Genomic DNA, 72,089 nt, shown 5'->3' with positions numbered 1-72,089 from the left:
AAACCCTGACCATAGCTACCTCCTTGTTCTCCTTAAATGATGCTGATTGGGGGGGCCTTGTAGATAGGGATCCACACAGGCGTTCTGGGTTGATACCCAGTCTGTGGCTCCTTTCCTGCACATCTCCCCCTTATTCTCATTGCTGGTTCTGGTACTATCCACTGTCCTCCTCTATCAATAAAGGACTAAAAAATAAATTTACGCTGATTGGTCAGGTCCATTTTCTCATCACTATTTCAGGTACTCTCCAGTAAAACGGTATCAAAGGGACCGAGTTGTATCCTCAAACCTCCAGCCACCTCTACCCGTCCACACAGACTGTTATGCATCCATGCTCATGTCAAGCCCGGGCCTGCATGTGCCAATCAATCCCCAGCCATATGGATATCAACTGTGGCTTTTGGCAGATGTTTGTCCAAGCCGTCGCTCAGTCGGGTCTAGGAGGGATTTGTTGTCACCTTATGGGACTTTTGGAAATCTCTGTCAGCGTTAGATTAGTGGTCTACACCGGCAGATTGGTGTTTTCCCAGAGGTGAAATTATGCCTCAAAGTGGCTGTTATTTATAAATGAATGTGATCTCCACGGCCTGCAGGGCCAGCTTTCACACATGGGAGCCATCTCTGTTGTTTTCCGGTAAATTCTGCGCTTAAATTGGATGAAGATTTAAGATTATGTTACCATTAGATTTTCCCTTAAAAACATGAAGTTCATTCAGTTATAAAAACATTTGGCGGCACAGATCCTTCCCCCCCTTCTGTCACATTTAGACGGGCATGTCTTGGCTTGATTCTCCCTGACAACAGAACTACAGGCTGCTGTGTCTTCAATCAGGCATGCTGATGTCCTCTGAGGGCTGCGTGATGTTTCATGTAAGATGGCCTAGCTTACACTGATGCTTCCATTATTACACGTGAGAAAGCTGCTGTTATGACACAGACATGACACCATGGCCATGGATCAACATCCATGCATACTGATTGTCAATCAAGCTCCAGTAATTATTCTGGAGAAATGAAAAATACGCTTTAGTCTTCCATTACAGGCTGTGCCTCCTCCCAAACTACAAGCTGGGCTCAATATTTCCTGCCATTGTTTGCCCAAAATTGACTCAACGGTGGTTGTTTCAAATACAAGTGGTGAAATATTTCATGTTCTTTGCAGCTTATGTGCAATAGACTTGGCAGCAGCACAATAGCTATGGGTAGTGATTTATTTTCTTAAAGTAATTAAATGCCTACTTGATCATTTTTTCTGGGAAAATGTGAGAATGTGGCAAACAAATTAAAAGAGCACTCCATGACTAAACCTATCCTTAGGATTGGTAGAAACATCACAGGCTAAACAAGAGCCAAACCTCCTTAATCTAGGCAGCTACATTTGGGAGTTTCTGAGGAAACAATTCAGAAACATGCATTCTATTTATGTCTTTGCCTGATTAATAATTTCAATTTATGTAACCCCACTTACTCCCACAGTTTAATTAATGATGCTTGTTATCAGCTGTGTTTAAGAGGTAATGGACAATGCTGAATTTTAAGTGTTTACAGTGCTGGAGAAAAATCCTGCTTTACCTCTTTGTAATGGACTGCCAGCAAACAAGAGATTAACAGTGTTTGTCACTCTTCCTGCAGCTGTGTTATAATAATGCAAAGCAAAAAGGGGAGGGGGAGAAGGGCATTAGGTACATAACTTTCAAATGGTGACTTGAAATAGCTACCACGGTCAGGAGAACTGGCATGCCCCTCAATCACCTAATCCATACCATAATTCCTGATCTAATTAGTGGGAGGCTCAGCGCTAGGCCTGCCATGAAAGAATAAAGAACACAGACAGACTGTGTGCCCAGAGAAAGGAGGAATAAGAAGTCACTGAAGAAGAAAACAAGGAAGCAGACAGGAAAGCAAAGAGGAAAACAACGGCACAATGCTGAACAGGTGAGCACTGGGAAGAGCTCCTGACAGAACGTTTATTTAACTGAACGATGGTCAGAATTTACACTCATAGGTAATGCATATAAGGTATTTGCTTTTATTCTAATTTCTCCTTAATCTTTCCTAGAAGGACATAAAATTCTCTTAAGGCCATATGTAGAATCGTTGCATTGAAACCATATTAATTAAAAACACTTCTATGCAGAGGTGGAAAAAGTATCAGACTATTGTACTCAGGTAAAATACTGGTCTATAAACCTACTCAAGTAAAAGTAAAAAGTAAGTCATTCAAATTTACTCAAAGTACTTTTGATGCCCAAGGAGCTTGTATGATCTTTCCTTTATGTGCAATAACAACTAAAGCATAGTGATCTCCATCCAGGTTGTTTATTATGAGGTGTAACTTAAAGGTCACATATTTTACCCCTTTAAGACTAGTTTATATCGGGGATCTCTGAGACCTGAGACCTCTGAGACCAGTTGAGGGCCAACTGAACCTGGGGGCGGGGCTAACTCCCCACATGACATCATGAGGGGAAAATCCGAGAACAGCTTGTTTCAGAACACAAGCTGGAGAAAGGGGGAGGGATTCTGTTATTGAGGGATTGTAAACAGGCCAAGGGCACTTCAAAATGTAGTGAAGTATAGTACTTCCCCCAAAACATACTCAAGTAAAAGTGAAAGTAATGAATTTAAGAACTTTAAAAAAAAAATACAAGTACCAAAAAATCTACTCAATTACTCAAATTTGAGAAAAAGTAATGAGTGACTTTCCACCCCTGCTGCTATGTTATTTTTTCATTAAGTTTTTACATTGCCTCAAATGTTTGGAAATGATTGATTTCAAGCAGAACGTGCATCTTACAGAGCCCCTTAAGGGACATGGGAGAAAAAAAATTTAAGGGAGAAAAAAAAAATTAAGGGACATGGGAGAAAAAAAAATTTAAGGGAGAAAAAAAATTTAAGGGACATAGGAGAAAAAAAATTAAGGGAGAAAAAAATTAAGGGACATGGGAGAAAAAAAAATTAAGGGAGAAAAAAATTAAGGGACATGGGAGAAAAAAAATTAAGGGAGAAAAAAATTAAGGGACATGGGAGAAAAAAAATTTAAGGAACATGGGAGAAAAAAAATTAAGGGAGAAAAAAATTAAGGGACATGGGAGAAAAAAAATTAAGGGAGAAAAAAATTAAGGGACATGGGAGAAAAAAAAATTTTAAGGGAGAAAAAAAGGGACATTTGCAAGATCTTGCAAAAGTTGATTGAAATGACATAGCAGTAACTACTTCCAGGTCAAACCAACCAAAAAAACAGAGGGCGAGCATCTGTTGGGGAGATTTATTGAATTTTACTTCAAGATTGGCCTAAAATTTAAAGAAATTCAATGCATTTTGGGTGAAAGGGGACTCTTTCATCGTAAAAATACTGACAAAACGGACAGCTGCACGGTACAGATGGTTGTGTGCCAAATGTAGAGAGCTAATATTACGTGTAAGTAAAGAAAACGTATAAATGGGTTTGAAAGACATAGATCCAGGATGGCATTCAATAAGACAAGCGAGCCGTTTAAGTAGACGGAACTACTTTGCAAAAGGAGCTCACCTCATCTGGCACTTGGATTCATACGGTAAACTGAAGCCATATAGAATATGTATCAATGGGGGCATTGTTGACTTTTAAAGGAAGGTAAAATGGCTTAATGCCTACACAACATTTGGCACACACTCATCTGTACCCGTGCAGCCTTCCAGAGGATTACAACTGGTTGCTGACGAATTCGACCAGGTCCACCAGATCCAAGTGTTACGACGAGAGTCCCCTTTCACCCAAAATGCCTTCAAATGCCTTTCTCTGAGATGAAAAGCATGCCTGAGACTAAGCATGGATTGAATTTCTTTAAATTTTAGGCCAATTTCGAACTTCGGTAAAGTTATAAAGATATTCACAGATTCGGCCTTTCTGCCATAATAACTCAGCAGAGGATCCTCACATTTATGAAAACCCTCAATCACTGTACATATTTTGGTATGTAGCATATGGTATATTTTTGGTATGATTTCAGTTCAGTTGATCTCGTGAACTGTAAAAAAAAAATAAATAAATAAATTCTTCCATTTTTTTCATGTCCCTTAAAAAAAAAAAAAAAATCTCCCTTAACTTTTCTTTCTCCTATGTCCCTTAAGGGGCTCCGTGTCTTTTAGACATGGAGTATTCATTTTTCTGTGACTGACTGCTGCATTGACGTAGTAACTGCTGCTGAAGGCTGCAGGTGTGGTGTTAGATCTAATTCATGTTTGATGCTGCTTACCTGTGATGGACCGCCGTTATTCTCAGCCATCTCAGCCTCAGGTTGCGAGTTCAATCCCCCAAGCTCCCCCCACTCTCAATAACATTGTGGCAATGGTGAGACACGCCGCTCAGCGCACCCGCCTCCACGGCTTATTTCTGTTTGAATCCTCAGATTCCGTTCAACTAAAAACTTCCTCTTCATTCGTACGAATACCTACATGGCTCAGTTCTGAGGTAAGGTTGAAAGGTTGAAGTTGTTGCTGTCTGAAGGTTCAGCCGACTGATCCATCCAAGCGGCGATCCAGCAGAGCGCTGTGCACCGCCCTTCTTTTTTGTTTCCTGGTCTTTTTTAAATTTTGTCTTTTCAATAAAGAGCACTCTCAATTATGTGTATTAATAAGAAAACTACAAGTGTCAGCTCATAAATTAATTTTACAATGATGGAAAAAAGCTGTTTATAAGTGCCACCTCCAGCAGACTTGAGCTACACACAAAGCATTCTGGGAACCTGACACAGCGGGAGTCTGTAAGGTGTCAGCACTGTAAACATATTTTCTTTCCCACTATATGAGATTCATGCATATTAAACACTGGATTAGTGTAAACTACCTACACCTGATGGAGGTCAGTTTTTAAAAGAAATGACACCTCGATTCAAAAGAAATAGAGGGTAACAGAGGAGGGGAGCACGGGGTCACTGGTGGGTCGCTGCTTGGACAGGTTTAGTGGGTCTGTACCTTCACCATGACCTCCTCAGGTCCTTGGTTGCTCCACTGTCCGTCCTCCGCCCGGCTGTTTTGTGTTCCATCTCTGTGCCCAGGTGAGCTAACGTCACATATATGTTTGTAGTTTCTAACAACTCATCAGAAAGCTCTGCCTTTTCTCATTCATCTTCATGATGGTTATGATGGAGGCTGCGTTGCTCCACACTGCCCCCACACTCTGAGGTGGTCTTGCAACGTTTGATCAGTATCCCTTATTTTGGAGCAAACGGACAAAATATGGATGAAATAAACGCAGAAGGCTCCGTCCTCACGACCAGCTCTGAGGACTGATGGACTGTGATGTGAGGAGAGCCTGATGTGACAGGCCAGTGTCTTTACAAGTAAAACAAAGTATTGACTAAAAATCAGCAGTAGCTTCAGCAGGCTTCTCTCACGTTAGCTGTTAGCTGCTAAGCTATCGCAATGTCGGGCTCTCAGATTTGTTGTGCTGTCGGAGTATTTCATTCTGACGTAGCTTATCTTATCACGGACTTGACTTCCGTTTAAGTCTGTACCATCTTTAATGTTTTGGAAGCCAAAATAAATCCACATATCCGCTACAAATGAAGCAGACGCTGCAGACACTCAGACCGGAAGTCTCACGTGATCTCGTCGTCTGATCAGAGAAGAGGGAAAAGTCAACTGTCTGCCGCCAACTAGTGGTCAAGGGGTGAAATGACACCACAAACTACCGCACCAACAAAAGTAAATTATTCATTAAAAAAAAAGGGATACTGTGTTGTGCCCTGAAATATTGTGATATTTCAGTGTTTCAATATTTTCTTTTATTGGTTTGCTTTTGTTTCATGCGTGCTTTATCATTTTGGCAATAAAAAACACATTTCATATCATTTTTCCAAACTCAGTAGTGCCACTTTAAATCCTCCTCAGTATGACCTCACTGTCAAAATGCACTCATAGAATACATGTCTGATTTAACATATGCTAAGCGGACGATTAAACAACTTTAATGCATTTTCTGTCCCAAAACTACAGAAGAGTAAATCTGAGCCGCTAACAGACCAGTCAGGCCACACAGAACAGCAGAGGAGACAGCTTTTTGGTGCAGTTATACTGGCCAATGACAAACTTTACGAAAGCAGTTAAAGCCCAACAACATTATTGTGAAAAGATGACATTGTGGTATAAATAAAGATATAAAACTCCACTGGAAAGGGCTAAACATGATGCTAGTATAACAATTTTTAAACTTGGTAAGTTGTGTTAAAGTAGCATGACTTTAATTTTAAACACAAATCAATAATATATGGCCATAAAAATAGTCATTTGGGGTTACAAATTTCTTATTTGTGCCTTTGCTACAGAAAAGACTCCTGACATTCTGCTTGCCGAGGGGCTCCATCACAGACGATTACTTTTTTCGCAACACACCAAAATAAAAGCAGAAATGTTGCAAAGGAAAACGTAACGCATGTCCTCAATCTTTGTTTGTGATGCTGAAATCTACCATTTTCATTTTCATCTGGACAAGATTAAGTCATTTACTCAGCCTGGCCCCGCTTGGCTTCAAAGTGTCTGTCTGAGGACTCGGACTGGACACTTGCTGCAGGTGCAGTGTTGGAAACACTGATGCAACACCAGAAATGGTTGGAGTTGGGGGGTGTGGGGGGGCTGCAGAGGGCACTAGTGTGAAGTAAAGTCACCTCATGTGTCCGCCTGGTGAAACATGCAGCCTAAATTCAAATTTCCCAACATTTGAAGGCCTTTCATAACCAAACTGCATAAAACCAAGTAGGGAGATAAGATACCTCCCCTGGGTACTCAGGTGAAAGCAATAAAAATCACACTGCTGCCTTTGCAGATACAGTAAAGCTACAATAAGTTAGCTGAGGATTACGCTGTTAAATAGCCACAGGCTCTGCTTGTATTATCAGCTGGGATAAATGCACAGTCGGATACTACACTACCCCGCATTGCTAGAATGGTAGTCTATACTCTAAATTACATTCAACGGGATGTCAATAAACTCCCTTGTGATGTATCTTTGTGGGTTAAGAAATGAAACACACTGATCCACATGTAAGATAGATGTGCTTACCAAGGTCAAGGAGGCTCCCCAGTGTAATTACAAGACTAGCAAACACAAAGGGCATTGTTATTGGACAAGTTTAATGCTGCACATTACCAGAGCAACACAGCTGTTTCTATCAGTGAACACTAGCTGGGGAAGACATAGGGCGGGCATCAATTTAGCCTACTTATCTAAAGTCTCTAATTACTTGGTTTATTTGATAAACAGAACAAGGAGAATCCTTAAATGATTCTGAAAGATCCAAAGGGGATTAATTTCTTACTCCTTGAAAAAACAAATCACTAGTAGAATCCTCCATTTCACTCCTTAATCAGGCATTAATTAGGAGCAATAGGGGCACCAGTTACGCTTGGCATTTGGTGAGATTGCAGAAGCAAAAAGGGCCTGCATTAGCCTCTCCAGAGGAGGAGGCGAGCACATCAGGCTAAGACAAAGACTACACAATCAGACTGAACAGCAGGAACGTGCTGGGAGAATACAGATCTGAGCTTCTCAAGCCTCATTTTCACACAAAGCAAATTTTTCTACAAGCAAATCCAGACTGGATTCTCGCCTAACAGCGTCAACCACCTCTGACAGTCAGAAATACGTGCACTAGTGTGTTTTTCTTTTAATAAATGTTATTTAGAGATGACTAACGTGCATCCATGCCGGTCTTTTATTCCCTCTCCTCATCAATTGGAAAACATCTTTGCTCACGTCCAAACAAAGGGTCAAATCTCAGTCCCAGAAACCGCCGGAACCCTCATGGCTTTTAACTGTTGCTTTATCTGTAACATAAAATAAAATGTTATTTAAGCATATATCAAAACATTCAGAGGTTGGAGGAGTGAAGGACCTCTAAATGTCCTAAAAGGGCAGGTTTTTGGTGTGGAGTGAGATAAGATCAGGTCTAGAGAGGTTTGAAGTAAACGCATGGCACAAAGTAAAGCTAAATATATTTACTATGCTGGTACGCATAGACTTAATTTATGTCCATTTACAACCTGGCACACCAGATCTATCTGGAAAACAGCGTTTGGGAAAGGGAAGGGCCTTTGAAAAAAACTCAGAAAGTGATTTGGATGAACGCTCTGTCTGTCACATCTTTACGGGCCAATCAGAGCAACAAAACACGTGACATCAGTCAGAGAACTGCATAAAGAGAATCTGTAGACATGTCAGTACAAGACTTTTGTGGTTTTTGAAAAGAAAACAACTCACTGCTGTTCTTTGTTCTTCTTTTAACCAAGAAATGTCATCGAGTTCTGATAAAACTGGCGCTTTAGCAGCATCCACACTAATGTGTTCCACCACCGGCCTCTTCTCGCTGCTTGTTTACGTCACGACTCTGCCGTGCCCAAAAGTACTGCCCCTCGTCGCTGATTGGTCCTGTCACTTTCTAACTGGGCCCAAACTGTTCAGATGGGAGCTTTGCAAGATGGATTCACCTGTGAGAAACATGGAAATGGGCGTATTCATCTGCTTTGCAAGGTTAGTCACGTTACTTTGTTTAAAAATGCTCTTACTAAAACTGGCTATGAAAAAAATGCCACCAGTGAAACTGTGTTCTTCTAATACTTGTTTCAGTGTGATTCCATTTTTTCTGCATAAATATTTCCTTTGACCATTAGACAAATTAATGACTGGATTTATTCTGATGAGGAAAAACCAGAGAGTACATAAAGGTATAGGACAACTCAGCTCACAGTGGCTGTTATAATCAGGCAGCAGACATTAGGTGTTCATTATACTGGTAATAAAGTCTGCTTATGAATCGCTCTGAATGGTTCAAACCGGTGAACCTGCCGAGTTATTCTTTATCTTTACTCTGCTCTAAACCTTAACCCAGATCAAAGTACCCCAGGAATCCAGCTGTCAAACACTACTTTGGTCACAATTTCAGAGTTTGATCATCTGAAGGACTGAAAACTGGATTACTACTATAAAACATGCCCATCGCTCCATATCATTTGATAAATTAATTCTTAAATTTGAGAATCCACTTCTTCACTCTTTCCTTCAGACATCATAACCATCCAGTCCTTCAGACTCCATTCTCAATCTTGGCCCAGAGTCCAAACAGTTCTTCTGGAAATATTTTCTTTATTAAATTCTTAGAATTTCGACTCTTTGACTTTCTTGAGGTCCTGATGGGAAGAAGAATTAAGAGCTGAGCCTACAGGTGGCCGGTAGCCTTGGATCAATGCACTCTAATGAAGCTGTGTTAGCTACGTTAACTGATGCTAGATTAACTTAAGCTTTTGTAGCTACACTAGCTTTAGCTATGTTTGCATAAGCTCACTTTGCAAAGGCAAAAACAGCTACTTTGGCTTCTGTAGTAACAATGACTACCTAGCTAGCATAGCAACATTAGCTTAAGCTAAGTCTAATGTAGCTGAAGTGAGCCACCATTTGCCTATATATTTCTAAACCGGGTCATTAACTGCCAGACTTTGTTTATGAATGAAGGTGAACTGTCTCACGGTAGTGGTCTGCGGGAGGTTGTCTTGGACCCGTGGTCTGCAGCCAGAGCCCTCTCCATTCTTACACTGATGCTGTGTAAAGTGTCCTTCAGTACTAACTAAGCCCACGCTCACTCACCACTAATGCAGCACTGGGAGCAGTTTGGGAGTTCTGTGGTTTGCCCACGGACGCTCTGACATGTGACAGCAGGAGCTGGGGATCAAACCCAACCCCTGGCTTTCCCCACTGATGCACAGCTGCACTTTTGTATCTTTCTATCTTTTCTATGCTGACCCTGCTTACACCAAGGTAAAGTCTGAGGAAAAATACCCATGAAAGTGTTTAGATGTTTCATTATTCATTTAAAGCACTAACCCTAAATGCCACTGAATCAAACCACAACTTAAGTGGCGTTCAAGTCCTCACTAAACATTTTTGGTTGAGTGGCTTTGAAGACGAGAGCCGTACCAACATAATGACTAAAACGGCCGGTACAATGTATTTTGAAAGCCGTATGTTCTTAGTCTGTTGTCTTATTTTGCGAGCCTGAATAAAGAGGTAGCTTCTCAAGCAATCTCGGCCTTGTTTGTTTAAGGTAATTACTACTTGTCCTCCCATCCTGCCAGCCCAGATGATGCATGAAAATTACCATTTGCCTACTTCAATCAAAGCTGGAAAAAGAAAAGGAAGAAAGGGGGGAACAGAGGCGAGCAGATGGGAGGGGGAGCCGATGGGACACACTGAGCTCCCTCCCTGCATGACAAGAAAGGGCACTGTCTCTGATTAATTAGCTAGAGTTGGTAATCAGTTTAATAAGACTGAAGTTGATGGTGAGAGGTCCCCTTTGGCAGAGCCACACTAAGCTCAGCACTCTGTTCAGGGCCCTCGCTTTCTTCCACCAAGTAAACACGCAGTGTGTATTTACATAAACAGTTGTTTCTTTTTGGTGGGGGGCTATTTTTCTCCCCAAACTGCCTGAAAGCCTGACACCACTGTTTAAGTCATTCCCTTACAATAGCGGTGGGACAGCAGACAAATTCATGAATTTTTCAACATATGAGAACTAATTAAATTGAGGCCTTTTTGAAATGAATATGGTGTGAGGTATTCACTAGCCCTGTGCACACAAAGGCTATAATTCAGCGATTGAATTCTGGCTTGATAGCATTCAGCCTCGCGCCATGGTGAGCTATTCAGATGGCTGGCATCCTTTTCATTCTTTTCTCTCTTAATGGCATACCTCATTATTGCACTTATCACAGGACAGAGTTGGGAATGATGGGGCACAAAGCCACATGCTGCCAGAGTTTCTACCTGTCTGCTGCAGGAAACGATACTAACTGTAGGTCAGATTTAGTCTGTGGCTGATGATCCGCAGACGTTTTTTTCTTTTTTTTTTTTTTAGCTCATCTGGATTCTAAAAGATAAATGTTATCAAACAATTTGTCTGAAAGACCTGGAAAAACAGTTTTCCTGATAGGGCTTGATCAATCCTTTTTCTCACCCATCCAGTCTGCATCAGGACGTCCTATGATGGTTATGATGAGGGCTGAACGATCCACAAAATTATCTAATTGTGATTTTTTCCCCCCAAATATTGCGATTTAAAATGCGATTATTCTTGGGTTAATCTTAAGTATTTTTCAACAAATTAAAGCAATAAATAATTCCATAAATAAGACCATGTGTATTGAAAACAATAAATTTATTTCTGAAGCAATGAATCCATAGTAGCATGGATCTGAATCTGGGGCTGCAACAAGCTTTAAGCTATAAAGGAGGTGGCTGGGGTGGAGGAGGTGAGGCTGGCTATCAGCTGATTGCAGCTGGGATATGACTTTCATGAAGTAACGTAAGGCATCATCAATTTTAGATAGAATGAGCTAACTATTTTTCCTCATATTGCAAATGTGATGTCATTTGCTTTGTTTAAGGGCATTATCATTTTTTGTCACTCATTTTGATGAAGAAAAACATACATAAAAACACAAAAAGGAGGATTTTTGTAAACCATTATAAAAAACTGACACTTGAATGTGTGCATAATGTGCATAAAATCTCTGCTGTTGCAAAAAACTGATTTATTAAACTGGTATTTTGACACATTTCAAGTTAAAGAAATATTGCAACTCCTGTGATTTGAAAATTGCAGCAGGCTGTATTGCCATTTAATCTTATTTGGGATTAATTTCCCAGCCCTAGTTATAATGTTAAACAACAGCTCATGATGCTCCTGAGCCTACGGCTGCTTACCTGTCTTAAGCAGACAGATGTGTTACCTGTAGTCCACTAGCTGTTTGGGATCATCTTGTCCGAAATGCTCCCACATTCTGAAGGGGGGTTTCTTCTCCTGACATTGTCCAAGGGAGAGAAAATAGCTAAATAGGGCTGGCTGAGCTACCGCTGCTCCAGACGTCCTGCTAAGTGCACGTTAGATTTATTCATGCAAACTCTACAGAGATTCGCTGAAATTATGAATTAACAGCCAGCCAGCCTCCCGTCGTGTCAGTGATACGTGAATTTGGATCATAAATCGATTAATTAAAATTAATGTAACGTTATTGCTGTGCTTCTTCACCCGTAAACTCGCAAATTTTGGGTCTACTTGTATTTCCTTACTTGGCGGACTTGGCTCTATTAATATGGCAGCGAAATGGAGGTCCTCGGATGCATCCAGGTACCCTTGAGATTGTTTAAAAATACCATTGCAAGAGCCACAATCTAGGTGGTGAAAAGTGGCAAAAAAAAAAACAAATTAAAGGTGGCAAAAAATAGGTGACAAGGGGTAAAAATTGAGAGAAATAGTGGCAAATAGGGTAGAAAGTGGCAAAAATAGGTAAAAAGTGACAAAGAAGGAGTTACAGGTGGCAATAAATGGACAATAAATGGCAAAAAATCAGTAAAAAGTGACAGGAATATACAATAAGCAGCAAAAGGTAGGTAAAAATGGACATAAAGCAAGATAAGGTGGCAAAAAAGGATAAAAATGGGTGAAAAGTGGAACAAAGAAGTGCCAAAAATTGGCTAAAAGCAGCAAAATTGGATTGAAAGTGGCAAAAAGAGGAAGAACTGCTAATAAGGGCAATCCCAATATACAGACAAAAAATAATGGTTGACATTTAAGTTTGACAGTTAAAGCTTACTGCATAGGTGTGGGAAATAAACTGATGGATGTGACTTCATAAATCATTCTGAGGTCAAAGTTTCAAATTAAGACATAAAAGAGCCACAAATCATTCCAAAATAGCCACATGTTGAGTGTCACTGCTCTAAGTCATCATTTATTTGGAGAAAACAGGCAGATTTATATAAATTAAGATTATTCCAGGACAGCCACGTCACTGGAGTTGAAGGATCCTTCAGCAGGTTGCACTGCATTAAAAATAGAATTTTAAAAGATCATCCCATGGACTCTTCGAGATTCAATATTTTTAAAAGTAGTCATGCAGTTTCCTCTCCGTTACGATATTTTTGCAAAAGGAAGCTAAGTCTCTCCTTGAACCTGCTCTAAATTTAACACAAATATGAGTGTAAGTAATAAATGTTTATTTTTTTATTTTTTTTTATCAGAAGTTCAGCTGTTCCTTTAAATTATCACCCTTTTATTTATTTAAGTTAACATTTTCAGTGATGATTTCCCTGATGTGACAGGAACATGCTGAGCTCATACACTGATGTGTTTCTTTCTATGGAAGTCTAAATAAAAATGTGCGTTTTAAGGTTATAACGATGAACTCTTACTCACTTAAAAATGCTAAACAGAGAATAATTTAAATACACAGACAATTAAACTTCAGTGCTGAGTTTTATTAATGTGATGGTCAGGGCATTTACAACCTCATTCTCCCCTTTTTCTTTATCTAAAATCGCCTCTTTGCAGGGGTTCTTCATGCTGTGCCTTATTTAATACTACGTTTAGTTTTATATCCAATTGTGTGCTTTTTAAGAGGACTTCAGATCCTACGCAAAAAAAAGACCCCATGTGGAAAAATCACCATAGCCTATTAATACAATAGATAGTGGCATGTCTGTCTGTATGTTATTTTACTTCTCCAAATTGTGCTGTAACCCCCCAGACCCCGAATCATGAATATCAAACACGTTTTAATATTTATGATTCTAAAATCGTTTGAAATTGTCCTGATGTCTGTGGTCTCCCCCTTTTTTAAAATCATCGTTTCAGATTTAATTGTCAAGTGTGTGGCGGGCTGAAGTCCGGTGTTGGAGCTGGGAATGACGTCACACCTGAGTTGAATTTGCTCTGAGCTCGTCAAAGTGACAGAGCTGAGAAACATGTGGACTTTGTTGAAACACGCCCACAAGGAAACGTATTTGGATGAGATGACACACCCCCTCCTCGATCAGAGGAAGCTCTCTGTAAAACACTTCTCTGTGCTCATGTTAAACGAGATAATACAGGAGATGTGTCACAGGTTAGTGTTGGGATCATTCACTGGTTCCACCTGAACATGAAAACCAAGAACCAAGGATGTAGCACGTTAAGCCTTTGTGTTGCTGCAGTTATCAATAGTTTGATTTATTGAGTCATACTCCATCATTTCTCCTTCTCTTCCAGCAGTTAGGTGAAAAGTGTTTTTGCTCTGTGTAATAGGAAATGTTCAAACAAGAAAACTTAAAGGGCAATTTAAGAGAAAAATAGTAAGATAACAAACATCTGTTTAGTCCTTTCACTGCGAACTTTTATCAGCAGTTCATCAAAATCACCACAACATAAAAACAACAAAAAAGGTTTTCACACTATGATGGTTAAAAAAACAGGACAGACTGTTAGAGTCAGGTCTGGAGGGAGTCCTAACAGCCGTTTACTCATTCTGATGATTTAACCCCTTCATTGTAAGAGAAGTGTTAAACAGAACTGAGACGCATCTTTAACAATGACATATTTCATATACAGTTAATTCTACCAGAACAATGCTGTGTTAGAGGAGATAATGCTAGCGAAGAACAGAATAGCTCTGTTCTCCAGTGTACATCCAGTGTCTGAGTCACAGTTTGGCTTCCATTCATAGTTTTATCCACTGAGCTCCATTCATTATCATACTCTCATACTCTCACAGCTACGTCTATAGAATAAAAAAAAAAACAAACAAAAAAAAAAAACAGCTGTTTGCTTCATTTACAAGACAGTATCATGTAGTTTCTACATAAATAATTAATGTTTTAAGGATGAACACGATTATATTATGTTATTTTAGCATAAATCACTTTCTTATGAAGGTGTGCCTTACATAAACAGCCTGGTCAGATATTTTATGTTCTTTTATTTTTATTGCACGTTAAGGAAAGATAATATTCTCCCGTAAACACCCTCAGGTATCAATACTTTTACTTCAACACTTAATCTCAATTAAAGCAACCGTGCTTTTACTCAAGTATAATAGTCTTGTGCACTTTCCATCCCAGGGCAGTGCAAGGGTTAGCGCTGTTGCTTCACAGCAAGAAGGTCTCTGGTTCGTTTTCTGGTCAGGGCCGTTCTGTGAGGGGTGTGCATGTTCTCCCCGTGCACGCGTGGGTTCTCTCCATGTACTCCAGCTTCCTCCCACCACCACAGACATGCTCGTTAGGTTAAGTGGTGACTCTAAATTGGCCGTAGGTGTGAGTGTGAGCGTGTCTGGTTGTCTGTCTCTATATGTCAGCCCTGTGATTGACTGGTGACCAGTCCAGGATGTACCCCGCCTCTCGCCCACTGACAGCTGGAATAGGCTCCAGCCTGGGATAAGCGGTGTGGATGATGGATGGATGGACTTTCCATCCCTGACAACAAGACACATTTTAAATGTTGAGGGAAATTTGGGAAAACATAAATACTGACTAATAATTTATTTTAAATTTGATCTGCTCCAGACATCTAAACAATGTTTTTCTTAAAGGTGCAATTTTGAGTTTAAGGTGCACTTTCCTTCCATATTTTCAGTTTTATTCTCTCTCACACTGAGGATTATCATTTTCAACTTCCAACAAATATTTTTACCAAGTGTTGTCTCCCAGCGCATCTATCCACTCTGACCTGATCTCATGTCTCACATTTTAAAACCTTTACATTTCCCATCTTCATGGTTCCCTCTATGAGTTAAATCTAAGAAGTCATGACCTCGAAATGGCAGTGGGCGGAGCTTAGATCAACTGACTCTGTACAGAGTAGGCTCTACAGTGGGTAAGAGAGGAAAAATCATAAAGATTTGTTGATGACAAATCAAGGTGAATTTCACCTTTAAAGCATTTCCTCAGTGTTAGTCCCACGACTGCTCAGACCACACCATGTCCACTAAGAAAAAACAAACACACTAATATAGACTAGATCATGTTCAGACAGACTGGGGTCTGATATTTCTGTGTTAGAAAATAAAAGTAGGTCAGAGCAAAGATGCTGAAACAAAAAGGTCGGTCTGTCATGGACGTATGCTCACCACTTTCCTCCGGTTCTCTCCGACACTAAAGAGTCATCACCTCTGTGGGAACTGAAATAAGTGAATGAGACCATAAAGAAAAATGAAATATAATTCATTCAGATAAAATATACTATGTGGTTTGTAGAATGAAGAGGAATGTATAATGAATGCCTGCTCAGCATTAGCTTAGAAATGTTTTCATTTCATGATAGCAAAAGAAGAAATTAATTGGAAGATCATCCCATTTTTTGTTCTATTAGTTATGCTGAATGATAAAATAGATGCTTTCTAAGCAGTTCTGAACTAAGAAACAATTAAGAATAAGTATAAGTAACCCTCATACTCGACGATGACATTAATCATGAAGGCAGAGCATTGAAAGTCTTTATCACGCTGGGTGGTGAATGTTAGCTTGGCCTCATTTCCATAGTTTTAGGAAACTGCGAAGCCATTTGTTCTGTGCTGATCAAAAACTGGAACACAAACTTCTGCATTTTATCAGCTAAAAGCCTTGAATGTAAAACATTTGTAGTTTCACATGAAGCTGCCATTAAACATCCAGAGAGGTCATGTAAGTTTCCTGAAACAGATGAGTGTTCCTCAGCAGCCACACTGCAAACAGCTCATCCAAACACTGTCAAACTAATTTCCTCACATCACTGAGGTTCATTCTGACTTTCAGATGAATCCATTCTTCCTCTACTTATCAATTGTGACACCCATAATCACTGGAAGACTGAAGCACTGAATAAATGGCATGTCTTTTGTGTTATAATTCTGTGCATCTTGACAAACATGACCCATTAAACATCCCTGTGGCCTTTTTCAAGAGCAATGATTACACTAATTAAAACTGCAAAACATCTGAGGGCTCCAGACGTGCCAGAATTAAACAGGTCATTAAATCAGCCAAGGAATATATCAGCATTCACACTGCCTGTCACTCCTACATGCTGACTTTGAGTCAAAAGGAACAAATATACCTCATGCAGAAATGTGCTTTTAATTGACACATCACATGCTTTTCAGCGTGGGTCTGAGGGTAAATGCATGAAACCTCAGATGTGACTCATTAGTGAGACAGGAAGCATGATGTTCCTCAGTTTGTTTTTCAGTGATGTGATGATTGAGCTGCGTTTTCTTCTGTGGTGTTTCTAACGTTTATTTCAAAGCGATTTTGAAGGTTTAGTTTGATAATTTCATTCTTTTTTTTGTTTTTCTAATAACATTTATTTTTTAATCATTGTAATTTTACTACTACTACTAACAATAAGAAGAAGAAGAAGACGAAGAATATAATAATAATTTCAATAATAATAATTTCAATAATAATTTATAATTATTTATTTTTTGATATTTTTAATTAACATAATTTAATAACTTTTATTTTTTAATAATAATTTAAAATTCAATAATAATAATATTTAAATAATAATAATTTCTAATAATAATTTTATAATTTATTTTTAAATATTTTTTAAACTTTAATTTAAAATCTTATTTTTTAATAATAATTTAAATTGAAATAATAATAATATTTAAATTATAATAATTTTATAATTTATTTTTCAAATATTTTTATTTAATTTAAATAATGTAATAACATTTATTTTACCAAGTTTTTGCTGTTTGTCTTTTCTTCCTGTTGAACGCAAAAATGACCAACATAAAGTAAATCTGTGGGAATTTTTAATGGATGGCGATGAGAAGTCTCACATTGATATTTGTTGATGTTCATTTATTTAAAAAAAAAAAATATTCATATTCCATGTGCAGCGTCTTTAACCTGCGTCCAGTACTTGAAGCACTTTGTGGCCCTTTCAAACGTTGTTTCTTCTCGTCTAGATCTTTGCTTGTGTTGTTCTTGCTCTCAAACATACATCGCTTTGGATAACAGCATCTGCTAAATCAGTGGTTCTCAACTGGTCTTGCATGAGGACCCACCACCATCTCCTTAGAGAATACGCGACGCAGATGTTTTTGAAATGTTCAACCACTTGAATTTGATCAGTGAAAAAGGAGGCAGTTTGGAACCCAAATGGAGCAAAACATGATTCATCAAACAGCCGTGACGAAATGTTTAAAAAGCTCACCATATCAGAGGGAAACCCCATTTTCCCTGACACCAGATGGATTTGTTTCACACAACCATCTGAAAAACCTCTCATACACAGCGTTTGGGAAAGGGCAGAGCCTTTGAAAAAAATCCTTGTAGGGTGATTGGACGAACGTTCTGTAAAATCTTTACGGGCCAATCAGAGCAACAAAACATGCGACGTAGCTGCTACCGAGGACTAAACTCCATAGAGAACTGCATAACGTGAACCATGGTGACTGTAGACATGTCGGTACACGATTTTAGTGGTTTTTGAAAAGAAAGCACCTCACTGCTGTTCTTTGTTCTTTTATCGAAGAAAGTCTTCTGCCATAATAGCACCGGCCTCTTGTTGCTGCTTGCTTACGTCACGACTCTACTGCACCTGAAAGGACTGCCCCTCGTCACTGATTGGTCCTATCACTTTTGAGTTTTGCAAGATGGATTTGCCAATGAGAAACACGGAAACAGGCGAATCCCTCTGGTTACATTTTCCCAAGACATCAAAGAAATGTATTTATTTCACAAGGAATTTAGTTGATAAATTGGTTAAAAAAAAACAAAAAACTCCTTTGTCAACAAAATAAAATCTGATAAATTAGTAAAATCTTAAGACAAATGCTTAATTTTACACATTGCCATAGGAAAGCCTTCAGAATGCACATATGAATTTACTGAGGACATCCATTCATGGACTTTTTGCCATGTTTTTTTCCTGGCACACATTTCACAACCCTCTTTTGGGTCCTGACCCACCAGTTGAGAATCACTGTGCTAAATGGCAATGTAACATTGCAACAAGAATGACATTTATATTACTGAACCATTGAGGAGACAAAGCTTTTTACATTTTTGATAATGATTAAAACCTTTTTTAAGGAAAATTCAATCACAGCAGAGCTGCGTTAATTTTGTCGACTAAAAATGACTAAAAATGTTGGTCGACAACCTTTATTTCCATGACAAAGCTAGATTAAGACTTACAAAAATAGATCTGTGATGACTAAAACTGACAAAAACTAACTTTAGTTTTCGTCAGGATGACTAGACTAGACTAAAATGTTTAGTTTTTGTCAGACATTCAAAATCCATGATATTTCTCCACTGTGGATAAACCTGTCAGAAACAATACATCTGTATCTATTCTGCCTCTCAGCTGTAGAAAGCAGGGACCCAGGTTAGACAGAGAACACACTACCATGGTTTGGTACCAGATTTAGGCAAGAAGATAAATGCTTGGACTAAAAGTAAAGACTAAAATGTGAGGACTTTTAATGGACTAAAACTAGACTAGAACTAAAAAGAGTAGAAATGACTAAAATGTGACTAAAACTAAAAGATGTGACTAAAAGACAAGGACTAAGTGTAAAATTAAAAATAGCTGTCAAAATGAAAACAGGTTGTAGTTAAGGGCAAACAGAATTGCAGGAACATTTTATAATAAGCTCTGAATGAAAACAACTCATCTTATCTGCTCTGTGAGGTGTTTTGAACGTTGCTCATCTTTATCAGCAGCATCTCCTCCGAGTTAATCCTCTTCTTGAGGTTGATAGCAGCGAGTGATAGTGTTGATGTCTTGTTAGCAGCAACATATGTTCCCTTTCACACAACAGCAGCTTTCCAACCATTTAATGGGATTGTTGTTGTTTTTTCTTTACCCCCTCTCCACACAACAAACCCTCTTCCTAGAAGTGCTTCGACATGTGCCCAAGGAATTTGTCTCCGCTTTTCACAACAAATCAGCCTAGGTCAGGGGAGAAGATTGGCCTCCAGTAACAGACTATTCAAAACAGCGCTTTCACTTATGAGAGGGGCAAGTGGATTTTCCAGCTTAAAAGCAAAATTTTCTCTGCTCAAGGCATTATCCAGTGTTCCAGGAGATTAATAAAGGGAGATAGCATTGATATTATGCGGCGCTGCTCCTGGATCATCGTTGGTCATGTTCACTGACAACTGCTAAAATGGCGACATGGCTTTAACATATAAGAACACTTATTTTAGCTTTCCCTGCAGTCCTTTTATGATTGTAATCCCACCACCTTGATCAGGTCTTATTTTTGAGAATCTAACACTATTTTAACCCTTAGCTATCCCCTTCAACGACTACACACATCTATCCCTAGGGGACATTTTCTGCACCTACTGTAAATGCTAAAATTCATGATTTATATTATTTTTCAAACTATTGACAGCAAATCTTTAGTCATTGTCATGATTTCAATGCCAGTTTATTCAATTTTCAATTCAGCAGAATGAGATATTTTCCATATTAGAAATGTGGATTTTTTTTTTATTATTATCAAAAACAGACAAGTCATCAATTACCACCAACATCAAGTTTTATGCATTTTCATTTTTAGTGCGGTGTCCAGAAATTGGTGGAAATTATGCAAAAGATGGACCCCGAGGAAACATTTTGCCCCTACTTTATATGGTTATATTCATTGCTTTAGTTTTTTCTATAACTGATTAATTTTTTTGGAATCACCTGCAGTTCTAATCATGACATTGTTTGAAATACCTGATACTCTACACCTTTGACCTCCTGTTTGGAGATTTCGGATCGATGGGTATTGATGCGGTTTGGCAGCGCTGACACTGAACATAGACTTGTAGTATATCCCCAACAAAGCACGTTGGAGTGGCGCTTCAGAGATTCAATTTCTCATATCTGACATGCAAAACCCAAGTTTATATTCATATCAACACCCACAGACATTTTTTATTTCATTTCTTTATGCCTTTATTTCACAGAGCTATAAAAATCCCCCTGTAAGTGTGTTTTTTAAGTGCCCTACGGATACATGCTTGGCCCAAAAAGGATAATGGCGACATCTAGTGGTTAGAAATAAAAATTGCAAGTCTAAGGTCCCCCTTTAAAAATGCATCACAGATAATGGCAGAAACAGTGACACAAGGTATTGCAAATTTGCAATCAAAATAGAAATTACGACTTTAAATGGACAAGTTTTGTCCCCAAGGTATAAACATGAGAATATTTTTAGTATGCACAATACCAAAAAGGTCAATGTAATGATTTGGATTGAAAAATTAAAATCAAGCAGAAATACACATCTTTGTGCAGTTTCATGCCAACCAGATCAACAGAACACAAATTAGGTCAAAGAAAACAGAATGCAAAGAATGTGCCTCGGTATACCTAAGGGTTAAAGAAATTAAATTCACACTTACACCCAGCAATCTGTCTGTAAGTAAAACTATTAAAATAATACACATTTTAAACAAAAATCAGTCATTCTGTCCCGTTAATAGCATCTCTGATGTTCCTCACTCTTGTCCTCACATTTTTCCAAAGCGATCATCAAAGTGAAGAAACCCTGTGTTCTACTTTGATGTACTTAAGACAGTTTTAACTGGAGTCTCATTACAGAGAGAATTAATGGTTTAATTAGCACACGTTCCAACAAACTGGCTACATCTCGGACAAAGTTATGAGTCCATAGAAATCTTCAGTGACCCAAAAGCCTGGGTGTTTTTATTTCAGTCATATTCTTTACCACGTTTCTTTAGCACAGGTGTCTCAGATTCTTATTGTATTTGAACTTTTATTCCTATTGTTTATTTCTGGTTCAGACAGATTCAGCCAACACAGCAAAGCCATGCAGAAACTGCTGCTCATCAAGCAAAAAGAGCCCCAGTATGTGCAATGCAAACAACTTAGGTAGATTAATTTTATTTCTCATTACCTCGAAGCAAAGCAATCATTTTGTATGGTTGATAAAAATGTATAAGCAAGCACTATGAACAAAAGTCATTATCAGTCTTGTGCTTTTCTGCACGCTGTTTGCAATTAACACTTTCTGCGATGTGCGTTTGAGAGGCTGGAGAAGCTGCGGAGGCACAGGCTGCAGATAAAAAAAGATCAAAGTAACAGCGAGAGGAATCGACGGTTTAAGTCAAGTTTACAGATACTGATGAGAGCTCATCTCACAAAGAGCCGCATTTGTAGGCCTTCAGAAACAGCGCGTGCCTCTTGTTCAGGCTGAGATACAATAGCGTGTCTCCCAGCATGGGTGAGGGCCAACAGCAAAGCCTCTGTCTCATGTCTCACCCCCTCCCTAATATCATTTACTCAACTTCCAGTTTACAACTGCTCACAGCTGTTTACAGCAGCCAAATTTCATTTTCTACTCCCAAATCCTATCACACATTATCCTGTACATTGCATTAGGCCCTAATCTTTCCTTTCTCTTCCTTGGAAGAAGAAAGAAGCGCCTTCATGATTAGCCCACTTTACAGCAATAAATAAACAAATCATCCAGTAATGTACACCAGATTTAATTTGATGGAGGAAAAAGGCCAAAATGCTCAAATCAGGGAACTGTAATGAAAATTAACACAACACAGACACCAATGGGTGCCTTCAGAACTACTGACTGCTCTGTGTTTGTTCCTCTCTCTCTCTACGCTACGGATTAGATTTCTGTTACAGAAAACTCTATCAATCCATGCACTTCACTGCTGTGATTTTATAATCATACAAAGAGACTAAACAGGGAACAATTCTCAGCAAATTAACCTGACACCCTACCTCCCCAACCCCCCCCTCATAGTCTCTTTATGTCACAGGCATTCACATGTAGCCCATGTTGCTCTTGGTTTCCCAGCGTTTTTTGGCCTCAAACCTGCAAGAAAGGAAAAGAAAATATTACTAAACATTTCATGAACACATTAAAGCATTCAGATTCAGCCTCTACGAGGTGCACCTATCTAAGGACATGATGCTCTACATCATTTATTAAGAATTTCATTTAAGACTATTTTAAGGTACAACAGTTTATCACCACAGTAAAGAAAGGACGGTTCTTAAAGAGCGCTAAAATTTGAATTATCATAGTATGAAATAAATCAAATGATCAAAACGGAAGTATATGTATATATTATATAAAAAAGGTTCTGTAGACCCTAGTAGAGCTTTTTCAGTGTAACAGATATGTTGACGAAGCTATAACTAGACCTATTGGTCAGCTGCCATTTGTAAACACAATGCTAAAGCTGTTCTCTCCTCCCCCGCTCAGCAAACGAGAGGATGGGCAGTGGTGAACGAGCAGGAGAGAGAGGAAGCAGCATTGTGAGACTAAAATAAGGAATCAGAGAAAACATTTTTTTCAACTGATTTTCTATTCCTGATGCAGAGAGAAAAGGAGGCAACAGAAACAGCTGACCAGAAAAGACAGTTTTCCTTTTTCGATTCTTTAGGTTCAGTCAAAATGGGTGGGGTGTAAACCAGAAGAGGGCACAATTAACTAAACAGTATCACTCTGTTAAACAAAGATGTCAGTTAACGAGGACAACGGTTTATCTGCTAATAGTTTCAAAATGAGAGAAGATTACTATTAATGTTAGCATTAAACCCTCATCAAACTCAGATGGTTTCTGTGTGTTTTCTCCTCATTATCACGATTATTTACAAAACTGCTGTATCAAGCCACACCTGCTGGGAAGTTCAGATTCTTTTTAGGGCTAAGCAAAAACTATTGTTCAACACCTGTGATGCTGATGTGTGCATACACATCGCAGAACGTGTGATGTTAATATGATGTAAACCAAAACTGTGAGTTTTTCCTGTTTCCATGACTAGTCTGCATCAACTCTGTCTGATAACACCCTCAGCAGTCAGAGAAAAGAACTACGTGCAGACAGTCTGTGTGTCTCCTGCATGTATGTTCAGACTGATGCTGCTGTCATCACAGATACACCAACATGACGACTGAGGCAGACGCTCAATTAAGGGAGGCCAGTCTTTCACGTGTACATCCCAGCTAACAGTAAAATTAAATTTAACCAGAGATGGGAAAAGTACACAACTATTGTACTCAGGTAAAAGTTCAGTTAGTCTGGTTCAAATGTACTTAAGCAGAAGTAAAAGTACTCCAGCCTGTTACACTGGCTTATGGTGCTAAGTCCACGCTAAACTCTACGTTGAAACTAGTTCTAACTTAAGCTGTGTCATTGTTTGGCTGCACTACAGAGATGTAAGGTTGAGTTTAACTAGAGATTTACGTCTGAACTAACCAAAATACTGTTGCAGATGTGACGTTTTCTCTTTCTTTAACCAATCACCGAAAAGCATTTTTTAACCCAGTGCTAGAGATGCTAACGGCTAAAAATAATGTTTGGCAACTGCTGTTAATCCTCAAATAGTGTCAACTGTGGATGAAAATATGAAAAGGCATTTTACAGAGATGATTATTAAACCTACAGCCTAAACTTTAGAGCCAGTATGAAATTACAACACTGACACTGAGTGGTGAAATTGCTATTAACATGAGGTAATCTGAGGATGGATAATAGAAATGATCTCTGCATGGAAAAACAGCAGAGTTACTGATCATGGAGAACACACTGCTAACACCTAATTACCAGTAAAATCCTCAGCTCCTCGTCACCCTCCGGGTTATCCTGTCTCTCAGAGCTATCGCTAAAACAGCCATATTCTACAGAGGACTACACCTCATAGGAGGTTACGTAGAAGGTATAGCTTAAGCCTATATAGAAACTGTTTCAGCTGGTGCAACACCTTAAATGTCAGTAGAGTGTAAACTCTGTCATAAGTAAGAACCGTAATGTTCAAACTAGACTACATTACGCACAGCTGATATAACCCATAGCCTATAAATCTACTCAAGTAAAAGCAAAAAGTATTTAATTCAAAGTTTACTTTAAGTACCGAGTATTGAGTATCTACTGAGGAGTTTCATGGTAAAATACAATCTTTCCTTACTGGCACAAACAACATGAGAGTAGATCTACAACCAGGTTTTTCAAGTAAAGCTAACCCTCTAAAATAAAGTAATTTACACAGCAAAATTGACAGTGTTGATTAAACTCATAGAGTTAATTTAGTACTTTGATCACATTTATACTGGTCCACACTACATGCAGTTAAACTACACTTTTGAAAGTGTTGCTCTGTTTTATTTTACAGTATAATAAATCTGTGCTAAGGAGGGTCTCCTCCAACAACAACAAAGCAGAGTCTACCTCATAGCAAGGCAATTCATACTAATGAAGAATACTATGTGTCCTTTAGGAACACCTAAAATCAAACTCTAACTCAATGGATAACTTCACCCAGGGTGCAAATGTGTCTCACATTAAAAACAACATCAACCAGAAACATGAGAAAAAGAACCCCAGCAGATTACTGTACAACAGGAAGCATCCAAACACAACTAAACACATAAAATACACATCGAAACACATGGGGAACTTCACCCATACATCGCCAGGAATTAGAAATCCCAGTGGGCAGAGTTTAGGTTAGATTTAGATTAGATTCAATTTAGTCTTTAGCAGTGTTAATTTTGGCAGCTTTTTTTAAATTTTAGTCTTAGTTTTAGTCTTTAAATGAAATGCATTTTAGTTTTAGTCACATTTTAGTCATTTCTATCTTTTTCAGTTTTAGTCTAGTTTTAGTCCACAAAAGTCTTCACATTTTAGTCTTTACTATCAGTTCAAGCATTTATTTTCTTGCCTAAATCTGTTACCAAATCATTGTATTGTGTTCTCTGCACCCTGCCAAACCTGGAGTCCCTGCTTTCTACAGCTAAGAGGCAGAATAGATACAGATGCATTGTTTTATGACAGATTCACCCACAGTGGAGAAATATCATGGATTTTGAATGTCTGACAAAAATTACATTACATTTTAGTCTAGTTTTAGTCATCTTGACGAAAATTAAACTTTCTCAAGTTTTAGTTCTATTTTTGTTAGTCTTAGTCTAGTTTCTGTTATGGAAAAAAGGCTGTTGAGAGATATTTTTAGTCATTGTTTTAGTCAACAAATTTAACACTGGTCTTTAGATAGTTGGACTAACCCAGATGGATCACTAGATCAAACAGCTCCAACACTGTAGACCGTTTCACTCAGAATTTAAGGCCAAATTTCACTTTGGTGGTAAACAATCAGCTCAGAAATGTTTAACACTGAGTTTTTACTGTGTCCAACAGCTGATTAGGGATGTGACGTGGAATCATTCTCTCCTTATGTCCTACTGTGTAAAACAACAGAGGTGGAAAAAGTTCAAGGGAATTGCACTTAAATAAAAGTACAGATAATATGCTTTAAACTTACCTAAGTAAAAGGACTGATTTCTAAATGTACTCAAATTACTTTAAAATAGTAGTTTTTGAGGGAACCCTGCTGTTTATTCTGGCATAATGAGAAGTTCTTTTACAAACAAGGATGCATGTCATCTGAAGAGTCAAAGATCACTAATGGCTATCAGGGCTGTGACCATGCATCCTTAAATAAGTCTGTACAACAATCATCTGGACAGGCCCATTTTTAAAGAAGTCATCATCACAAGTCCAGCTGATTTCAGAAGCTCTATGCAAACTGTGTCTCAAACACAGGTGTCACATATGGCAGACATACTGTACAACATGAACACAAGGACAGAGGAGACGTCATACCCCCAGGCAATTTCCTTTTTCCTCTTCTGTGCTGCCCTCAAAGCTTCCTCCTCCTTTTTGTGCTGTACAAAGTCTCGGCAATTAGCAGCTTGAGCAATCTTCACAGCCAACTGTTTAAAGGCAGACAGAGATGAGGATCATTAGAGAGAGGAAATCTGTCTGGCAAAGAAAATGCTCTGTGAACAATGTGTCAGGGAGGGCTTCTCTTCAATGTGTCTGCTCCAGTAAGTCGCCACCTCCCTCACCACAGAGGACCTGTTAGTGAGCTAAACAACACACGGACGTTTTCAGAGAATCTGAGGGATTCTTTATAAATGAGAAGGGCTGGTTGCTGGGTAAAAACACTAAGCCAGAGAAAGTAACTCAAGACTAATGGCCAAAGTTTCTGCACCATCATCAGGTACAGCATACCAAAAATTTAAACACAATGCACCAAGAGGAAAAAGAGAATCATCTGCTTCTTTTGTATCTCAGTGGGATTATTGCTGGTTAAATGAGGGCTAATCAGAAAAAACAAAATGATTCACAGTATATTAAGGTTTTAGGCTATATTAATAAATTAGATTTAGTTGGATATAGGCTAAAGCTATACTGCCAGTATGTAAATATAGTTTATGTTGATGTTGGTTGATGCTGATTAAGAAAAGAAAAAATAGAAGATACTGACCAACTCAAAGACAACCCAAGTAAATACAAAATGCAGTTTCTAAATGATGATTTTATTTATTAAGGGGGAAAAAATCCAAACCTATCTGTCCCTGTGTGAAACAGTAATTTCCCTCTGAACCTAATAACTGCTTATTCCATCCTTGGCAGCAATAACTGAAATCAAGTGTTTGTGATAACTGGTGGTGAGTCTTTCTCATCGCTGTGGAGGAATGTTGTCCCACTCTTCTTCACAGAATTGTTTTAACTCAGCCATATTGGAGGGTTTTCCAGCATGAACTGCCCGTTTAAGGTCACACCACAGCATCTCAGCTGGATTTAAGTCAGGACTTTGACTCAGCCACTCAGAGGTGGACTTGCTGGTGTGTTTCGGGTCGTTGTCCTGCTGCATAACCCAAGAGCTCTTGAGCTTGAGGTCATGAACTGATGGCCGGACGTTGGCCTTCCGGATTTTCTGGTAGACAGCAGAATTCATGGTTCCATCAATCACAGCAAGTGGTCCAGGTCCTGAAGCAGCAAAGCAGCCCCAGACCATCACACTGACACCACCATGTTTGACTGTTGGCATGATGTTCTTTTTATCAAATGCTGTGTTATTTTTACTCCAGATGTAACGGGACGCACACCTTCCAGAAAGTTCAACTTTAGTCTGGTCAGTCCATGGAATATTTCTCCAGAAGTCTTGGGGATCATCAGGATGTTTTTGGAAAATGTAAGATGAGCCTTTGTGTTCTTTTTTGTCAGCAGTGGTTTTGGCCTTGGAACTCTCCCATGATGCCATTGTTGCCCAGTGTCTTTCTGATGGTTGAGTCATGAACTATGACCTTAACTGAGGCCAGTGAGGCTTGCAGGTCTTTGGATGTGGTTCTGGGTTCTTTTGTGACCTCCTGGATGAGTCATTGTTGCACTCTTGGAGTCATTTTGGTTGGCCAACCACTCCTGGGAAGGTTCACCACTGTTCCCAGTTTTCTCCATTTGTGGATAATGGCTCTGACTGTGGTTCTCTGGAGTCCCAGAGCCTTGGAAATGTCTTTGTAACCTTTTCCAGACTGATAGATTTCAATCACTTTGTTTCTCATTTGTTCTTGAATTTCTTTGGCTCATGGCGTGATGCATTTCTTTCTGAGATCTTGTAGTCTACTTCACTTTGTCTGACAGCTTCTATTTAAGGGATTTCTAGATTCAACAAATGTGGTGGTAATTAGGCCTGGGTGTGGCCAGTGAAACTGAACTCAGCTTTCCAAGAACTGTGGTTAATCACAGTTAACTCATAATTTAACAAGGGGGGCAATTACTTTTTCACACAGGGCCAGATAGGTTTGGATTTTTTCTCCCCTTTATAAATAAAATCATCAATTAGAAACTGCATTTTCTATTTACTTGGTTTGTCTCTGTGAGATATTAAAATTGGTTTGATGATCTGAATAATTTAAGTGATAAATATGCGGGAAAAAAAATCAGGAATCAGAAAGGGGGCAAATACTTTTTCATGGAACTATAATCTTATTTAATTCTTACGTGACTTTTGTGAAAATGTTGACATTGTGTCTTTGTGACATTTGGCCCCTGTGGATTTTTACTCTGTGTGTTCTTTACTTACAGAGAAATATGTGGGCATAAAAACTGCATTCATCTTAATATCTAGATATGAATTTTGGTCACTTCTGCCCACCCTGAATCAGACACCTTTAGTGTGAGATTGCAGTATTTTTTTAGAGTTTAACAAATGGACATATAACTGAAAAAAATCAGACATTTCACCACCTGATAATTCTTTTGGAAGCCCACAAATCATAAACCTGTGAAAGATCCAACTTATCTACATAGAAAACATGCATTAGTGTTGATGGCCATTTCTACAGCTCCACCCTTGGTAAGTTCACTCTAAGCCTTTTACCATCCAACATAAAGCCACAGAAAAAGGAGAATACAGGTTCAGATATCACTGGAGGTAAGTAAAAGTATTCATGAGCATTTGTGTGGAGGTTAAAAATCCCCAAAGCTCCCTAAATTACAAAATGCTTGATTGATCAAAATTATTCCAACCAATATAGCCTTTAGCTTCTGTTTTTAAATTCATATTTTTATCCCCTGGCTTGTAGCCTCTCCCGCACATTCTTCATTTTTATTTGCCTTCTTTTTGTTGTTTGATATAAAAATGAAATAATTAAATAAATAAACAATGAAAAGCAATATTCAGCATTCTGCCATTTCTCCTGTAGCTCAAAAAAAACGTTGCCACGGTGTTTTTTTACTCATCATCAGTGTAAAAGAGACTTTTCCGTTTGGAGTAGTAGCCTGTCTGCAGGCACCCTGAAATAAGAGGTGAAGAGAAAGACTGTGACTGCAAGAAGCAAACATTCAAATCCCTGGGAAAGACATTTGCATTGTGAAGCAGAATAATCCCAATAACCCCAGTCACGCAGAAGCACGGGAAACAAAGAGAAAAATCCTGCCTCTTCTGTCACTCCTGAGATAGGTTTATTATTCAAGCAAAGGCAAGGTTTGATAAACAACTTGGAACAATTTCACCAAACCTTTGGGTAATTCTCTGTAATATTCACAGTACAATCAGGGGGGAACGAAAGTCTTAAGGTAATGAAGAAATGTGCCGTTGCTGCACCACTTGGAAAAAAAAAGACCTGCTGGAAAAAAAATGTTTCAATTATAATTAAGTGGGATAAACTTTATTAGAACGACTGAAACTAAAATATCTCCTAATGCATGCTGGGATTAAGCAGGTCAGAGCGAGCAGGCAGGAAAAATTAAACTCTAAAGGCTTTTTATCACCATATTTCAGGAACCAAGGGTGTAAAATGTTCTAATTTGGGATACATTAAAAGCCATAAAGGTCTTTCAAAAAGATTAATGGTACTTTGCTTGGATTTAAGATAAGGGCTTCGGCTGGCTGCAAGTACTGGGCTCTGGCTGGGCCCTCAAGGCATTCATCTATACAGTCACTGGAAGATTTGTGAAAGTGTCTTCACAGCCTGAAGCGCACATACTATGACAGTTCTCCAGTTCTTTGCCATTTTAAAGGTTTAGATTCCTTAAATTATGTTTTTCTCTCTTTAAAGAGAAGTAATAGCTGATTGTTCTTTAATTCCCTGTAGATTTGTGAGCAGATAAATCCACGTTTGTGTTTTTGCTGCTTCTGGTTGGAGCATTAATACTTCTCAGAGCTTGCAATTGATTATAAAATATTTATTACTTTTTTACTAAATCTAAGAGTACATTCAGCTCTGTTTGTAGAAAAAAAATCATTGCCTGATTCTGGGAGCTCATCATATGAAACTGCATAATGCTTAATAGTTTAATTTGGAAACTAACAGAGATCCATGTTTTTCTATGTCAGGATTACCCACATTACGCTGCTCCTCTGTAGGCTTGCAACAGTAATGGAAAAATGCATTTCCAAACATTCCTGAAGCAAAATAAAACCTACTTTTGTGCATCTACCATTTCATCCCCCCTCAGAATTAACAACATAGCATTTACTATATTCAAAGCGTTAAAGCTCTTAATTTTCTGTCTGTTTTATCAGTTAGTCTACATCCCTGATTGTCTTTACTGGGGCTCAACATTAATGTCAACCAAGTTACCTAGGAGACAGAGCAGATCAAAGAGACAAAAAACCCTCAAATGTCTGATTAATCAAGCCTGCAAACAGCTTATTTCTTTTAGCCTGCATGCAAGTATGAAAATGAGATTCCGAGAGCAGTACATTGTGCAGATTTGTTCATTCTTATCTGAACAAAGCCAGCGGCAGCTTATTTCATGGATCACTGGCACTGTCAGCGCTGTGGCGCTGAGCAGGTGACGGCTCCTCTTTCTGTGGCGAGAACAAAATTAGCAAAAAGTCGGCACAAATTAGCCTCTCATATTTTCAGTAATATGACATTATTTTTCATTTACTTTTTTGATCCACTTTTCAGGATTTTCTCTCCCTCCCCTTGCGTGCATCTTAGTGCCAAATCCTTTCACATCAGAGGCTGGCGAAAAATAAGAATGTGAGTACAAAGCTGTAATAAAAGCAGACGACAGGAAACCTCCTGCATTCTTTGTTTACTTGGCACCCAAAGGCCAACACCCTCCACTACGGCACATTTTAACATAGAATTAAATGTCCATCACAGGCATGTTTTTGCGCCGTGTGTCTCCCTGGTGTGGCCTGGGCACAGCCCAGTTAAAAACATGGTTTATTCAGAGGATTAATACTCTGACCTTTGATAGGTTTGAGGGCAAAAAAATGTCCACAATGCTGGCACTGCAGCAGCAGCAGCTTAAGGCCACTTGGAGAGTTAGGTCAATAGACCTGCTTTCTGTTCACTCATGGGTCGTCATGGAGATTCAAGTCGAGACCAAAACATGGGGACCAAAAAAAAAAGAACACAGCATTGGTGTCGAATTAGATTAACCAAGTCTGTCTTTCACACCGCCCTTCATTTAGCTTTATTTCTATTGAATCACTTTATGTGTTTAATAATCTATGCAATAGGGATTCTGCAGGATTTCTAAAAACAGGGACTATAAATCCAAGCACAAAGAAACAATAGCAGAATAAAAGATGAGAAAAATACATCTCCATGTGGATAAAGTGTAAAAGTTCCTATTAACAATATGAAATGAAATAAATGATAGCTTTAAGGAAGAAATGGCCTTAAACCCATTCATAAATTTCCTATCCAGGAAGCCTCTTCCAATTAAAATGTGTGAGAGGTGGATTAACTAGGGCTATATGGCTTTGCCTCACTAAATCACCTCCCCGAGCTGCTCTGCTGCATTTGACGTGTAAACGATTAATGACCAGTCTAATTCCCTTATCACACTACCTTAATGCCTAAATAATGTGGCCTTAGTCAACTTTGGAAAGGAGGGCTATATAAGAAAGGAATGAATATCAGATTAGGCAGCTTGTGTGTTATTTCAGTATAATTTCTTAGAACTAAGGCAGACGGGGAACAAAAATGTGTTTCTGCCATAAAAGACTGTTGTAGGAACACAAAAACCACAACGTTTCTTTTGGTTAGTTAATTGAACACCCAATGCAGAAAATAACCAATGTCAGTGCACACAAAGAAGGCATGTCTTTTTCCAGAAGGGTTTTTAAGGGAACGAAGTAAAAAGAATGATCAAGTCTGGGTGCTCGCCAGGGGCGATGGCTGTGCCTGGAGACCCGGGTCTGAACTCCTGTTCACTCAGCAGTGACGTCTAGAGGGCCTGCTTTGATACTAGTCTTTTAGAGCCAATACTGACCAAAAGTTAGTTCAGATGACTGGAAACTGATATTTAGAACTGATTAGCACTGACAAACAAAATGGAGTAAATGTGGCAAACTTAGAATTGCATGGCCAAAATATGAAGGAATAAAAAATAAGCACGGGCTCTACATGAGAATCTGCACAGAGCAATACAGTGACGCTACACACGCTGAGACCTCAGTGTTGACTGGCTAGTAGTCACGTGGCACAGAGCCAATCAGAGACTGGGGGTGGGACTTTAGGTGAGACCCTGGTGAGTGAAAACAGAGCAAGAGAAGAGAGCACAAAGCTGGGCAGCGTACTTTTTGATTGATTAATATTATTGGTAAACTGCCAATTCAGATAAAGAGAAAAATGCCAAATATAAGCATCGATAATTGTCCAGGCCACTCATTGATCCACCCCTACAATGCTCTGCACTGCATACACATCAAAGTTCAGTATTTCAATTTGAACTTAAGTAACCTATTCAGAATTCAATGTTTGCGTGTATACCTTTAAGACCGGGTGTGATGTTCTATTTTAGCCTCTTGAGCCTTTACATAGGAAAAACTGATGGATGAAAAGTTGAGAGGCATCTGGCTGAGACCTCTATGGTGGGGTGTTCTGGGTTTACCTGTTGCAGATCTCTACAAGGGGCGACCTCAAACGGTGGGGCAGGAAGTGAAGTGCTGACGCTTGTCAGGTTTTCCTTTATTTGTGGTGTGTTATTTCTAATTTCCTCCCCCTCCCCCTTACCCTCACCATTTTGGGGTGCCTAACCCTGACCCTTTTTAGGTTTCCCTTAGTGTGTGGTGTGTTAGATTTAATTTTATCCCCCTCAGTAAATTTTTGATTTTTTTTCATGAAATTCTGCTGTTATTAAAATAGACACTTACTGTAACCCCTGAGAGCGAGTGGAAATATACCTCATTTAGCACGTCATTCTGGTTCGGGCTTGGGTAGTGTTGAAACTTCTTGCCCCACCATGAAGGTCTGCAGCTGAATGCCCCACCATAGAGGTCTGCAGCCAAACTCCCCAACATAGAGATGTGCAGCCAAATGCCCCAACAAAGAGGTCTAAAGCCAAACACACCACCATAGAGGTCTGCAGCCAAACGCCCCACCATGGAGGGCTGCAGCCAAACTCCCCACCACAGAGGTCTGCAGCCAAATGCCCTACCATAGAGGTCTGCAGCCAAACTCCCCACCATAGAGGTCTGTAGTCAAATGCCCCACCATAGAGGTCTGCAGCCAAACACACCACCATGGAGGTCTGCAGCCAAACTCCCCAACATAGAGGTCTGCAGCCGACGACCCAATCATAGAGGTCTGCAGCCAAACTCCCCACCATAGAGGTCTACAGCCAAACGCCCCACCATAGAGGTCTGAAGCCAAACACACCACCATAGAGGTCTGTAGCCGAATGCCCCAACATAGAGGTCTGCAGTGTAACGCCCCACTATATATAGAGGTCTGCAGCCAAACTCCCCACCATAGAGGTCTGCAGCCAAATTTCCCACCGTAGAGGTCTGCAGCCAAACGCTCCACCACAGAGTTATGCAGCCAAACGCCCCACCATGGAGGGCTGCAGCCAAACTCCCCACCATAGAGGTCTGCAGCCAAATTTCCCACCATAGAGGTCTGCAGCCAAACTCCCCACCATAGAGGTCTGCAGCCAAACACACCACCATGGAGGTCTGCAGCCAAACTCCCCAACATAGAGGTCTGCAGCCGACGACCCAATCATAGAGGTCTGCAGCCAAACTCCCCACCATAGAGGTCTACAGCCAAACGCCCCACCATAGAGGTCTGAAGCCAAACACACCACCATAGAGGTCTGTAGCCGAATGCCCCAACATAGAGGTCTGCAGTGTAACGCCCCACTATATATAGAGGTCTGCAGCCAAACTCCCCACCATAGAGGTCTGCAGCCAAATTTCCCACCGTAGAGGTCTGCAGCCAAACGCTCCACCACAGAGTTATGCAGCCAAACGCCCCACCATGGAGGGCTGCAGCCAAACTCCCCACCATAGAGGTCTGCAGCCAAATTTCCCACCATAGAGGTCTGCAGCCAAACTCCCCACCATAGAGGTCTGCAGCCAAACACCCCACCATAGAGGTGTGCAGCCAAACGCCCCACCATGGAGGTCTGCAGCCAAACTCCCCAACATAGAGGTCTGCAGCTGAACGCCCCACCATAGAGGTTTGCAGCCAAAGGCCCCACCATAGAGGTCTGCAGCCAAACACACCACCATGGAGGTCTGCATTCAAACGCCCCGCCATAGAGGTCTGCAGCCAAACGCTCCACCATGATGAGGATATGTGTTAAAAGGAGCAGATGATTTTAACAAGGCAGAGAAAAAAATTATTTTAGTGAACAAATCTGTTGAATTTAATTTTACTGTATATATACATATACAGTGCTTAACAAATGTATTAGACCACCTGTCATATTTGTCTCAAAGACCATCCAGCATCATGAAGTGCTTTAATGCGGACTCTTTCATTTTCACTGAGCTCTCCACGTTTTACCATTTTGAACAGGAATGAGGAATTTCAAACTGAATTCACCCAAATTCGAGCCAGCTCACTGGGCTTCTCTGAGAAGTCAGAAATTATTCAAGTGTAACATTCAACCACTAAAACTCGTTTTTCTGTTCAGGAATGCAAGTAAATAACTATAATTTGACATATTAATCAAGAAATATTAATGTGCTTTACTATTTTTTCAGGTTTTTTTGTAAATCAGTAAATTTGAAAATTCATGGATAACAATAACAATTCTATTTTAGCATTAAAAATATCATTTGGGTTAAAGAGCTTCTACATTGTTGTGTATTAACCACTGCAGAAACATAAAAAATGATTTTGGTAATTACCAACGCTGTTAATTTAGGGCAGCTTTGGAATAAACCATACTTTGGTTAGGGTTAGGGCGGTCTAATAAATTTGTTTAGCACTGTATATACACATCCTGGTTTGATTTATCAAGTATAGACTGATCAATTTTGATGGCAACTAATATCTATCCAGAATTTTCAGCGATAACTGAATGAAATGCAAATGCAAAGTCCAAACACCAGAGTACTCAGCCTGCATGCTCCTACATTTCCACTCTGTTTCTCTCCTATGATTATCAGCCCTTCATGGGGCAGTCTCAAGAGTCTTCTGTAATCTTGTCTGTACTTTGACTAACAATATTACATGCCTTGCAAAAAGAAAGCCACTCCAGGGGAGGCAAAGTAGAACAGCTTTGCCTCCATTTTTTCTTCTAGTAATCTGATTCAAGATACACATGACATCTCATCTTTAGGGAGTAGACAAAAAAAAAATCAGTGAAAGTTTGCCTGCTTTGTGCATATTCCATTATCTTGCCCCTTCTGAGTAGGGTATGCTTATTAGCAAGCTTTGAACTCACACTTACAATAATATGCCATCAACAGTTTTATAAGCTAATTAGAAAAAACAGTTTAATTAATGAGTGACTGGCAATAAAATAGCAATCATGAAAAAAGAAACCAAGGGTGCTAAGCTTCCACTACCACCAATTAAGGCCTAATTACAAACAAATTATATATGTGTTTTGCTGTGGGCTTTAATTTTAAAAATGGCTTTAATTAAGAGAGAAAACATGTTAATTAATTAAACAGCACACAAATCTACATTGAAAAAGTATGCTTTGTCTATGAAGTAATTAATGAAATACAATTATCCAAATAAGATTCTACGGCATTCGATAAAAGCTTAGTACCCATTTCAAAATCCATTTCAGAATTAATTGGTGAAAATCTAATGTTAGTCATCCAGAGATACAATAAAAGTTCATTCAGTGATAAATTGCTTATGCTGTAGGAAAAATGAACAAAGACGGGAGTTTCCCTAAACTCTGTGTGATGTGGCCTGGGGGGGGCTAGCAGGGGAGACAGAGTCAGCCTCCTGCTCTCGTGTGGGGTGGGGAAAGTCAGAATCAGATAACGCTCTCTTCGCATAAAAGCATTGTTCATTAAATTTTTGATTACAAACACGGGGCATGGCAGGACTGATGAAAAGGTGTTAAATAACACTCTCAGCTCATTTCTTTGTTTAACTAAGCCACCGTGTGTTCTTTGACAAAAATGCTTTGCCACCTTTGTTTCACAGATTTAAGCGAGGCTTTCCAAAGGGTAGCTTTCAAGGACAGTAGGGCTTTTTCTTTCAGCTATTGAAATACTTGCCGGATTATAATTAAGGATATTATTACCATCTTCAGGTTCAAACACAGAGAAAAACATGAATGGCTCTGGTAAATGCATATTCTTATGCTTAATTATTGAGTGATGCAACTACTGGGGGGAGGGGGGGGCATTTTCTACATTTTTAAACAAAAGGAAGCCCTTGGTTTAATAAGAGGAAAACATATAGAGCCAAAGGGGCTTTAAAGTTAAGAGTTAATCTCTTTTCTAAAGCCTAATTCATACACATAGAAGCATGTCTGTGCAACTCAACATAAAGCACAAATATCAACAGCAGTGCACTATATATGGGAATTTTCAACATACAAAGGTCAATTTAAGACAGCGCCCTGATGCCCTGAAGGTGCTCTTTACCTCAGGACTGAACAACAGACTAAGAGATTAGTCTTTTTAAATAACAAATCTGAATTAGTTTTGTTTTATGTAAATGCAAAAATTAAAATAGTTCCGTATATCAATATAAAAAAGGTCTGGAATCAGTTAATTAGAGATGATACCAAGGTGTTTGGAACTGGCCAATACGAGTCCTGATCCAATACCAGTGTGAACTTTCTGGACTGACTGTAGACTTGCAAATTATTTTAGACCTGTATTTGATTAAAAACATGGCTCAACAATTACAATCATAATGTCCAGCATCTCTGTGAGCCTAAAGTTGTTTTTCTGAGTTTTACTGCTAAATATTAAAATAACAATAACATAGGGGGCTGCAGCACAGGCTCTCTCTATCTCTCTCTCCTTTATGCTCTATTTAGACAGCAGCCTGCCATTGGCTGACAGACCCTCACAATGGGAAAACAAAATGATGGTTAGCATTCCAGTTTGCATTTGAGCTAGCATTAACGAATGATCGTAATTCAATTTCCGGGCTCGCTGGAAATGCTGCTGCAGGGGATTCAGAGGCCTCAGTAGAGTCAATGGGAAAGCACAACGGCTAGCTTCAAGAGGAAAAACAAGTGAGAGGCAACGATTTATGGTTCAAATGTTATTCAGCTCTTGATAAACTGTGTACTTCTTGTCATGTGTGACAGTGCTGGTCTGGAAGGCGTTTTAACAATCACATTCAGAGAGAAACTGTCACACAGCCTCCATTCTTTGCTGCTGCAGTGGGTCCTTTGGTTCTTCTTCTCTGATCTAAAAATGGTAGCACTAACATTTAGCATGGCTAAACGAAGTTGAACATAACGCAAAACCAAATGATATCAGATCAGTGCATAAATTTGTGTAGTCGCTGATACCAGTACCTGCATTTTGAGCAGTATCGGACGTATTTCCAATACTTTTATCGGAATCGGAACAACCCTACAACTAATTGTAATTTATAGCATATTGATAACAATGGTAGGTGTAAGGCAGTACAGAGTAGCGTGTTACAGTAATGACATTACAGTTGTCAGTAACACAGTGGTTTAACGCCTTAAGCCTGATTTATGCTTCTGCGTCACGTCCACAGTGTAGCTACACGTAGCCCTCTGCGTCAGTGCAGACCCCTACGCTGTAGCCTGACGCGCACCTCCAAAAAATCCTACCGGACCGCAAGGGCTGAAATTGGTCCGCTCAAAAAGTCATTTCTTCATCCAGGTCCCTCAGTGGGTAAACCAGTGTGGTAAATTCACCCGCTCTCAGCCTCGACTCGTTTAGTGGTCGTACAGACCACCTCCGCAAACGTCTTCCCTGTCGCCTGTGCTTCAACATTTGCAACAAAAGAATTTGTTCGTCGATATGGATGAGCTCAAACTCCAAACACATCCCCTCCACCTAGGTCGCCATGACTGGAAGATAAACAAGGATTCGGATGTGACCCCTCTGAAACCACACACACACACAGCCACACCCCCTAGCGGCATGGCGGTGAATTGCAGAGCAATGCGTTCCCTCGACGCAGAACTTTAAATGGTCAACAACGGCGTTAGGTTTATTATGAAATAAAAAGTCTCTTTATTTGTGTTACTGTGGATCCTGGCCTATGTGAAAAATGGAAGCAGGGAGAAAACAAACCAAGCGCCCCTTTAAATGTGCGCTGATGTGACACCTGCTGATTCAGATGACTGAAACCTTTAGCAAGAGCCCATGGAGGAGGAGAGGGGAACAGGAAAGTCTAAAAATTTAGCAGCTCTTTGAGTATGACATGTTCTTCTCCAGTCTTTGTTTTCTAGCCAACCTTAAACAATTTTTATCATCTTTCCCCACAAATATTTGCAAAAATATTCTCCATAATTCAGGGAATTCAGTTTTGGGATTAAATTATGGGAGACATGTTGTGTTGGGATCCAACTTAATCTTCCTGAGGAGATCAGAGGCACTCAGGCACCCGTCCTGATGCAGGCCTGTAAGACTAAAACCTGTTGGCATGTTTTTATGAGTCTGTGACTCTGATGTAATAAAGGATTTATCCCTATGAGTGCCTGCAATCTCTTCAACAGAAAACAATTATTTACCGCAGTGTCATTCTCTTTTACTAAAGCAACAATGGCACTTTTTATTTTATTTTTAACACGATTATCTTTATGGGCTGCACGGCGGTGCAGGGGTTAGCGCTGTTGCCTCAGACCAAGAAGGTCCCTGGTTTGCTTCCCAGTCAGGGCCTTTCTGTGTGGGGTTTGCATGTTCTCCCCCTGCATGTTGGTTCTCTCTGAATATTTTAGGCTTGGCCTTAGGTTAATTAGTGACTCTAAATTGGCCGTAGATGTCCTTGTTGTCTCTCTCTCTATGTCAGCCCTGAGATTGACTGGCGACCAGTCCAGGGTGTACCCCGCCTCTAGCCTAATGACCGCTGGGATAGGCTCCAGCCCTCATGACCCAGAAAGGGATAAGCATTGTCGAAAATGGATGGATGGACAATTATGTTGATATAGACCAATTCCTAATATCCTCTTATTATTCTAATCTGCCAGAATCAGAAAGTCAGTGATCGTGCCTTTTTGCATGGAATAAGCATCAGACGGCTCTGAACTCCAACTTCACTGTAAGTGTACACACAGCCTGAAGCAGAAGCCTGAGCTAACTTGAAGAGTTCATAAAGAGCTTCATGATTGCTGACATCTCTAGGCTGCAGCCACACTAGAGACCAAAGTGACCTGAGTCTGATTTTATGACAAATCTGGGTTTTTTTTTCATGGTGGTGTGAACAGCACAAGTCATGTGAAATCCGCTCTTTCAAACCTGACAGGCCATGTCTATAAGAGGATCCACTCAGGATGGATGAGTCTGATCCACTCCACATGTTATAAAGTTATGTGAACAGACAAGCAACAGAGAAAATAAAAATCTGATCTGTAGAAAACAAAGACAGAATTGAGCATTACAGCAACCTACAACCTAACTGGAGTGTAAAGTTTTGCTGAGCCCGGTCACTCAAAGAAAGCCTGGGCATGTCGAGCCCTCTCAATATGAGGAGCAGATCAGGACCAAATTTATGGTTCCAGAAACACCACTTTAAAAAGGACCTTATAGTTGTAAACTTAAGCTTAATCTTCTGAGACAATCTTTGAGCATTTTCAGCCCATCTTTATAAGACACAGCCTTAGAAATGACTGGACATAAACAACAGGAACATTCACTGATTCTTTACAGTCAAGCTCTTTTTAAGTAGACTAAAAAGTTCAACTTCCTCTCAGAACAAGCTTTTTTTCTGTCTTGCCATCAGCGACCTTCCACTCACCTATAGGAGGGGGCAAGAATCAATCAAACCACGTTTTACATTTCCTATTCCTTAGTGCCTGGAAGACAAGGAGTGAACTTGACAACCCAGGAGAGGTTCTGTTTTGAAGTGGTAATGTTGTTCTAATAACTTTGCTGAGTGCTGTGGGGTAAACTGTAAGCTCTAACATGGCGTGACAGTCTTTTGTGCTGAAATTTACTAACTACATATAAAATACATTTCCTGACTATTTTCAAAAGACAACAGTGGCTCTGAGAGTCAGGAGTTATTAATCCAATGAAGGGATTTGCATGAACTACTACAAGAAAAAGCATTATAGTCACAGGGACTACTTAACAGCAGCTAAAATCTTTAGTGCTGAATACGGACTTTCATACAAATTCACGTTTAAACTATGTTTGGTTCTCATTCTAGCAACCGGAGGTGGGCAGCATTAATCCAAAATATAACTCCATTAACCCTTAATCCATCAACAAAGACATTAACCCTGATAACAGTTAATCCCTTAATTTGGCTCAAAATTAACAGAAGTTAAAATTAAACCCTCATCAAAGTCAGACAGTCTGCCTCTGGGCCGTCAGTGTGTTTTCTACTAATTACCACAAGTTTTCACAAAACTGCTTCATATCATGCTGTACAGTGCTAGAAAGTTATGATTCCTGTGATTCTGATCATATCAAGAGCCAATCAACACAGCAGCTAAGCTAGCATCCGCCTGACCACTGGCAAACAAGCATTCGTACAGTCATTAAGCTCATTCTACCATCTACTGTCCTCTCCTGAGCTTATTTTCCAAAAAAGACCGTCCTGCTGCACAAGGTCCCCACCATCTGAATCTGGATCTTTACACATTTCATCCATACAGGCCCAAGATCACTTCAAATAACTCCATGTAGGCCAAAGCTCATTGAAAACGGACTGAGGCAAAACAGGAAAACTGTTCTGTGGCCAAATGAATCAAAAGTTTGAAATTCTTTTTGAAACCACAGATGTCATGTCCTGTGTCTGCATCTCTGATGGTATGGGGTTGCATTAGTGCCTATGGTGTGGGCAGCTTACACATCTGGAAAGGAACTATCAATGCTGAAAAATAGAGAGAGCTTTTAGAGCGACATATGCTTCCATCCAGACAGGGAAGGCCTTGACTATTTCAACCTGACACGCCAGAAGGATTTGTTTCACACATCCATCTGGTAAACCTCTCATGGACAGCGTTTAGGAAAAGGCAGAGCCTTTGAAGCCTTGGACAGTGATTGGATGAAAGTTCTGTCTGTCATATCTTTACGGGCCAATCAGAGCAACAAAACATGTGACATAACCGCAACCGAGGAGTAAACTCCATAGAGAACTGCATAACACGAACCATGGCGACTGCAGACATGCCAGTACTCGACTGCTGTCGGTGTTGAAAAGAAAACAACTCACTGCTGTTCTTTATTCTTCTTTTAACCAAGAAATGTCGTCAAGTTCTGATAAAACTGGTGCTTTAGCAGCATCCACGCTAATCTCTTCCACCATAATTGCACCGGCCTCTTGTTGCTGCTTGCTTACATCACGACTCCGCCATGCCCGAAAGTACTGCCCCTTGTCGCTGATTGGTCCTGTCCCTTTCTAACCAGGCTGAAACAGTTCAGCCTTGCGAGATGGATTCACAAGTGAGAAACTCGGAAATGGGCATATCCATCTGCTTTGCCAGGTTAAACTTTCTCATCAAGGCAATGCTAAACCACATACAACATCCATTACAACATCATGGCTTCACAATAGAAGAGTCCAGGTGTTAAACTAGCCTGCCTTCAATCCTGACCTTTCACCCATAGGAAACATTTGGTTCAGGGCTGCAGTAGTCGAGTATTCTATCGATTCTTCTGACGATTAATCGAGCACTCTAATAAAAAATATTTTGCTTTTTCAAGAGAAGTAATACTAGACAAATGAGAAAGAAGCTGGGTCCCTTAAATTAACTATTTCTATATGAAAAATTGGTATTAACAGGTTCTCTAAAGAAAATATATTTTACAAAGTGCAATGAAGTTCTGATGACAGTTTACATTTCTTAAAGTTACAAGGAAAAGAAGCTCAATAATGACATAAGATTAAGCCATATTTGGGGCTTTAGGGATCCTTTACCAGGAATTGTTGGGTGCCAACATTTTATTTCTTTTATTGTAGTTTATTTCTATTCTTCAAGTTGTCATTAAAGTAAAGGGACACTTAATCATAATAAAGTTCCATCATTCACACAGTGGTCTGATGTCTGAAAGGTGAACCTTTAGATTACAGGAATATGGTCTTTTTTTCAAAAGGGTGTTTGCTTTCAATTTTTGCAAATTTTTTTGTGAGTTCATCCACCATAAAAATCTGACCTTTTAAGACCATCCACTGACATGGAGAACACATTTTAAGGGATAAAGCGGCTTCTGTGACCTGTTGAATCCTGACTATATGATGATGAACTTTGACCTACTTCGTCTCTGCCACTGTCTGTGGCAATAATGTGTTTCTATTTAATTGGTGTCAATTCATTATCCATTTAAGTCTTATCAAATCATTCGGGATGCTAAACATTTTGAAAAATACGCTGCAATCAAGACTTCAGTGCGCTGAATTTTAGATAATTTATAATTCAATGTGTAACGCGTGCACGCGGAAAAGAGAGAGAGGGGACACACCAAAGCAGGACTTGAATCATGAAGCCTGACGGTGTTCTGTAAAACTGTCGGGTCAATCAGAGAAGTTTATGAAATTCCCTGAAATCTGCAGACACACAACAAGTGCAGCGAGTCATGCAGGCAGCGCATAAACTCAAGATCTGCGTAGGTTCACAGGTGCAGGCGTCTATCTGCCAGTGGATGCGTAAAAATGCAGGACCAGTGCCTGTAAACATCACTGCATTTCTTTCTCTTCCCTCATAATTTTTATACATCGTATCATGCATGTTACGTTGTTGTAACAGCGAAAAACAAGGGCACTGTGCCACACAAATAGCCATCCGTGCGAAATACAGCACGCCGCGCAACACATGGCACGATGTCCAGCCTACAGCATGGCCATATATGGATACGTGACTGATTTAAGCGAAGCCTCGAGGCAGATAATTTGCCTCGAGGAATTTTTTTAAGCGAATTACCTGGATAATTCGAGGAATCATTTCAGCCCTAATTTGGTTCATCATAAAACGAAAAATCTGGAGAAGCCAGGACTGTTGAGCAGCTAGAATCCTACATCAGACAAGAATGAGACAACATTCCTCTCCCAAAACTCCAGCAACTGATCTGCTCACTGCTCAGACATTTACAGACTGTTAAAAAGAGGGGATGCTATACAGAAGTCAACATGGCCCTGTCCATGTAATGTAATGTACTGAAGGCTGCTGGGTTTAATGACTAAGAGTTTCTTTGTCTAAAGCACTGATCATCAACTAGAGGCCCGGGGGCCACATCAGGACCCCCACAGCTCCCCATCTGGCCCCCAGAAGCTTGATTAAATTCAGAAAATGTTACAGGTTACAGTCAGTGGGCATCGCGGTTTTACTCTCGTACATCAGCATTGATGTAGCGAAGCTTCACTTTCCAAATCACCACCAGCGTGTGCACCACACATCCCCAATGGCAGCCATTGCTGCACCTCTGTGTTTTGAGCGTGAAAACTTTATTGTTCATCATGTCACGTGTCATGTGACCAAACATTTGGTTCCTACACCAACATATGGGTGAAATAGAGGTCAAGGAGAAAGGGGGGAGACTCCAGAACGATTATAAACAGCAAAAAATATTTCAAAAACACGCTCAAATAGTAACTTAAGCTGTCAAATATTACTGAGTTTTGAAATATTCGAATTATATTTGAAACCTGAAATTCATTCCAACAGCCTTAATAAAGTTGCAGTAGGTGTAAGAAAAAACGCAAGCTTATTAACTTATTAAGTTAGTAAGTTTATTATTTAGACACAAGTCTTGGATTTTACTGTACAGGGACTTCGTATAAACAGCACAGCTAAACCCCACCCTTAGCTACAGCAAACTCATGCTGAAGCAGGTCAGGAGGAGAGCGAAAAATAGTTTCTGTCATGAAAAGCTCTCAGTGCAGTTTCTTGCTCTTTATTTAAAATGTGGCCCAGCTCTGATAAAACTGCCGCTACACTACAGCTACATCTGAGCTCAACACTACATGGGCCAGCAGCAGCCATTGCCACCATCTCCCCGTACAACTAACCACCACCAGTAAAGCCTCGTTCACCCCAGTGCTGACTGGTCAGGCTCCTTTTACAACCCGGAACAAGTGTTTCAGACTGAAGCTTTGCAGATGGACTTTCCTGATGACAGAAATGAAATCCGGCCAATCCATCTGCTCTGCAAGGTTATGTGGTCCTATGACAATTAAAGTAGGGAATTAGGTGCAGGACATTACATTTAATTTTCATAACTACACAGAGTAGTTCTTAATACTTGAGCTGTTACATTGGTTTGTGTAGTATTTCAGCTCTCAGGGATCAAAGCACAGCTGTATGAAGAAAAAACCATCTGCACAGCTTAAATAAATAAATTAGGGAGCTTTGTCTAAGTAAAGTAGACTGACAATATTTTGTTACACAAAAGGGGATAAAATTCCTTTGTGCCATCTTCGTGGGTGTTAATACTTTCATGTAAAAACAGGGCATGTCTTCATGAATTCATCTAAAACAAAGGCTCGTAGCCTTAGGTAATATTTAAAAACTCTACAGACAAAAAAACTAAACCTGCAGCATCTGAGCAGCATGTCACAGAAGTTTGATGGATGAAAGAACACATATCTAGAATTTGTAAAGAGCTCACAACCGTTTTTTTAATTGTTTTAATGTTCAGATTAAAAGAAGAAAGTAGAGCAAATGGAAATCATTAATTGATTTCAGAGAGCTGAAAACAGCAGAAACAAACATTTTTGTCTCATAAGGGGGTGTGGGTTCTGACAGCTAGCTCTCTATCTTCCTTACATTTCCCTTTGCTTTGAGGAGATAAGTGGGAATCCGTTAGATTGAGGATGAAAATACGCAGGAACGTTCTCATCCAGCATGTACCAGCATTCGCTTTACAAAACAATGCCTAGAGGGACAAACAGGTCTCTTTAGTTCCTCACAGTTGTCAGAATGCTTTTGCATTTTTGGGGGAGAATACTGGTTCCTATTCTTCCAGTGAAAAGCCTGCCACAGTCCTGTCTTGGTGTTATGACCGTAAACACATTAAACATCTAAGCCATTCTGCACCAAATGAGCCACTCAATTATAACCTTGAAATTGATTCTGGGCACAGCAGGGATTATTGATCCTTTAAATGTTTGTCACAGTTCTCCTGTCAAAAGAGAACAGGAATGGTGTAAACAAACATATTTACCATCAGGCTATCTGCTATACAGGCTGCATATTTAAGATTTAATCCTTTCTAACTGGTTCAGAATCCTTCAAACTTTTTGGCTTAAAGCTGCCAGTTCTCTCCACAATTTTCATTTATTCAACCGCGCCTTTTGCTATATACAAAAGTAAACAATAAAAACTGTATGTCACATAGGTTTGGGAGATTTTTAGACGGCCAATTGACTATAATCTTGTGAAATGAAGTTATCACTCCAAAACAATGAGTTTTGGCTGCCAGACGGCTGTCACTTCCCATCACTGCTCTGGCAAGACGCAAGGCAGGTGCCAGGGAGGCGAGAACCTCGGCCCGGGCTAAAACCATTCCACAAGCACTCTAAGAGGCTTTTTGAAAGTACAGAGCATGTGCCACTCACAAAAGCTCTGATACAACTTCCACTGGATCACACTGCTTTCTGTGATGGTGGAGAATGAAAGGACTCTGATTTTTCATGCTAATATCTATAAACAATGGAGACAATGGGGCCACAGAGATAATGTCAGTTCAATGAACAATACATTTGATTTCTTACATTTCTAAGCACAGACTCATTATTCATGCTGCCTACTTGTCAAATCAGGAGAACTGCTTTTGGCAGGAAAATCAGAAGAATAAAGACAGAAAAACTGATCTATTTAGATCAGGGGTGTCAAACTCAGTCACACCAGGGGCAGGATTCTGGATTCGGGACTAACCTGAGGGTCTAACAGGGTCACCTTTTTAACCATAAACTGTCAACCTCATTTCACCACTAATAAAATATGGGGGGGAAAAAAAAAAAAAAAAAAAGTAGCACTGATGATAAACAATTTTGGCATTTAAAAAGTTAAAAAGAGAAGTTTAAAGGCTCACAATCTGAGAAAATAGATTTATTAGTTCAAAAAGGTCAAAACATTAATTTGATAATTTTTAAGGGTAAATATTTTAGAAAGAAAGTCAAAATCATGAGTTTAAAGGGGTCAAAATATGAAATAAAATTTGTAATCATGAAATAAAAAGTCAAAAAATATGATTCAAAATTTTAAATTGTGAGTCTAAAGGTCAAAATATGGGAGTATGACGTCAAAGTTTGGAGTTAAAATTATCAGGCAAAATACAAAATAATTGGTCAAAATATCACTTAGAAATGAGACTTATGAATATTAAAGCTCTATTTATTAAATGAGAAGTCAAAATTATTAGTTGAAATGCTCAAAGTATGAAATTAAAAGTCAAAATCCTAAGTTTGAGTCCCAATTGTAAGATGCTAAATTCAAAACATGAAATAAAAACACAAATTAATTTCTTTTCCCACATTCCTGACTTCTTATCTAATTATTTACTTACTTTTCAGATTTTGAGACTTAACCAGGATATCTTAAATCATCAAGGATAAGTTCACATATTTATACTTGAGGAAATCTGCAGACCTCAGACTGATGGGCCAGTTAAAACAGAAATATGAGATCATGTTGCAGGCCGGATTTTACTGTTCCATGGGCCGGATTCGGCCCCCGGGCCTTGAATTTGACACCTGTGATTTGGAGTATAAATCTGAATAATTTACGAAAGCAAGTCTCTTAGCAGGTAAATAATCTGCACTACCAGCTAAATCATCATTTCTTTCTAACAGAAAAAATTTGCCACTATCTAAAAAAATCTTTTCTTAAACTCAGCTGTTTACGTAGACTTGCTTTTTTATATCTTATTATGTCTTCTTATATTTCACTATCTCTTTCAGGGACAAGCAACTCTGGTCACTGAGAGGGTCCCATGTGTTTTATTCTCACTGTCTGGGCCACACTTCATTTAATAATTAAAATCATTTATAATTTACTATAAGGAACAAATGTAGAGAGCATCTGGAAATTATTCAAGGTGCTTCTCTTTTCCACATGTTGTTATGTTACAGCCTTATTCCAAAATGGATGGAATTCATGTTTTACCTCTATTTTCTGCACACAATACTCCATTATGACAACGTGGAAAAGGTTTGTTAGTTTTTTATGCAAATTCATTAAAAATAACAAACAAAAATATAACATGTACACAAGTCTTCACAGCTTTTGTTCAGTATTTTGTTGAAGCACCTTTGGCAGTAATTACAGCCTCCAGTCTTTCTGAGTATGATGCTACAAGCTTGGAACACCTGTTTATGGGCAGTTCCTCCCATTCTTCTTAGCAGAACCTCTCAGCTCCATCTGGCTGGATGTGAAGCATCGCTGCACAGCCATTTTCAGATCTCTCCAGAGATGCTCAGTCAGGTTCAAGTCAGGGCTCTGGCTGGTCCACTCAGGGACGTTCACAGATGTCCCACAGCCACTCCTGTGTTATCTTGGCTGTGTGCTTAGGGTCATTGTCCGGTTGGAGCACTCTGGAGCAGGTTATCATCAACGATGCCTGTACATCGCTGCATTCATCTTTCCATCTTTTTCAGCACCCCCACTGCATGATGCTGCCACCAACATGCTTTAGGTGATCAGTGGTGTTTCCCTCCTGACTTGGCGCTTGGCATTCAGGCCAAAGAGTTCAATCTTTTTGTGTTTCAGAATTTTGTGTTTCATGGTCTGAGAGTCCTTCAGGTCTGGCAAACTCCAGTCAGGCTGTGATGTGTTCACTGAGGAGAGCTTCCACCTGGCCACTCTACCACACAGATTGATGCAGAAATGGATGTCCTTCTGGAAGGTTCTCCTCTCTCCACAGAGCAACACTGGAGCTCTGTCAGAGTGACCATCTGGTTCTTGGTCACCTCCCTGCCTAAGCGCCTTCTACCCCGATCCCTCAGATTGTTCAGGCGGTCAGATCTAGGAGGAGTCCTGGTGGTTCCAAACTTCTTCTATTTACAGATGAAGGAGGCCGCTGTGTTCACTGGGATCTTCAATGCTGCAGACATTTTTCTGTTCCCTTCCCCAGATCTGTGCCTCGATACAACCCTGTCTCTGAGGTCTACAGACAGTTCCTTTGACTTCATGGTTGCTTTGTGCTCTGACATGCTCTGTCAGCTATGGGACATTATATAGATGGATGTGTACTTACCCATCCTGTTCAATCAAGTTAATTTACCACAGGTGGACTCCAGTAAAGGTGTAGAAACATCTGAAGGATGATCAGTGGAAACAGGACTGGAGCTAAATTCTGAGTGTCAAGGCAAAGGCTGTGAAGACTTATGTACATGTTTTTTGTTTGTTTGCTTTTTATTTTTAATTAATTTGCAATAATTTCAAATAAACTTTTTTCACACCTTGTCATTATGGGGTATTGTGTGAAGAATTCTGAGGTAAAAAATTAACAACAAGGCGGTAACAACAAAATGTGGATAAAGTGAAACACTGTGGACACTTTCTGGATGCACTGTATAGCTTTCATTACAGTTTATTATAATGTTGATATTTTAGAAAATCAAATGATAACATTGAACTCAATCATCTTAAACAATGCAGCTTTAAAACAATTTAAACTGCTTTTGAATTAACTGAACAGAGAACTTACTGATTATTTTAGTCTTTTTACTTGCATATGTACCTTTTCTAGACATTGCACATGAAAGATTTTCCAACAATAATTACAGTGAAGTACGTCTTTAATTCTGTGTTAAGAACTAACCTAAAAATCAAAGATAATTATGGAAAAGTTTCTATTTTCATGTTTTATGGCAGTTTTAAAGCAGATGTATAGCTGTCCATCAAGCTAAACTGAACTTAGAAGGAATTCTGAGAAACTTGAGGTTAAATCACCTAAATTGCTGACCATTATGCCATGGCGTAAGACTGGTGTATTTTAAGACAGTGTGTTTTTTTAACTGATGGGTCATGACCCAGCAGTGTATTATGGGGCTTTTTTCAGTGGGTTGTTAATGTGCAACTTAAAGCTTGAATACTGACCCGATTCCATGTTTGTCATCAGTCAGATATATGAATAAAGCATCAGGAGGAAATGCTTGTTCAAGAGAGGACCAATCTGAGTCATTTCAGGAGGACAAGGCAGAGGCTGTGGGTGTGGCTTAGTTGAAGTGACTGCAAGCTTGTAAACAAAGGCAGCTGATGAAGAGCTTTTGTGATTAATCAGAACTGGACAACAATTCTTTACGACAAAAATTACCAACTGGCTCCACTGATAGACGGCAGGGATTACAGCTGCATGCTGAGCTTGAGTCACGGAGCTTATTGCTTGGGTAGGAGCACACGTACTACATCATACACTACATTGCCAAAAGTATTTGCCCACCTGCCTTGACTTACATATGAACTTAAGTGACATCCCATCCTTAATCCATAGGGTTTAATGTGACGTCAGCTTCAACTCTTCTGGGAAGGCTTTCCACAAGGTTTAGGAGTGTGTTTATGGGAATTTTTGACCATTCTTCCGGAAGCGCATTTGTGAGGTCACACACTGATGCTGGACGAGAAGGCCTGGCTCTCAGTCTCCGCTCTAATTCATCCCAAAGGTGTTCTATCGGGTTGAGGTCAGGACTCTGTGCAGGCCAGTCAAGTTGATCCACACCAAACTCTCTCATCCATGTCTTTATGGACCTTGCTTTGTGCACTGGTGCACAGTCATGTTGGAACAGGAAGGGGCCATCCCCAAACTGTTCCCACAAAGTTGGGAGCATGGAATTGTCCAGAATCTCTTGGTATGCTGAAGCATTCAGAGTTCCTTTGACTGGAACTAAGGGGCCAAGCCCAGCTCCTGAAAAACAAGCCCACACCATAATCCCCCCTCCACCAAACTTTACACTTGACACAATGCAGTCAGACAAGAACAGTTCTCCTGGCAACTGCCAATCCCAGTCTTGTCCATCAGATTGCCAGATGGAGAAGCGCGATTGGTCACTCCAACGAACGCGTCTCCACTGCTCTAGAGTCCAGTGGCGGCGTGCTTTACACCACTGCATCCGACGCTTTGCATTGCACTTGGTGATGTATGGCTTGGATGCAGCTGCTTGGCCATGGAAACCCATTCCATGAAGCTCTCTACCACTGTTCTTGAGCTAATCTGAAGGCCACATGAAGTTTGGAGGTCTGTAGCCATTGATTCTGCAGAAAGTTGGCAACCTCTGCAAACTATGCGCCTCAGCATCCGCTGACCCCGCTCCGTTTTACGTGGCCTACCACTTGGTGGCTGAGTTGCTGTCGTTCCCAATCGCTTCCACTTTGTTATAATACCACTGACAGTTGACTGTGGAATATTTAGGAGCGAGGAAATTTTACAACTGGACTTGTTGCACAGGTGGCATCCTATCACAGTACCACGCTGGAATTCACTGAGCTCCTGAGAGCGAGCCATTCTTTCACAAATGTTTGTAGAAACAGTCTGCATGCCTAGGCGCTTGATTTTATACACCTGTGGACATGGAAGTGACTGGGACACCTGATTTCAGTTATTTGGATGGGTGAGTGAATACTTTTGGCAATATAAAGGTATATATAATATAAAAAATTTCAAGGTTATTGCAGAGACCATGTATGGGCTGTTGCACAAATAATCTATCTTGTAAAGTTAGAGGCTCATTCTTGGCCTGGTCCCCCTTGTGAAAGAGATCCTGATCTCAGTGAGTCTTTATCTAGTTAAATAAAGGTTCAATCAGACCAGCCAGTGTTTTCCAGTCTTTTGTCCCTGCAGGGCTGTAATGATGCTTGTTCCATCCTGTCTCTTTGTTCAGTCATATGTTTTGTTCCATCTAAGGTCCAAACCGCAGCATTGTTTTATCAAATTCTTTCGAATGGTTGAACATTTTTGGGTCAGAATTTCACAAGAAGGAGGTGGTGGGTCAAGAGGCCAAAACAGTTTAGTACCACTATACATTTAAAAGCATATGCTGTCTTGGCTATCCACAGTGGGGGGACTATTTGCACTCCTGTACCCTGCCTATTTTGCAACTCTATGACAATCCAGGTATGAGTAAAAAATGGTAGCCCACAGTGTTCTAAATGTTTGTGTTGCTATTATTAAAAGATGAAAACGCTTATGGGAGGCTGTAAGCACAATAAATCATGAAACAAAGAAGTTTAACTTTTATGCTCAAAGTACAGCAATTCCCCCGCTGGAAAAGTAACACAGCATCTGTATGTCTTTTTAACCACAATTATATGTGTATGTCGGCTACATTTTATGCTAAATTAGTTTCAAACCACTTGATCCTTGATGCCTGCCAAGCCGGTTAGTTACAAAACTTCAGGCACTGCATTTAGGGACATGTTCACTTCAAAGGTATGAAACTCTTACCTGGAGAATGATTTAACAGTTGGCTTGAAAGCATTGTACCATTCATTAAAAAGCAGAGCCAAAAGTCCTTTAGACATTGCAGCACTTCAAAACTAAGGGGAGGGCTTTCCATTAACTCAATGGAAAAGTGCTGCAGGACTGAATGGCGGGTATCTGCGTATGTTTTTTGTTCCCCTATGTCTTTGCAGCAGAAATTGCCACGGATCCATTAGGCTGATTTGTCACAGCAGGGGAACCCCAAAGATCTCTTATCAGCACAACGTACCTCTCGAGTGGCGAGTCTGTCGCTCATCTCCTCCGCCTTTGCAGTGTCCCCTTCAGCTATGGCTCTCTCCGTGCTCTTTTCTAGGCCGGACTGCAGAGGAGGGGGAAAAAATTCAGATTTTTTTTTTTGAAATAGGGGAAGAGAGAGAGAAAAAAAATCAAAGACTAACTTCAAAAGTCCCCAGGGCCTTATTTTTAATATGATTGCCATTACTACAAATATGTAGATTTCCCTTCACAAATGAAAACCTTTTGATTGGATATTAGTGGGGAAATCTTAGAAATGCTACAGGAGATTACCAAACATAAATGTGACTCTTTAATTACACATTTCCATTTCAGGCCTAAGCAAAGGGGGATGCAGAGAAGCCCCTGGTAACTGATGGCAAGACAGTTTGCTGTGATGAGCCTGTTTAAGGAAGCAGAGCGCCCCGAATTCTTATAATGGTTAAAAATACAGTTAAAATAGGCTGATATTATTAAAGTGCATCCTCTGATGTTTTATTTGAAGACCCTGAGAGGATTTGTCAGACATTTTTATGATTGGTGTCTCATTTTTTTTTAGTTGCTCTTGTTCTTTAAAAAAAATCTGAGACTAATACAGTTTTTAATCATTTGTGTGGTAAATAGCCTTCTTCGAAATCTAAATCCCTTGTGTTCAAAAATAAATAAAATGAGTTAAAATTGCTGAAATGGGTAATAATGGCAAAGAAATAGTTGAAAAGGTGGTGAAATTGGATTTTAAAGGTAGCAGAAACAACTTAGAAGTGGCAAAAATTAGATAAAAATGGCAAATAAAATGGCAACAATGGGTTAAAATGGCAAAATTGGCATAAATAATTTTAAAAGGCAGTTAAAAAGTGGCTGAAATGGCTTTGAACTGGCAAAAATGGTTGTAAAACTTGGTGAAATGGGATGAAAAGTTTAAATAAACCAGTCAATTAGGATTAACTGAAAAAGAAAATACAGGGATATTGGCAGAATTTGGTCAAACTAGCAAAAATGTGCAAACAAAATAGTGAAATCTGGTTAAAATGGGAAAAACTGGGTGTAAAAAGTGATGGAAAATGGATTAATAGTTGTAATAATGGGCCAGCACTGGCAGCATTAGGCTTAAGTGGTAAGAATTGGTTAGAAGTGGCAAGAACAGGCAGAAAAAAGTGGTGGAAAGGGTTGAAAACTGACAAAAAATAATCATTAAATGGCAAAAATGTTTTAAAATTGGTGGGAAAAAGTGATGAAAGGGGCTAAAGTTGCCAAAATTGGTGTAAATTGGCAACAAGTGTAATTTAAAAAATATTCGTAGTTTTTGTAGAGCATCTGGAGACCCCATCTCAGTGTCTCGTGAACCCCAAGGAGGTCCCAACCCCAAGGTTGAAAACCACTGCTCTAAGTGAAAGACCACCATCTTAGAGCTGTGGAAGAAATACAATTAGAAAATGGGTCTATCACTTGATTCTGCTATGAAAGCCCTTTCCCCACAAATTAATGCATTCAAGACTTGACAGAAATAATTCATATGATAGATGAATAAAAATAATAATTCATGGGATGAGGAAATCCTCATTTATGTAACCAGTTATGCTTCTTTCAATTAACTAATCATTTTTTGCAGGCTTTTAAAGTTTGGCTATTCAAAGTGGCATAAAACTCAATTCTATGCTCTGAGATAAATTATTCAAACAATAACTATTTTAAAGAATTTAAACATGAAATAAGGACGTTACAACCCAGCTTTGACTATCAGCAAGCTTGCAAATGTTTTGCTTCATTGGCAGTTTGTAGCCTTTGCTGAATAATGATCATCATCTTTAAATGCAACAAATCAGAATAAGGAAAGTTGAGTTAGAATTTTGCAAAGATGAATTATACAGCAGTGGTGGTTCATGCCTTATTATAATCCAACAGTTATTGTAATTGTTCTAGCCACCATAAAAGAGGACATATCAGTTATTCTTACAATCTCTGAAGCTGTAATGCAGACTTTAGACTTTCACCAGGTGTCTACTGCAGATTAACCAACATCTGACTTTAATCTCAAACTCACAAGAAAGGAGATTCCTCCAAATCGAATCACTTTATGTAGCCAAACATAATCCTAAATATTCATCTTAGTGTCAGACTCCATTACCAGGAGGATCTTCTAAACCAAATGTCATATCGCATAAAACAATGAAGGATACAATGAAAGCACAAAGGATGAGAAGGTGTTACCAACAGCTATGACTGACACAGTATTAAACCTTAGCAGATAAGTTAGTAGGCAGGAGTCTTTGATACCTTTGGAGGGGGTCTGAAACATGGGGGTGGATGAAATCGATCATTTACACCAAAATACTGCTTAAGCTCATCCCAGTGCTTCTCCCGCTCCTCCTGAAGATCTCTCCTGACAGAGAAAATGTTGGTTAATGTTTATAAAAAGTAGATCATTTATGTGAGGAGGCACTTACACAGACCGTGTTTAGCTTACTCTTTTACAGACAGCCTTTTGATTTAAGCCTCATACTGTGCTGCATGGTATTTCAATGATGGATACTTCCCAAGCTTCTTAATTTGTCAGACCACACTATCAGCTCCCTATGTGGAAAACTAAAAAAAAGAAACTCTGGGAGTAAAATAACACCCCTGGTTGGATTCAAGTATTTTTGTACCTTGTCTCCGAGGGTTCTTCTGTTTTGGTTCCTGATGAAAATATAGGAAAAAGAGTTAAAAGTTGTTCGTACACTGTTATACTGTAGATCTACTTTCACAATCTTTTTGATTTTTCATGATAAAAAATGTCCAATATCGGTTGCTCTATTTTGCCGATAGGGATACACAGAAGTGGATATTTGCTGATATCTGATATGCTGATATTTATAAATTAATTCTAGCCAATATTGATACAAATGTTTAAATATAGTTCTGCCCTAAAACTTCAGTCCTTCAAATACACAAATTTTAGTTTGAGGATGAGGAAATTTACATATTTCAGCCACTAGAGCACACTTTAGAGTGTAAGGCAGGGGTGTCAAACTCAATCACAGCAGGGGCCAACATCTGAATTAAGGTCTAACCTGAGGGCCTAACAAGGTTTAACCAAACAGTCAACCTCATTTTCACCAGTAATAAATTATGGGGGAAAGATTAGCACTGATGATGAATGATTTTCAGATTTAAAAAGTCAAAATGATAAGTTAAAAGGCTCTACATCTGAGAAAAAAGTCAAACTTATTAGTTCAAAAGGTCAAAAAACAAAATTAGATGATAAAATTATGATTTTAAAAGGAAAATACAGTGCTTAACAAATGTATTAGACCACCCTAACCCTAACAAAAGTAAGGTTTATGCCACAGCTGCCCTAAATTAACAGCATTGGTAATTACCAAAATCATTTTTTATGTTTCTGCAATGGTTAATACACCAATATGTAGAAGCTCTTTAACCCAAATAATATTTTTAATGCTAAAATAGAATTATTATTGTTATCCATGAATTTTCAAATTGACTGATTAAAAAAAAACTGAATAAATAGTAAAGCACATTAATATTTCTTGATTAATATGTCAAATTATAGTTATTTACTTGCATTCCTGAACAGAAAAATGAGTTTTAGTGGTTGAATGTTATGCTTGATTCATTTCTGACTTCTCAGAGAAGCCCAGTGAGCCGGCTCAAATTTGGGTGAATTCAGTTTGAAATTCCTCATTCCTGTTCAAAATGGTAAAACGTGGAGGGCTCAGTGAAAAATGAAAGAGTCCGCATTAAAGCACTTCATGATGCTGGATGGTCTCTGAGACAAATATGACAGGTGGTCTAATACATTTGTTAAGCATTGTATATAAAAAGGAAAGCCTTAAAATCATGTTTTTAAGGCAAAAATATGACTTAAAATATAAAATGATGCACCTAAAAGATCAAAAATGAGATCAATGTGGAAATAATAAAGTGAGAAGGTCAAAATTTTAGATCAAAAGTCCAAATTATAAATTGAAAAGGTCAAAATATGAGATAAAAAGTCCAAATTATGAATTGAAAAAGCCAAAATTTTAAGATAAAGTCAAAATTTTAAGCTGAAAAGGTGAAAATATGAGACAAAAAGTCAAAATACTAAATGTAAAAGGTCAAAATAAGAAACAAAGGTCAAATAATAGACTGAAGTCATAATTGTGCAATGCAAAATTGAAAATATGGAATGAAAACTAATGAATTTCTTTTCCCACATTTCTCTTAATCTAACAATTTTTACTCTTTCTTTTTTTCACATTTTCATGAACTAAGGATATTTGATATCAAGAGGAAGTTTACATTTTTATAAATATGCAGACTTCATGTTTTAGGGCCAGTTATAATAAGAATATGATACGATTTTGTGGGCCGGGTGAAACTGTACCACTGGCCAGATTTGGCCCCCGGGCCTTGAGTTTGACACCCGTGGTGTAAGGAATGAGGATGAATAAAGAAAAAGGGTTCAGCTAACGTGGGTCTGTTGGTCCGGCCTAAAACGCCACCAACTTAACTGCTGACACAGCAGATATCTACCACTGATGTGGGCAGATCTTATAGCCAAAATATCGGTGCTGAAGAGTTTAAACACCTGCTGAGACAGATCATACACTTTTAGAGATAATTTCTGCAAGTGCTGATAATAGTGTGCATCCCAAACAGGGTTCCATATCATTTGACTTTGACAAATATTGTAATATAATATTTATCTATAATTTATCTATAATTTCTGTTACTGCTGCCACATTTTTTACAGAATTAAATAAAGATATATACCCTGTACAGCCACTGAAGTATTGAGATATTGTTCGATCACCCCAACCTTATCTCATTATATCATTTTGTCATGGTTTCATCAAAAAGATTAAACTACTAAAACACACAGGCTATGATATATATATATATATATATATAAACGTATATTTATCCTTTTCTCACTGACACCTTTCTTTGGTTTTCTTCTCTTTCGTCTCCTGGTTAATGCCTCTGTCTTCATTTCAGCATTTTTCTTCTTTAGAAGCTGGAATTTCTTAAAAAACACAAGACAGAAGCCACAACATGTGATCTGTTTCCTTGAGACTGTTGTAAAAAGCCACCAGGGCTGAATCAGACATCACTGGCTGCTTTCTAACCATCACCAGTAAACAAAGCACCGACAATCCGCTGTCTTCACAGAACAAAAAGCGTTTCTAATCCACATACTCGCCACATCTTCTGGGAGGTTCCAGGCAGAGGACACTCTGATGAATAACTTTCTAAATCACTAGGAGTGTGTGTCGACTGTTCCTCCTCCCCCGGGTCTTTGCTTTCCCCGGCAGGTCTCAACTTCTCAGCAGAGCTCTCTCCCTCCTCTTCTTCCTTCGTGTCCTCCTCCTCATCGGAACTGAGGTCGTCTTCAGTCAAACCTCTGGGCAGGAGTCCGCTATACATTACTATTTCTTAATTTTCTGTTAAATCAAACTGTCATTATATTTATGCTTTCGAAATTTGTTCAAAAACAGCTAAGAAAGTCATATTTCGACCGCAGCTACTTGATCAGGTTCTCATTTCCGGGTAAATGCATGACGTCTCTCGTATCTAGTCACCGATTGGCTGACTGCTTATTAACTTGGAGCCCGTGGTCCAATCAGGATTGTGTTTACAGAGCTGTGAGCAGCGGAGCAAGCAGACGAACAACGCTGATTTAAAACAAAACAAAACAAAAAACATTAACGATAAGTAGGGATTCAGATTTTTTTAAACCACTGCCATGTGTCGTTAGTGTTTCAGTAATGGTTCATTTCAAATAAAAATAAAAAAAATAAAAAATATGAGAAACAAACGAGATAACTGTCTGTGAAGGAGTAAGTAGACACATTTATCTCTACCCCTCTTATTTCTAGTTTTAACTCATTATTTCAGCAAATCCTCAGAGGTCTTTACAGCTGGCATACAAACAACTCTCCTCTATTTATTTACCAATTTATTCCATAAATGAGCAACAACTGCATGTGTTATGATAATTTACAGTAATATGTCAGATTACTCACAGAAACCTTCTTCCACCATGTACCTGCAAAAAATATCATTTTAAATATATTTTTAAAATTGATTTAGGCTGAATTCAGCTAAAATACAGGTAAGATAAGGTTGGATCATCCTAGTACTTTGAACTTTAACTGCCAATCACAATGACTGAGACTGAATTATTGACTTAATCCGTTTTGACTACAATTAACAACAGTTTATGTTAGCCTGTTGCTCAGGTGGGCAGGGCAGAGGATTATGGGAAATGAAGGAAAGCTGTGACAGTGGCAAAGCAAAACTGAAGAATAACTAATAATGGGGACAGAAAGATTCTTAGTATGTGATGTTTACTTTAAAATAAAAAGTGAAAATATGAACTTTTGTTTTCTGGAGAAAAATACTTTTAGACATTGACCCATTGTAACTATCCAGTCAGGTAAAATGGGCCACATAGAGGTGACGTGGGATTTAAACAGAAATTTAGGGTGGTTTAACAATGTATCCGTCTAAATATGTGGAATTGCAAAGCTATATATATATATAAATGTTGTTGAAGACAGAAGCAGGAGCACAGACAGTAATGGGAAGAAGAGAGAAAAAAGACAAAACCAAATGACAGGAAAGAGAAGGAAGATTAGAGACGACCAGAGCAGATATTCAGAGTGAGGGCCGATGTCAGTGAGGATCATGGTAGGAGACACATAATGTTCAGTTTTCAGCTTTTAACTTTGAGCATTTCAAAATTCACTTTGTAAAGATGTTTGCTGATGTCAACATTTAATGAATAAATCTGACAAAAATTCAAAAACAACATCAACATGCAGAAACACCAACAACACCATCAGTTCAGTTATAGTAGGGCTGTCAAAGGGTTTATATCTTTAATCGTGATTAATCTTATAATTTCTGTAAGTGCAATTAATCGCACCCTTTTAATCACTTTTCAAATTTCATTATTTTGAATGTAGTTTTTGGGTTGTTTTGGATTTACCTCGGTGTGATTGGCTGTTTGTTCAAACACAGACCTGCTTTTATAGACAAACTCACAAAAACATGAATTTGTGTTGATCTTAAAGGAAGGGAACAGTGAAAAGGTTCAGAAGACTTCTGACTCGTCCACTGAGCTGTCTGAGTCCTTAAAGGTAAATGAGACATTACTGGTCTACATCTCTACTGGTCTTACTGGTCTACATCTCTACTGGTCTTACTGGTCTACATCTCTACTGGTCTTACTGGTCTACATCTCTACTGGTCTTACTGGTATACATCTCTACTGGTCTTACTGGTCTACATCTCTACTGGTCTTACTGGTCTACATCTCTACTGGTCTTACTGGTATACATCTCTACTGGTCTTACTGGTCTACATCTCTACTGGTCTTACTGGTATACATCTCTACTGGTCTTACTGGTCTACATCTCTACTGGTCTTACTGGTATACATCTCTACTGGTCTTACTGGTCTACATCTCTCGGCCGTCTGGCTGCCTCAGATCGGTTATCCTAGCCTCTTGGACAGGGTGGAGGACTACAGTTCAAAATGGGGGCATTAGCACTTATGTCTAAGGTCGTCTGATGTCACCAGCTCATGTAATAAACATTTGAGAACTACAGAACAGTCTGAATAACTGTAGGAAACGTTGTAAAGTAGCTTTTCAGAGAAAGAAGCAGCACTATTGAAGATGTCTGTGCATCATTGTTAAGGTGTAGTTGAGTTATTTCTTTTTAATAAACATTTTATTTAGATTATATAGGCTTTAATATGTAATGCTTTTACTATATTTTGGTTTTGTGTTTTAGTTTGTCCCAGTCTGACGCCACTGTTCAAAAAGCCTGCTGGTTTTCAAAAACCCATAAACTATGATTGGTAAAGGTAAATGAGTCATTAAGGAGCAGGGATGGACTTATTTTACATCACAAGAGTGTAGAAAGGGACAAAACAAGCCTCAGATTAATCAGGATTTTAAAACTACAGCATTAATTGTGGACTTTGATTAATCACGATTAAATCGATTACTTTTCAGCCCTAATTTAAAGTCTGTTTTTCAATGAAATGTTTTTCATGCCTTAAATGTTCTCAGTGTTGTTACTGTGGTGCATCAGAGAAACCTCCTGTTTAAAATGGTTGTTAAAATCAGAAAGATTTAAACCACCGTTTGCTCACTTTACCTAAAAACAGTGGTGGAGCTCAAAAGCAGCCATGTTGATAATCTCATTCTGATCATTCAAAAATAATCTTTATTTCTCACATTTTTTTAACCCATAAATATTTGAGAGGTCCCTATAAAAATAGTGTTCCATCTTGTGACTGACATATTTGATGGTCAAACAGATGGTTTACCAAAAACTCCCATTTTAGCTGAATTTACCCGACAGTTGTGTTTCATTTCAACTCATCACCAAAATCATTCAGATCCATCCCACACATGGAAATACACAAACTTTTCTAAGTCCTATGCTCACACGTTTTGTTTTTTTCAATGTTATTCTCCTCTTAACTCAGGGGTGTCAAACTCAATCACAGCAGGGGCCGAAATCTGGATTTAGGTCTAAGCTGGGGGCCTAACAGGGTCAAGATTTAACTGAAAACTATGTTTTCACAGGTGATGAATTATAGGGGAAATCTAACAGTGATGATAAATGATTTTAAGATTTGTTAAAAAAAAAAAAAAAAAAGTCAAAATGATTAGATATAACAGCATCAATGTTACTGTGTCCATGTCAAATAAATGCAAAATAAACAAATAATAAATAAATGAGTTTAAAGGATAAAAATCTGAGATAAAAAGTCAACTTTATAAGTTCAAAATACAAAATTAAAAATCAAAATAAGGTTTTTAAAAGGCAAATATATGAGATAGAGTTAAAATCACGAGTTTAAAGTCATGATATGAGATAAAATACAAAATCAAGAGTTTAAAAGTTCAAAATAGAAGAGTTAATTTAATGTTGTGACTCTCTAAGGTCAAAATATGAGATTAAATTCTTGATCAGGAGTTTAAAAGTGAAATCATGGGATTAAAAGTCAAAGTTAGGATTTTAAAAGGTCAAGATTTGATTTAAAACTAGAAAAGTGCAGACCTCCGCCATTAGCCCTATCTCCCAATAGTACAGAATCCTTTAAAAAATTCCTGGATCCAGATGGTGATCCAGATCACTCCCAAAATCTAATCAGTTCTTCCTCATGCCATTTCTGACATTTCCTGAAAATTTCATGAAAATCCGTCCACAACTTTTTGAGTTATGTTGCTAACAAATAACCTTGCAAAGCAGGTGGATACGCCCGTTTCCTTGTTTCTCACTGGTGAATCTATCTTGCAAAGCGCTCGTCTGAACCGTTTGGGCCGTTAGAAAGTGAAGGGACCAATCAGCGAAGAGGGGCGGTACTTTCAGGTGCAGCAGAGTCGTGACGTAAACAAGCAGCAACAAGAGCCGGTGCAGTTATGGAGGAAGAGATTAGCCTGGATGCTGCTGAAGCGCCAGTTTTACCAGAACTTGACAACATTTCTTTGTCAAAAGAAGAACAAAGAACAGCAGTGAGTTGTTTTCTTTTCAAAAACTTCAAAAGTCGAGTACTGACATGTCTATAGTCACCATGTTTCGCGTTATTCCTCAGTAGCTGCGCACACACAGCTTGATAGCGGCTACATCACGAGTTTTGTTGCTCTGATTGGCAGACAGAACCTTCACCCAATCATACTCAAAGCCTCTGCTTTTTCTCAAACATTTCCTATTGAAGCTTTCCCAGATGGATGCTGGCTTGTCAGGTTAGCTAACAAACTAACAAACAAACTAACAAAGAAACCCTGCCGATCACATAACCTCCTTGGCGGAGGTAATGAAAAACTGTGAATCTAAAAAGTCACAATATGAGAAAAAGGTCAAAATGATGAATTTAAAAGGTCAAAATATAAAATAAGAAGTTAAAATCCTAAGTTTCAGTCATAATCTTGGGATGCAAAATGAAAATATGAAATGAAAAGACAGATTAATTTCTTTCCCTCATTTTATCTAATTATATCTACTCCCTACTTTTTCAGATTTTTATAACTTAACAAGGATTTTTTTTTAATCTTTAAGTTTAAATTTACATTTTTATACTGGAGGAAATCTGCAGACTTCATAGCAGCAGGCCAATTCTAATTAAGATATGATCATGTGGGCTGGGTAAGATTGCACCATGGGCCGCATTTGGCCCCCGGGCCTTGAGTTTGACACCCCTGCCTTAAATCATAACTCCCCTTCCCATCACAAAATAATCTCTGACTGTTCCCTGAGAACTGTTTCCTGCCTGAAACATGATTATAACAGTTTTAAATTTCACCAGATCTTTAGATTTTAATGCACGTGATTTCAAACACGTCTTTGTGTGTTCCCTCATCCCAGCATCCTGGCCGCTCTCTTTTTAAGTAGCTACGACAGCCCGAAGTTGCTTTTGTAAGTGTTGTTCCAAACTTGCACCCAGTCGGCTAGATCTGATAAAACCAGCAGAGAATAAAGAATGTGCAGTGAATTATGGTTCAGTTTTTCCCACAACTGCGATGCTCTTTGCCATCTTAGACCTAACATGATTAAACCAGAGGTTTCAGCAGATTTTGAGGTCTAAAATGACGCTTTCGTAGACTCTTTCAACATGAACATGGTCAGTAAACATCTGTCACAGTTAATAACAACATACATTTAGTTTTGTTCAAATGTGTAACTGTTCAGGATCATTTACTCATTTTTATTAGAAATTATTTTCTCATTTCTGTTGTGATCTCTTCTAAAAGCTGACAGATATTTCTACATTTCTGGACACCTTGCAAATTTCATTTCTGTTCCAAATGAACAACTTTGGACCTAAACTGGACCCCTGTGGGACTCCAACAGTCCTGTCAGACATGTTGATTTACAGACTGCTGCCTGTTCTTTCTAGCAGTCTGAGCCGGTGACTCAAATCAAGAGCAGGCCGTTACAGGGCATTCCTAATTGAGGTGAGCAGAGCCACTGACACGTCCGTGAATTACCAGGAATCCTTCAAATTTCAACCTATATTTGTGTCATGTTCTGGGCAAGATAAGCCTCCTTCTATGACCAATGGTTCGCAATTTGCTCAAAGTGCTCTGGGCATGTACATTATTATTAGAATGATTAGCATGCAAATCTTGTATAGCCCCCTGGCACTGGCACGGCACATCTACCCTTAAATTGCTCTTTCACACTTATTCATATTAAGCTGTCTTTTGGTTGCATCTTATTGCAAAGCCAATGATCTACATAAATTATAGCCAGTAATTTGTATTTCATAATGATGTATAATAAAGAGCTCGACCTTTAACATCTATGTACATCCAAAGTAAGGTGGACTCTTGTTAAGTTTGTGAGATAAAGCGTTTCAGGTTTACCATGAATGGTGTTGTAAAGAATAGAAGGGTGTGTGTTTAATAATCCTGATCTCAGTGACACTGTCAGATCATTAGCTACTTTTGTTTAGATGAGTTTAAAAGAGACCACATCTCTCAGACTCTAAGTGTCTGTACGTAAGCTTGACCTCAGTACGTTAGTTTATACTGGAAATTATGAGACTGAGCCAAACGGAGAAGGAGCAACAACTCTGGCAGTTCAGAGTTTGTCATTGTTCCAGGCTCTTCAGTCAACATTCTGCTGCTTCTGCTCTTCATCTTCAGTGTAAAGGTGCATTTCACGTTGTTTTGGGTTATTACATAAGATACTGAAGTAATACTTTATGATTCAAAGTATTGTACGATTAACGGATCAAATCAGATTTTATTGAGAGACAACCAATAAAAATCAGAAAAAATGTCCAGAAAATAAAACAAAATGAGACCAAACTAATGCACGTCTGTGTACCACTCACACAATCACAACAGAAACTAGAAAAGCACTCAGAGAGCCCAGACCTCTGGCATCAGCCCTATCTCCCAAGAGTGAAGAATCCTTTAAAAACATTCCTGGATCCAGACGGTGATCCGGATCACTCCCAAAATCTAATTCGCCGATTACTCCCTCCCCAGAGGGGTAGAGACACGGTGAGGCAAAGCATTGACTTCGTTACGTGTGGACTGTCATGGCGGAAGCACCCATGGTCTCACCGGATGACTCAACAACATCGTCAGGGGGTGAATATTCCTCTATTCCTCCCAGCATTGTGAGTATTCTCACTACAATTCGCTGTCTTTCTCTCTGTTACGCTCCGACTCGTCTCCTATAGAGTCTTTCAGACTCTATAAACTCCAAAACTTTGAATAGAAACACACCAGAAACATGCTGGTGGGACTGAAGTTACTCATGTCCATCATCTCCTGGTGTGAAGTGCTAACAGCACAGACCTCCGCCATTAGCCCTATCTCCCAATAGTACAGAATCCTTAAAAAAAAAGAAAATGATGATCCAGATCAGTCCCAAATTCTAATCAGTTTTTCCTTATACCATTTCTGATGTTTCCTGAAAATGTCATGAAAATCCATCCATGACTTTTTGAGTTATGTTGCTAACAAACAAACAAACAAACAAACAAACCCACCCGATCACATAACCTCCTTGGCGGAGCTAACAAATCTCTGATAATCATCAACCATGAATATCATTTATTTCACTGTAAACATGCAGTAAACCCTGAGTGTGAATGATCACAGTAATTCTAAAACCTTTTTAGACCTTTTTCTCAGCAAAGTTTAACATTTGAACTGTAGAGGAGTCCTCATCCTGATAGTCCGCTGAAAATCAAGCTAGCTATTAGGACTGGGTAATTCATCAAAAGTTAAATTTAATCGCAATTTGGCCTGCTGCAATTTTCACATCACAAAAGGTTAAATATTTCTTTGACCTGAAAATTGTGTCAAAATGCCAGTTTTAAACTTTTTTTGCAGCAGAGATGTTATGCATGACATAACATAATGCAATCATGCAAGTGCCAATTTTTAGAATAGTTTACAAAAATTCTCCCTTCTTCATTTTAAAATTTTTTTAATGAAATATAAGACTGACAAAAACCCTTCAATGCAATAATTTACATCAAATTTGCCATACGAGTTAAAATCATCAGAATTAGACACTTCTGGAGAATTGTTCAGTGCTTGTTTAGGAATTAAAGAAAGTTCAGGAATAATCGCAAATCGGATGAGATTATTTTCCAAAATCGTTCATCCCTACTATCAGCTAAATCACAGGTGTCAAACTCATGGCCCGAGGGCCAAATCCGGCCCGTGGAACAGTTAAATTCGGCCCGCAAGATGATCTCATATTTCTGTTCTAACTGGCCCATCAGTCTGAGTTCTGCAGATTTCCTCAAGTATAAAAATGTGAACTTTTTTTTTAGAAGAACATCAAATTAACATAGAAACACAACAGAGGCATACAGAAATAGACAAACAAAAACTACTGATGATACATGAGTAAATAAATAAGTAAAAGGAGAAAAACAACAGAATTAAACTTTTCACATAGCTCCTGGTAAGCATTTATGTTCCACAACATGCTGTTATCTAAGCACAGTATTTCATGTTCTACAATGTTCAAATGTCTTTGTTCAGGACTTTCAAGAAATGTAATAAATTCTCCCCAAATTCTAAAGAAAAATGTGAACTTATCCTGATGATTTAGGATATCCTCGTTGAGCCACAAAATCTGAAAAAGTAAGGAGTAAAAATATTTAGATAAGAAGTCAGGAATATGGGAAACGAAATTCATTTGTGTTTTCAGTTCACATTTTCAATTTAGCATCTCACAATTAGGACTCAAACTTTGAGTTTGAACCCCTGCATTAGATGATGCATGAACAATTATATTTCACAAGCAGCACAGACTACAGTCATGATAACCTCACATATGAAATTATTTATGGTCTGTTTATTACCCTTTTAAATGATGCCACATTTGTAAGGATCATCCATTTGTGAGATGAGCAGCAGAGCTGAGTATGTGGGTTGCGCCCATGAAAAATGTGCCAAAACTTCTCCAATGCCAATGCCAAACAGCTGATTCTACCATTGACTCTTGTTTGGTGTTTGGTGGATCGGATGATTGAAGTTTGAAGAAACAAGACATATTGACAAATTAACAGTTTATTCATTTAACAAACAGGAGCCTCAGTAGCGTGTGGAAGAACCAAACACAGCAACAACAGCCTGGCTCCTCCTCCTCATGCTGGTCACCAGCCTGGCTCCTCCTCCTCATGCTGGTCACCAGCCTGGCTCCTCCTCCTCATGCTGGTCACCAGCCTGGCTCCTCCTCCTCATGCTTGTCACCAGCCTGGCTCCTCCTCCACGTGCTGGTCACCAGCCTGGCTCCTCCTCCTCATGCTTGTCACCAGCCTGGCTCCTCCTCCTCATGCTGGTCACCAGCCTGGTCACACACTGGGATGGGATGGCATCCCATTCTTCAACCAGCATTTGTCATAAGTCAGCCAACGTGGTTGTGTTAGTCACTCTGGCATGAACAGCACGTCCAAGCTGATCCCACAAGTGTTCAATGGGGTTAAGGTCAGGACTGCTGGCAGGCCATTCCATCCTCTCCACTCCCAAACTCTGGAGGTAGTCTCTGATAAACCCCGCTCTGTGGCGGCGAGCATTGTCATCTTGGAGGATAGAGTTCTTGCTGACAGGGTGAGAAAACAGTGTTCTTGGGGTGTCGTCTTCTTGGGACGCCCACTTCGCGGCCTGTCTCTGACATTCCCCGTTATATGGAACTTGGCCTTCAGTTTGGAGATGGTACTAGGGTGCCGCAACTTGGTTTTGCAGAACACCAGCTTGAAGTTGCCCAACCACCGGGCCCTATCCAGATCAGTCAAACGTGGCATGCTGATTCTTGAAGCAGACATCTACTGACCACTGTTGCTCACAGGTGCTGCCAATCAGGCACCTGATTGGATGCACCTGGGGGTACCAGAAGCTCAAAACAAGAGTCAACAGCAACAGCAAAATAAGCTGTTTGGCATTGGCAGGGAAGATTTGGCACATTTTTCATGGGTGCAACCCACATACTCAGCTCTGCTGCTCATCACACAAGTGCATGATCCTAACAAATGTGGCATCTTTTAAAGGGTAATAAACAGGCTTTCCAATGGTATAAGATTTATTGCCAAGAAGCATTGTTACAACAAAGAAATAATCTATCAAACACAAATTTCCTTACTTTTTGTTTTTGATATGGAAGAAGGAGGGAATGAAATACCTCAGTATCAATATCATTTCAGCTTTTGATAAAATGTTTGAAATAAACGGCCCTAAATGATTAAATCAGCCTACATTAAAGCTTTTCATAAAGGCCGACATCCAAACCTGGACAGGAGAATGAAACCGTGCCAAGGTTGTAATAGTTTTGTATTATTCATTAGTTTTTATTTTTATTTTGTTTTCACTTTTTATGTTCAATTTCAGTTTAGTTTTTATTAGTTCTGACTGCTGGTTTGTTAGTTTAGTTTTTATTTTGCAGAAATGCTTCGTTTTAGTTTTGTTTTTATTGGTTTTATTGTTAGTTTAGTTTGTTACAGGTAGATGTCAGGGCTGAGTGAACAACATACATTTTACAAATATATTCAAACAGGCTACTCCTCTATTATCATTCTAATTATTCAAAGATGATGTTTGAATACAGCTCCTGAAGTAAAACTACCACTGTGTGAAGTCCAATCAAATCAGGTCGTTTTACAGTCTCTAGACTCTGGTGTAGGTGTCAGTCAGTCTGGTTGTGTCAAAGACTAAAACTAAGGATATTTTATCTCTATTTCTATTTCAGTTTTGTTAGTTTTTTAAGCGCACTATACAGTTTTAGTTAGTGTTTTTGGTAAAGCTTAGTTTTGATTTAGTTTCAGTGAACTATAATAACCTCTGACTGTGCAGCAGAGAGGGGAGACTCTGGCAGCTCACGCCCACATTCAGACATAAAACTAGAACAAATGGTGTGACTTTAAGATTATTAGCTATGTGTTTGTAAATCTGACCCTGTGACAGAGCCACGATCAGGGCTACTTACTGCTGAATCTTTGGTCTTTATTCATCAGGTGTTATTAACCCAGTCTTTTTTGGCTGTTGATATCTTTGCCATTTCTGTTGTGGTGTCAGTTAAGTCAGTGGTTCTCAAACTGGGGTCCGGGACCCCTGGGGGTCTGCGAGCCACAGTTCAATTCAAAATAAATTATTATTATTATTATTATATATTATTAAAGTAACGCCATGTCATTAAAAGTCAAATACATACATACAGGGACTACAGCACAATAAAACAACCATACTAAACCAATGACTCCCACATAATTCAGCTTTGGGCCAATAAAATTCCTGATATGATTATAAGATAACATGTAAGTTTATCACTCCTCACACATGAGAAAAGCACAAGAAAAAGCACAGAGCGATTTTATTTAGCTGCTCAAAGATTACAAAAAGTAAGAAGCCACACACAGCCGGACAAGAGCTTGAATTTAGGTTGAAGAGTTTAAAATACAGCATAGAGGATCACAAATGGCAGTTAACGTGTTTAATCAGAATGAGGGTTATGTGTAACCTTGCAAAGATGGATACGCCCGTTCCCTTGTTTTTCACTGGCGAATCCATCTTGCAAAGCTACAGTCTGAACCGTTTGGGCCCGGTTAGAGAGTGACAGGACAAATCAGTGACGAGGGGCAGTACTTTCAGGCGCAGCAGAGTTGTGGTGTTGGTGCAGTTGTGGAGGAAGAGATTAGCGTGGATGCTGCTGAAGCGCCAGTTTTATCAGGTATTGCTGGCATTTCTTCATTAAAAGAAGAACAAAGAACAGCAGTGAGTTGTTTTCTTTTCAAAAACGACAAAAGTCGAGTACTGACATGTCTACAGTCGCCATGTTTCGCGTTATTCCTCGGTAGCTGCACACGTGCAGCTCGATAGCAGCTACGTCACGTGTTTTGTTGCTCTGATTGGCTCGTAGAGATGTGACAGACATAACGTTCATCCAATCACACTCCAAGTTTTTTTTCACAGCCTCAGCCTTTTCTCAAACGTTTCCTATTGAAGCTTTCCCAGATGGATGTGAGAAACAAATCCATCAGGCGTGTCAGGTTAGGTTATGTGGGGGTCCTTGGAAAATTTTCTGCCCTGTAAGGGGTCCCTAGCCCTCAAAAGTTTGAGAACCCCTGAGTTAAGTAATAAAAAAGCTCTCGATGAATTTAATCATCAAATGTTTGTTTCTTGACATAATGAGCACAGCAGCACCACCTGGTGTCTCCACAAAGAAGTACAGTACAATCAAGCACAAGCTTCCTGTTTGCTCCTCTTTTGCTGCTACAGAATGAACCACTGGCCACAGTTGGCCCCTGGACCACCATTTTTGGCATCTCTGTACAAAATATCTCCATTCCCTTTAACCAGACCCCAAAAATGTGATTTGTTCTGTATAAATGTGTATTTTAATATGGGACGTACAGAAGGTCCCCTGTTTCTGCAGCCTCACATCCTGAAGAGCTACGGCTGTCCTGTTGGCTTCATTTTCCCACCACTTTGTGATATCCTGTCATTTTTCTGAAATAATTTTAAAACTATCTTTAAAAAGAGAAACCTGGAGACCTTGCTCTCTCCTTGACCTCCTTGTACCCTGAGATGAGAGATTTACAGAGTTAAGCTTTTCTGCAGGGCATATTAAAGTGTGCTGATGAGGCTTATGCTTTATTGACTGTCATCCCAAACATGTAAAATCAGGATCTCATCCTCCTCTCTTAAGTATGCAACCATTAACTGGTATCACTCACTCAGCCTTATTGTGACTTCAATTACTTATGTGACAAGTTGATGAGCACAGAGCTGAAGGTAAATGAGAGTCCTGTTAATACTAAACAATTTTGGCATTACAGGTCTAAATCATTCCTTCCTTCAGTCCTTATTGATTACCAGACTTTGTGCTCTATTTCACACTTGAATTAATGTTACTTAGCTCTCCCACATCCATCTCTGGTCCCCCCCCGCCCCCCCTCTCTCCCTGGGATGTGCTCCAGTTCATTATTTTCGTCATTTCTTGGTAATTTGGAGTTGGCTGTTTAAAACTTAGAGCCTCTTATTAAGTTTTGGCCATGGTGGATAAGAGGAAGGACTGGAAGAGCACAGAGATAAACTAATCATCTTAAAACCCTAATTATTTGTATCTTACTGTGACAGACTGTTTTGCGAGCCAGCCAAATAGAGCCTCAAATGAGGAAAGGCATATCTGTGGAAGTGGTAATAATTTTTAAGTCATCTCGATCTGGCATGGTGTGGCAGAATTCATTAGTGCAGATTAGCACTGTGTGTACAAAGTAAATGAGATATCTAATAGCAAACGTGGAGGTCCAGAGACTCTTAATTTCCTCTCCAATATTAGAGGAGATGTTAAAAGGGTTAACACTGTGTCTTTGCTGCTGCAGCAACACTAAGCCTCGTCCCTTAACTGTTGACTCCTCACCTTTCTGTGGATTCCATCTGAAAAAGGCGACAAGAAATCAGAATAAACTGTGCTCCTCTGATGCAGGGGTGAGATGATTTTTCCCTCACAAGGATACAAAGCGAGTTAATTACGTGTGTAAGGAGGAGGTTGGCAAAAATAATAAGATTACAAAGAATAATTTGCTGATATAATTACACCAAAATTGGGTACACACAATCGGAAGATACGTGTATTGCTTGACCTGGGTTAGCCAGTGAAATAAATCCTCCTTCTATACCCTTTGTTAATTTGTTTTTATCATCTCCAAGTGGTGTTTGTGCAGGCAGTTCAATTTGCATGTGTAATTCCACTGTGCAAATTGACAACAAGTAGATAATTCGAGGAAATAGGCTGGTTGCAGGCCCCTGCTATCTTCCCAAGCCTATTCATTTTGAGGAACTGCTGAGGCATGAAACTCATACATCAACTATTTCCTGACAACGCTTAGGCTTATTGTCCCCTAAAATGTCATTACAGCTATTATTTATGAAGCTAATTCATTTATTAAACCATATTTGCTCTGACAGAATTTGTCACATTCTATCCATATTCAGAGCACCAGTTTTAAACAAAGTATATCAGTGAGGGTGTGTAATCACGCACAGGCTCGGAAAGTTTTGAATCGAGCCCATTTGTCACTCAGAATTGAAGGAATATTGCAAAAAAAAAAAAAAAAAAAGTGGCAGTAGTTGTGTGTTTTATTAGCCATATTAATGGAAACTTCAGGGCAAAAGTGCAGCCCTCTTGTTTTAGAGGTCCAATGAAAACTGTGCGTATAAATCTGCATAATTTTTCCCAACAAAGCAGACGTGAACATAATCATGCTGCACCTATTTAAGCCTGGTTGATAAAGCCGTGCTCCAGCGTGCACCGCTGGCTTTCTGCATGTTGCAGTCAGACATCAGAAGCTGAGGAATTCTTGCATCAAGCTTCTTGGCCTGATGCTGCTGACTTATGAATCTGTCAGTTTAGCGTAGCAACACTTCATGACAGTGTGGATAATTTGCAATTGTGAGTGATGAAGAAACACATAGGGGGTCATAAATTTTAATGTACATGTACTCTTTGGATTATTCCGTCATACAATTCTCCTGCATCTCTTTCTTTGGACTTACCTGTCACCCAAAAGCACTTATCACAGCAGTGCTGATGAGTTGTGTTTGAACTGTTTTACTATATTGATTTGGAGGCATGACGTTTTAATTAATACTGGGTGTTAGCTGTCATTTAGGCAGCCAGCCTCATTGGTTGGAATATGAGACAGACGAGGTGGGGGCAGCGGAGATAAGACTAAAGCACTTACTGTGAAAAGGCTGTAAAATGGGATGAATGTGGAGGAAGAGACAGTCATAGGCTGACTTTAAGGTGGAAAAAACAGTAATATCTGCACTCACTGTATTTCTGTCAAGGCCTATTCTCTGCCCGATAACTCAAATCAGCGAGACACGGCGTGCTGGCTGTCTTCCACAGGTTGCAGCATACATCTTGTTACTAAGAGTCTGTGTAGCCCGAGTGCTGAGAGTCAACCAGAGGGGAAATTAGGTAACTTTGTAGCACTCCACTGAACAGCAATAAGCTTTTAGGGCTTAGC

General features: G+C 39.2%; 1 protein-coding gene across 1 annotated transcript; it reads right to left on the bottom strand.

Annotated features, from left to right (window-relative positions):
* Positions 1 to 22,269: 22,269 nt before the first annotated feature.
* Positions 22,270 to 57,616, bottom strand: fam204a (family with sequence similarity 204 member A). The gene is made up of 7 exons (XM_041790379.1): positions 57,267 to 57,616; positions 57,009 to 57,093; positions 54,731 to 54,761; positions 54,360 to 54,465; positions 52,081 to 52,170; positions 26,426 to 26,535; positions 22,270 to 22,632 (listed from the first exon to the last, which is right to left on the bottom strand). The coding sequence occupies exons 1-7, from the start codon at positions 57,492 to 57,494 to the stop codon at positions 22,581 to 22,583; spliced, it is 702 nt and encodes a 233-aa protein (XP_041646313.1). The 5' UTR covers positions 57,495 to 57,616; the 3' UTR covers positions 22,270 to 22,580.
* Positions 57,617 to 72,089: the final 14,473 nt, after the last annotated feature.

The sequence above is a fragment of the Cheilinus undulatus genome, linkage group 6 (assembly GCF_018320785.1).
Source record: "Cheilinus undulatus linkage group 6, ASM1832078v1, whole genome shotgun sequence".
Classification (NCBI taxonomy): domain Eukaryota; kingdom Metazoa; phylum Chordata; class Actinopteri; order Labriformes; family Labridae; genus Cheilinus; species Cheilinus undulatus.
Note: the sequence above shows the minus strand (reverse complement) of the source record. Positions and strands in the feature narration are given on the sequence as shown.

Bases quoted from the DNA above. Each gene is read 5' to 3' on its own strand.
- fam204a (XM_041790379.1), bottom strand. From the start codon at position 57,494: ATGTATAGCGGACTCCTGCCCAGAGGTTTGACTGAAGACGACCTCAGT. The intron at 57,094-57,266 runs GTATGTGGATTA...GTGTTTTTTAAG, and splicing joins CCTCCCAGAAGATGTGGCGA to AAATTCCAGCTTCTAAAGAA. The intron at 54,762-57,008 runs GTGTCAGTGAGA...TATTTTCATCAG, and splicing joins GAGAAGAAAACCAAAGAAAG to GAACCAAAACAGAAGAACCC.